Here is a 71,444-nt window from a genome sequence, read left to right as displayed (position 1 = left end):
TGGTGCAGGCTCCTCCTTTTTATCTATAGAATCTTTGATGGGAAAAGAAATCTCCTGTTGTACCTGTTCTACACTCATATCCCAGCTTGCATTTTCATCAAACACTACATCTCTTCTACTTGTAAATTTTCCACTATGAGGGTTATACAATCTATATGCTTTGGATTGAGTACAATAACCAATGAAAATGCATTTTTCAGACTTTTCATCAAGCTTTTTACGAGCATGAGAATTTAATAAAGCGTATGCAACACACCCAAAAATTCTTAAATGACTTACATTAGGTTTCCTACCACACCAAGCTTCATATGGAGTTTTATTCATGACAGCCCTTGTTGGTGAGAGATTCAGTAGATAGACAGATGTTGCCACAGCTTCCGCCCAAAACTGATTTGAGAGTCCCTTCGCTTGTAACATGCTTCTTGCCATCTCCACAACAGTTCGGTTCTTCCGCTCAGCGACACCGTTCTGCTCAGGAGTGTAAGGAATTGTTAACTCCCTATGGATGCCACTGTCCTCACAAAACATATTAAACTCTTTGGACATGAACTCTCCACCTCGATCTGTGCGAAGAACTTTGATATGGCAGCCACTTTGATTCTCCACCATAACCTTGAATTTCTGGAACTTTTCAAAAGTTTCTGACTTGTTTTCCAAAAAATACACCCAGCTCATGCGACTATAATCATCAGTAAACAGCAAGAAGTAACGGCTCCCACCCAAGGACTCGGTTTGCATAGGACCACATAGATCAGCATGAATTAATTCTAAACATTCAGTAGCTCTCCATGCTTTTCCAACAGGAAATGACTTCCTAGTTTGCTTTCCATAAATGCACCCCTCACATAAATCAAGAGAGACAATTTTCGGTAGTCCAAGAACCATACCTTTATCACTCAGTAATTTCAGGCCTTTAATATTGAGATGACCATACCTCAAATGCCATAGCTTCGAGTCATCCTTTGTACTTGCAGCAAGAACAAAGTTCTCCATGTTTGAAACATCCAACGGAAACATCTTGTTTGGTGTCATGTTGACATGGACTCGTTTGCCTGATTTTTTGTTTTTGATGATACATGCACCATCATCAAATACGACAGCATATCCACCAGCCATTAGTTGTCCAACACTCAATAAATTGTATCCTAAATCAGGAACAAACTGAACATTGTCTAACATTTTTCCTTCTCCATGGCTATTAACGATTTCCACAGTGCCTTTTCCTTCAACTTGCATCTCCCTTTTGTTTCCAAGTTGCACCTTTAGCTTTTGTGACTCGTCGAGCTCCTTGAATAAGGATTTGGTACCCGTCATGTGATTCGAACAACCGCTGTCCACAAACCACCAATCACTTGACTTATGGTTAGTATCAATACAAGCCATAAAAAGCTTGTTTTCTTCCTCACTTTCTGATGCAAAATTCATTTTTTGATATTTATACCAACAATCAACTTTTACATGCCCATATCTATTGCAATGGTAACATTGAATGCCATTTTTTGTGTTACCTTGCTCATTCGATTGCCTTTGTCCATCATACCTTCCTTTGCCTCTGCTTCTGCCATAGCCACCGCTACGACCTCTACGAAATCCTCCTCTTCCTCGTCCTCTATTTGTTGAACGGTTATTGTCACCTTTCACTTGAAATGCCTTCTCTTCACTATTCTCTTCACTCCTTTCTGCTGATCTATTGATTCTCGCCTCATGAGATTGAAGAGATCCCATCAGTTCATCAACGGAAAGAACTGACAGATCTTTGGACTCTTCTATAGCAGCCACAACATGATCAAATTTTGTCGTTAAGCTTCGTAAGACTTTTGCTACAATTGTCTCGTCTGAAATTTTCCCACCATAGGAGCGCAATTGACCGACTATTGTCCTTGTTCGTGACAAAAAATCAGCAATTGATTCACCATTCTTCATCATTAAGGTCTCAAAATCACGTCGTAGTGATTGTAATTTCACTACTATGACTCTTGAATCACCTTGATATTCTTTCTGCAAGATTGACCATGCTTCATTCGATGTGGTTGCTGCTGCAATTCGAGAGAAAATAGAGTCATGAACTGCTTGCTGGATAATGAACAACGCCTTAGCATCATTTTTCCTGACTTCTTTCAACCTCCTATCTTCTTCTTCATCAGGTTCAAGTATGTCAACGAACCCGTACTCCACCAAGTCCCATAGCTCTTGCGATTTGAGCAATGTCCTCACCTTGATGCTCCACCACTCATATTTCTCACCATTGAAAATGGGTATGAGTGGTTGAGAGGAAGAAAAACCAGCTGATGCCATTCCAAAAACACTCACTCTTTTCTCTCGTGTTTCCCAAAGACCCTAATGGACCCAAACCTCACTTTCACTCAATTGCCTAAAGGATCGAACCTGGCTTTGATACCAAAATTGTTGGAGAATAAAACGTGAGAAAGATAGAATAATATGTAGGAAAGTTGCTCTCTTATTAATGAATTCTGAATGAGTAAAAAACAAAGAATAAATGCCTATATTTATAGGCTTACATGAAAACTAACTTAAGATAAAAATAGCTAACAAATTATTTAGTCAAACTAGAAAATTTGAAACTACCAAGATACTACCAAGATTTTCTAAACATCCCACCAATATTATTTTGAATTATTCTCAACAAATCCAACTCCCTCGTATAAATCTTCTATGAATTTCCTCGGTTTTCCACAACGAGACAAAATTCAAAGATTGAATGTATATATATTCTTATCTCTGCTACTCACTTCCCATTTCTTATCTTAAAGTGGGAATCTGGCGATGGATTATTTCCATTCAGTCACAGCAATTCCAACTGTTGCAATCATTGCCTTTCCACTACTGTTTCTTTTCTCTTTCCTATGGATCTCAAGAAGAAACAAAAACTCGAAGAAAACAGCACCAGAAGCTGGTGGAGCATGGCCTATTATTGGTCATCTGCGCCTCTTAGGAGGGCCACAACCACCTCACATAAGCTTGGCTAACATGGCTGACAAATATGGAAGAATGTTCGCCATCAAGTTGGGTGTGCATAGAGCTTTGGTGGTGAGCGATTGGGAGATTGCTAAAGAATGTCTCACCACAAATGATAAAGCGTTTGCCTCTCGTCCAAAACTTGCAAGCTCGGAACTTTTGGCTTACAACAGAGCCATGTTTGGCTTTGCACCGTATGGACCTTATTGGCGTCATATGCGCAAGATAGCCACTATTGAGCTCCTCTCCAATCACCGACTCGAATTACTTAAACATGTAAGGGAATCCGAGGTGAAGACATCTCTGCAACAGTTGTACCAGCTGTGGAACAAGAAGAGAATTGCTAACTCTGATAAAGTATTGGTAGAGATGAAGGGATGGTTCGAAGAAGTTACTCTGAACGTGATTATGAGGATGATTGTAGGGAAGCGAATTCCAAATTCCAGCGAATGAGTTGAACAGTTGAAATGGAAGAAGTCGATGGATGACTTCATTGTACTAAGTGGAAAGTTCTTAATATCAGATGCTTTGCCGTTTCTGAGATGGTTGGACATATGTGGAGACATGAAGTGCATGAAGAAGACAGGGAAAGAATTGGACCAAGTTGTGCAGGGATGGCTACGAGAGCACAAGCAGAAAAGAGCTGAAAATAAGGCAAATGGTGAGGAAGATTTCATAGGAGTGATGCTGTCTATTCTCAGTGATCGGGAGGAACACCATGCTGATACAATCAACAAAGCCACTTGTCTCGTACGTGCATATCTCTTAACCAAATAGATTGTTATTAATGACATATTTAAATTGTTTTTGGTCAAGATTGCTATTAATAACATACATAAGTTGGAAATGCTATTATTTCATTGTTGATCTTTTCATGGTATTTGATCTAACAGAGCCTTGTCTTAGCCGTGGAGGATAGCACATCAATCACATTGACATGGGTCTTATCTCTGCTACTCAATAATCGTGACAAATTGAGTAAAGTCCAACAAGAACTAAATTAAGTAAAGTCTTCAAGTTTCATTCTAATCTAGAGCTTTCTTCTCCTCTCTTCAATATTTTTTAGAAAAATTATTAACAAATTTAATGTGTAAACACTAACAGTTTGTTTGATTTTAGACGTATATTTAATAAATAATCTCCTCGTCTTCCTACTTTTATTTACCAATCCAGCAATTAACTACTATTGTTTGTTGGATTTTAGACATATGAAATATTATAAAATATCATCGATATCTATGGAATCAACTAATAAACTATAATATAATTTAAACAAAAGTTTAATCAAAATTGATTTACACACGAAATCAAAAATCAATATGAATACTTCCAAAATGACAAATTTATCCTGTAATATTATCGACTACTTATCATCACAGATTTGGTTTTGATTAAATTAATGAAATCTATTACTCTAGAGATCTATGTCATGGGTCTGTTTTTAATTGAACCATATGATCGGTTTTAGTGGAAAATGATGGAATCAATAAAATAAAATAAAGACGTGTTAATAATAAAATTTAATTGCATTCCATTAAAAATAATGGATACCTGTTTATTGTTCTATAAAAATGGTATTGGACAAATGGAAATTGAACATTTCCTCATCAAACTTTATAAGATACTAAGGTACTGTATGCTTATCCATACCACATTAATAATAGCAAAAATTTAACGGTGGTTGAAAGATGAGTTAGATTACATTTCTCTTTCTTTCCACTATTATTGGTCTTGATTAAAATAATTGTTAACTCCATGATAATAGTAATTATTGGGTATGATATGGTAACCCTGATCATGACCATAGTTTCTTCTATGTATTATTCTATTCACTTTTGCAATGGCGTCAAACAAGTGGATAACTTTTATAATTTTTTATTTACCATTCATTATTTTGTACAACTACCAAAATGCATGAGATTTAACCAGAGTATTTTTTAAAACCTTTTTCATGATACTATTATTGTAGGAATATATTAGATCGATGCATGAAAGTTAAAAAAAAAAGTTCTCTAATAGATTATTATCAACTATCCTTTGTCCACAAAAATTTAATTAAAAACTCATCTTGAATATTATATAATTATATTCACTCAGAAATTTAAAATCTTGTAACCTTTAGTGCATCTAATTATAACAATCAACATCTTATGTTTACGAGAGCCAAGGCTGGTGTTTTTAAGACCAAGGTCTATATGGTTCTTGCACACGAGGAAGTTGATCCTGTGAATGTGCATGAGGTGATGAAGCATCCATCTTGGCAGGAAGCTGTGAAGGAGGAATTAGATGCCCTTCTCAAGAATGGTACTTGGTATTCTAATTTGTTATTATTTGTATTCTAATTTAGAAGGGTAATTTTTCTAATTTGTTATTGTTTGTATTCTAGCTTAATAATTGAGTAATATTATATATTTAATTTGATGTATTTATTTATAAATAAATTATTGCAATATATAAAAAAACATAAAATATATATTCATAAATATAAAACAAATTCAATTAAACAATGAAAATATAAGAGAATCTTAAATGTATTAATTGGAAACAATTTTTATAAAATATTTTCAAGAAAATTACCAAATAACAGAAAATATTTTATGCTGATTTATTTAAACACCATAAAAAATTAATTTTTTTTAAAAAATAAATCATTTTTCAAAAATCAATTTTTTTTAAAAATCATTTTCAAGAAAATAAATGGAGCCCAAGATTGGAATTAGTATAACCTGTCGTCTTTCTTCACATCGCAGTACTTCGTTGATTTTCTTATATGGCTTCAAAATTCCAATATCAGTAACGTAAGTTAGTGAAAGATCAATATACGATAATTACGTCAACAACACAACAATGCATATATATGCATTGTCTGTATCTTAGATTGAAAGTAGAAATTTGGCGATGGATTATTCCCATTCACTCACAGCAACTTCAGCTGTTGCAATCATTGCTTTTCCACTACTATTTCTTTTCTCTTTTCTATTGATATCAAGAAGAAACACAAACTCGAAGAAAACAGCACCAGAAGCTGGTGGAGCATGGCCTATTATTGGTCATCTACGCCTCTTAGGAGGGTCACAACCACCTCACATAAGCTTGGCTAACATGGCTGACAAATATGGAAGAATCTTCAGTATCAAGTTGGGTGTGCATAGAGCTTTGGTGGTGAGCGATTGGGAGATTGCGAAAGAATGTCTCACCGTAAATGATAAAGCGTTTGCCTCTCGTCCAAAACTTGCAAGCTCGGAAATTTTGGGTAACAACAGAGCCATGTTAGGCTTTGCACCATATGGACCTTATTGGCGTCAAATACGCAAGGTTGCCACTATTGAGCTCCTCTCAAATCACCGACTCGAATTACTTAAACATGTAAGGGAATCCGAGGTGAAGACATCTCTGCAACAGTTGTACCAGCTGTGGAATAAGAAGAGAAGTGCTAACTCCGATGAAGTATTGGTGGAGATGAAGGGATGGTTCAAAGAAGTTACTCTGAACGTGATTATGAGGATGATTGTAGGGAAGCGAATTCCAAATTCCAGTGAAGGAGGTGAAAACTTGAAATGGAGGAAATCGATGGATGACTTCTTTGTACTAAGTGGAAAGTTCTTAATATCAGATGCTTTGCCGTTTCTGAGATTCCTGGACATAGGTGGAGACATCAAGTTCATGAAGAAGACAGCGAAAGAATTGGACCAAGTTCTGCAGGGATGGCTACGAGAGCACAAGCAGAAGAGAGCTGAAAATAAGGCAAACGGTGAGGAAGATTTCATGGGAGTGATGCTGTCTATTCTCAGTGAGGCGGAGGAACACCATGCTGATACAATAAACAAAATCAATTGTCTAGTACGTGCATATCTCTTAACCAAATAGATTGTGATTAATGGCAATTTTTTTTGGTCAAGATTGCTATTAATAACATACATAAGTTGGAAATGCCATTATTTCATTGTTGATCTTTTCATGGTATTTGATGTAACAGGGACTTATCTTAGGCGCGGAGGATACCACATCCATCACATTGACATGGGCCTTATCTTTGCTACTCAATAATCGTGACAAATTGAGTAAAGTCCAACAAGAACTAGATGTCCACATTGGTAAGGATAGACTACTTCTGACCGAATCAGACACCAAAAACTTAGTGTACCTTCAATCCATCATTAAAGAAACTCTACGCCTATATCCTCCTGCTCCGCTCTCTGTGATCCATGAAGCCATTGAAGACTGCACGGTTAATGGATACCATGTTTCAGCTGGCACTTGGCTTATTATGAATCTTCATAAGATTCATCATGATCCACTTATATGGGCAAACCCTTTTGAATTTCAACCTGAAAGATTTATAACTACCCACAAAGACATTGATGTGAGTGGACAGAATTTTGAACTAGTTCCATTTGGAAGTGGTAGAAGAATGTGCCCCGGAGTTTCATTTGCACTTCAAGTTTTACAGCTTACGTTGGCTAATGTGTTGCATTGGTTTGAGTTTGAAACCCCATCAGGCATAGCAGTCGATATGCGTGAAGGACTTGGGATAACGAGTTCTAAAGCAACTCCATTAGAAGTTCATATAACTCCTCGCCTTCCTGCTTTTGTTTACAATTCCACTAACTCCATTAGAGCTTACCTTGGGTAATTTGCTGCATTGGTTCGAGTTTCAAACTCCATCAAACAATCCAGTCGATATGTCTGAAGCAGTCAAATTAATGAGTCCTAAAGCAACTCCATTAGAAGTTTATATAACTCCTCACATTCCTACTTATGTTTACCTATAATCATAATAAATAAATTTTTAGTATTATTACTATATATATCTTTTTGCTGATTTAATATATTTATTTATTTTGAATAAATAATTTTATTCAAAACATGCATTATCAATAATCGTGTTGAAAGAACATTTCAACATACTAAAGCATATGAGAACGAAAGTCGATTAGAACCTTACCCCTGTATTGGTGGATATCAATGTACTACTAAAGCATCAAGTTGGAGTTGTTTATTGGGCTCTTCTAAGAAAAAATCACAGAGTTCATTTCATAAAGATATAATTTTAGCTAAATCATAAATTTAGAGTTGTTATGCCTCCGCTGCTTGGATCTACTCCTCACGAAAGCTCCACCTATTACTCGGACATATCTTTCGGGAACATTCCTTGACCTAACTGTCATATTAATTTATGTGAGCTCTACTCATTAATCGTCACTATTCAACCTCACTATCGTGCTTCATCTAAAGTGATTGAAAGCACGTCCAATCGCCACCCTATCTAAATCTATGGTGACAAACCATTTGGCCCATTATTCCTGACTTGCTAATAGAGACGTGACATATGGCATCTCGAGATTGTAGCTAAGGGTTTAAAATCTCTCAAATCTAACTAGAAAAAGGAACTCTCTCTTTCTCTCCGCTCCTTTCATTCCTCCTTCAACAACCTAACCCGATATCAACACCATCTTCGTTTGAACACCTCCTATGGTGGTTGTCTGCCTTATACCCAACGGGGTGAATCGCCTAATTCCACTGTCATTTCTGTTTTATCAAATCCAAGCATTAACAATTGATAAAGTAAGTGTAGACTCACTCCTATTCTGATATTTCTCTAATACCAAACTCAAAACCAAATATAAAATGTTATCTAAACTCAACCAAATCAACACGAAAACTACTACTATCATCCTTACAACTATTATGCTAAACGATATTCATGTCAACAAAGATATTATAAAGCTTACCCAAACTATTAAATTAGACAATTTGAATTAAAAGTTGATTTGAAATTAAATGCTTTTATCGTATGTGTCATTAAACGGAGCTTTCTACATTAGCATGTAACTTGTTAGATGGAGCTTTCTAGCAGGCAGGGGCTTGAGCTTGATCCCCACTTGGCTAAAGGGTATAGTACCCTTTTCAATCCCTTTGAAAATTGATTCTTAAATATTATTCTTAAAATTAGTCTACAAGTTTATCTTACTCGAAAAAAGATTAAATTGTTCAAAAAAATAAAAGTGTAAGGACTAGTTTTAACAGATGGTAAACATAGAAAAATTGCGTTAAAAGAAATGGAGAAGGGAGGAAAACAGAGAGAGAAGCAAAAGAGAATGCAAAAAATAAGGAAAAAAAAAGAAGAAAAAATAACATAAAAGAAAAAATGAAATTTCTCAAAATGAAAAAATATGGGGACCGATAATAGAAATTAACCTAAAATTTTTGTTTGTAATGATGATTTAATGTGCCACATCAGTTTACCATTTATATCGTTAATGACAATCAACGACTCAATGACTAAAATGTTACAGTGAGATAACTTAAGTGACTAAAATAACCTAAAGTAAACAAAAATGACTATTTTAGTTGTTTACCCATAATATTACTTATTTTAATTACGGAATGACATTCATATAATTTTCTAACCAAGTTAGTGACCGATTGACTCATACACCAACTTGATCCGGAGTTTAATAATAGTATAGAAATACAACTGATGGAACTAATAGAGTGTGTATAATAAAATTAAAATATATACAAATATCAAAATAAAATTTTAATTGAGTGGTAAATTAAATATTTTAAATAATGCAATTGGTGTGAGTTTGAATCCCATAATATCCATATTTTTATCTGTTTTTTTACGTAAAAAGATTAAAATACCCTCATAGTTTAATTAAGAATTGATGCCCAACTAATTCGTGACACCAACTCGACAAAAAAATTAAAAGTAATATAGATTTAATTAATTATTATCAAAATTAACTCAATATAAAACAGTTAAAAATCAGAAAATATCCGAATTTATATTAAAAAAATATGAATAGAAAAATCTAAGATAATTTCAAAAAAAATTCCTACACATGTACTTTAATATTTCCGAACACTGCCAAGCTTCAATAGGCTATGTATACTATTGTTTGTCAAAAGTAGAAAACGTGGGTGGATTTTGCGTGATCCTTTAAGATATGTAAGAGATTGAGCAATCTTACAATTATATCAACATTTAGTTAAATTACGTGATTAATCTCTGTATTATGAATTTAATTCTTGTATTTTAATTTATTTAATTTTCAACTTTAAAATTTTAGTTCTCATCAAACCATAATTATTACATTCATTAAGTTAAATTTTGCTATTTTCAAAGTTTAATGCGAAAAACATATTACCATATATGTAATGCCATGTCTTATTATTTTCAAATAGTACTCACTAAAAATTCAGTTAATGGATTAATGACGGTCATTTACGTCAAGAATGAAATTTTAATTTTTAAAAAGTACAGGGACTTAGAATGATCTAATTGGAGAATATGGACTAAATTTACAATCGCACACATAATACAAGACTAATAATTGAATTTAAACAAACGGATTTAACTACTGTTTATTGGGGTTAAGACTAGAATTTTAAAATTAAAAAAAAAGTTTAAGAGACTAAAATTCACCAATTCAAAAAATATAATGATCAAAATTAATCAAATTAAAATGTATGGGTTAAATCTGTAAGTTTTACAAAGTAGAGGGACTAATAACAAAATTTAACCTTAATTAAAGAAATTATTGTTCCTAGAGTGTGGGGGAATATATATAATTGGGTAGACAGCAGGTCACAGTTTTCATTTTTAGGCACAAAAAAAAATTTTACAACTTTGGCACTCCTAATTTATCTTTTCCCTCATCTCTGCTACTCACATTCCATTTCTTATTTTAATATTGAAGTGGGAATCTGGCGATGGATTATTTCTATTCACTCACAGCAACTTCAACGGTTGCAATCGTTGCTTTTCCACTACTACTTTTCTCTTTTCTGTCGATCTCAAGAAGAAACACAAACTCAAAGAAAACAGCACCAGAAGCAGTCGATATGTGTGAACTGTGAAGCACTTGGGATATCAAGTTCTAAAGCAACTTCATTAGAAGTTTATATAACGTCTTCTTTTTTATTTTATTTTATGATTCCATTAACTAATTGGTATTTTAATTTTATTAAAAAATGAATAGAATTCAATAAATTTCTAAGGTACTATACTCGTCATGAAATAATACCATATGCAACTTTTAGTATTTTAACTTTCTTGAAAAAAAAAGTAGAATTCAATAAATTTCAAATATTTCAGGGAAAAGTGGTTTGCCCAAGTAATGTTAGTCAATTTAATGGTAAAGACATGAATGTCCCTTGCACGATATCAAATCCACTGGACCCTTGATCAGTCCAATTCAAGGAGACGTAAAGTATCGCACTACATGTCAAATCAAGACCAGCTCTTAACAACATTTTGATTGATTGTTTTCAGAACAAGAAAAATGGAAAAGAATTGATAATGGAAATGGATTGATCATTGATGTATGATGGGTGGGGACGGGGGAAAAGGGTACTTCACTTTACATAAAAAAGATCATGATCTTTGTTCATCGCAAACAAAATATAGGCAATAGATTTAGCTAATAATAAATTACAATTTCTTAAAACAACTATAAATCCAACTCCCTCAACTTAATTAATTGTTATGGATTCATTTTATTCAACCCTTGTGATAATTGTTTTTCCATTACTGCTAGTTTTTTTTTTCTTTTTTCTATGGATATCAAAATCTAACCCTACAAATACAAACAATGGGAAACTAGCAACAGAAGCGGGTGGAGCATGGCCTATTATTGGCCATCTCTGCCTCCTAAGAGGGCCACAACCACATCACATAATGTTTGGGTTTTGACAACAAAACAAAGAGAAAAGAAGCAAAGAAATGTATGCAAAATAAATTTGAACAAGAAGAAACTGAAAAATGAATCTGATTATCATTTTAAATTTTCATTAAGTAAAAAACATATAGGTTACAAAGTTGTTACCTAATGTGTAACCGCTCCCACTAATTACTTGACTAAAGTAAAGCTAAAATTACACACAAAATGTAGCTGACATATCAGCTATTGTATCACATTGGAAATCATTCAAATCATCAACTAATCTTACTAGCTTTAAATACAAATTAGGTAAAAACTAAAGCTAGTTACATATATATGAACAAAATGTTGCTGCTATACTAGTTGAGCTTCAATGCTTCTCTGCTGTTGCATTGTAGGCCAAAGTTCAACACTCCTCCTTAGACTGTATGCAACAAACACCAATACTTCTTCTTAAGTTCTCAAATCTTGTAGCACCGAGAGACTTAGTTAGTATATCAGCAAATTGATTCTCTGAGCTGCAATGAATCAAATTAACTTCATTTGATTGTTCAGCCTCTCTAACAAAATGAAATTTTATCTTAAAATGCTTGGTTTTGACATGAAATACTGGATTTTTGGCTATGGCAACAGCTGACTGATTGTCAACTCTAATATCAGTAGCTTCAGCTTGATCTTCATTCAAATCACATAAAAGTTTCCTAAGCCAAATGGCTTGATTAACAGCTGCAGCAGCTGCAATGTACTCTGCTTCTTCTGCAGATTGAGCAACAATTTTTTGTTTTTTTGAACTCCAACAAAAGACCTTTGAGCCAAGAGTGAAGAAATAACTAGATGTTCTCTTCATGTCATCAATGGATCTTGCCCAAACACTATCAGAATACCCTATCAACTTGAGTTCTTTTGCATTCTCAAATTTCACTCCATAGCTCAAAATCCCTTTCACATATCTAAGAACCCTTTTGCCTGCCTTAAAATGAACAACATCACAGCAATACATGAATCTAGAAAGAAGGTTAACATCAAACATAATATCAGGCCTAGTAGCTGTCAAGTAAAGCAGACAACCTACAAGGCTTCTATACTTTTTCTCATCAACTCTTTCATGGTTGCCATTGTTGGTTAGTTTCTCACCTTGAGCCACTGGTGTGCTAACTGTTTTACAATTTGACATACAAAATTTGTTTAAGATCTTCAAGGCAAAGGTCCGCTGACTTATGAAGATGGCATGATCAATTTGAATCACTTCCATGACAAGAAAGTAAGTCATTTCACCCAAGTTAGTCATTTCGAAAACATCTTGCATCTGCACTTTGAACTCTTTAATCAACTCTTTCTTGCTTCCAGTTATCAACAAGTCTTCTACATAGAGTGACACAATCAGTAGGGTTTCATTCTCTAACCTTATTGTATCTAACCTTGCAACAGGGGCAAAGGTTTCTTAGAAGTCAATGCCATATTGTTGGCTATATCCCTTCACCACAAGTCTTGCCTTGTGTTTGTTTAGAAACCCATCAGCATTGTACTTGACCCTAAACACCCATTTCACACCAATAATTCTCTTCTATTGACCAGATGTGTCCTCAATAACATAGGAGTTATTATTGAAAACAAGTGAATAACCTTTCTCTATTAACTGACCAACACTAAGCAAATTTTGGTCTATATCAAGTACAAAAAGGACATCTGAAATTGTTTTGTTACCTGATTTTATGTTGATCACAACATTGCCTCTTCCTTTGGCCTCAATAAGGTTTCCATCTCCAATCCTAACTTTGGAAACAAAGCTTTTGTCAAGATCTTTGAATAACCCTTCATCTGATGACATGTGATGAGTGCATCCACTGTCTACTAACCAGTCTCTTCTGACTTTGCTAGAAGTTGCAAAATAGAATGTAGTGAAAACATGGTCCTCCCGAGCTTGAATGTCCTCAGCAGCCTGAGCTTGATTCTGTTGCTGAGTTTGTGCCCTTACTTTGTTCTTGCAAACTTTCTCAATGTGATCAAACTGCTTGCAGCTCCTACACTGAATATCAGGCTTGTGCCAACAGTACCTCTCTAAATGTGTGGACTTTTTGTAGTGAATGCATGGTGGAAATTTCTTCTTTCCTGCATCCCTCTTTGGTCTCTCCCTCTTGTCAACAGATGATTTCTTTCTTTTGTAGCTTAAACTTAAGCTTTCTTTGACTTTTGCTTGAAAAGCTCTTTTAGGATGCTCCTCCAGTTTGTTGGCCCTTCTTTGCTCTAATGTATACAGAGCATTTATCAATTTAGATAGTGAAATGGTTGATAAGTCTCTTAAGTCCTCCAGTGAGGAGATTTTTGACTCAAAATTTTCAGGAAGTGTTGTAATGACCTTCTCAACAACTCTGCTCTCACTGAAATCATCTCCAAAGAGCCTAATGTTATTGACTGTGGTCATTACCCTATCAAAGTACTGTTTGATTATTTCAGACTCTTTCATTTTCAAGTTCTCAAAGTCCCTCCTGAGGTTGATCAGCTATTGACTGGTCTTGTCTGACCCCCAAAACTCTTCCTTCAACTTCTTTCAGGTTTGCTTTGGAGTGTCACAAGCCATTATTCGAGTGAAGATCACATCAGGACACTATTTTGCAAGCATGCTATTGCTTTATGCTTCTTAGCATACTCTTCACTATGCTGTCTGATTTGTGCAATGGTGGGATTGGGCTTTAATGCAGTTGGTTCTATGTTATTCTCAACCACGTTCCACAAGTCATGTGCTTGGAGCTAAGTTTTCATCTTCACTACCTAAATGTGGTAGTTCTCACTAGCAAAGACAGATGGTGGTGGTGGTGGTGTAAAGCTTATGTTGTAGTAAGAACAAAAACAATAGCTTCAGTTTCTTTTTCTTCAAGGTTCCTCACAAAACAGCTACCAACAACAAAGGCCCTCAAAGATGACAGGCCTTGTATACCATTTGAAAGGGTTTTGACAGTAAAACAAAGAGAAACGAAGCAAAAAATGTATGCAAAATAAATTTGAACAAGAAGAAACTGAAAAATGAATCTGATCATCATTTCAAATTTTCATTAAGTCAAAAACATATAGGTTACAAAGTTGTTACCTAATGTGTAACTGCTCCCACTAATTACTTGACTAAAGTAAAGCTAAAATTACACACAAAATGTAGCTGACATATCAACTATTACATCACATTAGAAATTATTCAAATCATCAACTAATCTTACTAACTTTAAATACAAATTACATAAAAACTAAATCTAGTTACATATGAACAAAATGTTACTGCTGTACTGGTTGAGCTTCAATGCTTCTCTGTTGTTGCATTGCAGGCTAAAGTTTTACAAATAAGCTTGGGTAACATGGTAGAAAAAAATATGGAAGAACGTTCACTATCAAGTTGGGTGTGCATAGAGCTTTGGTGGTGAGTAGTTGGGATATTGCTAAAGAATGTCTCACCATAAATGATAAAGCATTTGCCACACGTCCAAAGCTTGCAGCTTAGGAAATTTTGGGTTATAACAATTCCGTGATCGCCGTTGTGTCGTACGAACCTTTCTGGCGTCAAGTACACAAGTTTGCTACTGTTGTGCTCCTTTCTAATCACCGACTTGACTTGATGTGTAGGATCACCCCGATTAAGCAACGAACAAGTAAAAATAGTAGAAGAAATTGAGAAGTTGAACACACAAATTTAACGTGGAAAAACCCCTCCAAAGAGGATAAAAAACCACGGGCAAAAATAATTTTACTATAATGGCAAAAGAACGAAGAGTACAAAAGATGGAGATAAAAATTAAACCCCAAAAACCCGAAAACAAAGAACCCTCAAAACGTAAACACAAAATTCTCTAAATGTGTTATGAGTTCTAATCTAATGGGTGTGTTTTTCTAAGATTGTAAAATAGCCTATTTATAGGCTAAATTAGTAAGTCAAATAAACTATATTGATAAATGCTAAATATATTATACTAATAAATACTAAATCTTCTAGAAATAAAACATATTTTTGTTTAACTTGACTTGCAAGCAATCTCTTAGAATTTGGGTCATACAATTCTAACAATCTCCACCATGACATGAATTCTTTCAACGCCGTCTTTGCCAAAACCCGCCACGGGCCTATCTTGAACTATGCAGGAAATTAACTGAGTTGAATCTATGCTTAGAAGCTGGAATACTTTTAGCCTTCGACTTGTGCACTGCCAAATCAAAACTAACCCGGGTCTGATTTTTACAAATACAGTGCCCTAACTTTTCAAAACCTGCATCCAAAAGAGAACCTCTCTTCAACAAAATAGTCATACCTTTTTCCCTCCTACGACCAAGTTGCCTCCGCTCAAAACGAGTTAACTTTGACTCTATAACGGACGAGGGATGTCCGATTTCATCGGTCACTGTAGAACCTTCCAGAATATAAAGACTGCCAGTTCTTTTACCTTATAACAAAACGAGAGCTCCACGAGATATTTTAATGTCGTTAGACTCGATGTTGATTCTGCATTCTTTCAAGTCTAAAATACTTAAGGAGATGAGATTCTTTCGTAAATCAGGTACATACCTGACATCTGAGAGTGTCCTAATCGTCCCATCATGTATCCTAATTTTAACAGTACCAATACCAATTATCTTACTAGATGAATCAGTTCCCTTGTGCACAACTCCACCTTCAATTAAACTGTATGTGGAGAACCATTCTCTATTGGGACATATGTGGAAAGAACATCCTGAATCTAGGATCCACTCAGACGTAAGCTTGGAGTTATCGCTCGTTGACACTAACAAGAAATCATCACCACCTTCATCGACCAAATTAGCATCAATTGCATCTTTCTCGTTATTCTCAACAGCTCTTTTATTTCGTAGTTTATAACAATCTGTTTTGACGTGACCTAACTTTTTACAATAGCGACACCTTTTGTCTCGTTTCTTTGATGCTACCAAAATGGAATCTTGCCTATCTACTTTGCTATTCAAACCAAACTCATTGTCGAGTTTGTCTCTACTCGACAAATGACCCTTCACATCTTCGAATGAGAGTTTGTCTATGCCATAAATCAGGGTCTCCCTGAAAGACTTGTATGAAGAGGGTAAATAGCACAATAATAGCATAGCTTGATCTTCATCATCAATATGAACCTTGACGTTCTTTAAATCATTTAAAAGAGTAATGAATTGGTTGATGTGATCTCTAAGAAGCTCACATTCGTTCATGGGAAACGTAAATAGACGTTGTTTCAACTCTAAATGGTTAGCCAGAGACTTAGTCGCATAAAGAGTTTCTAACCTTTTCCACAAGGCGAATGAGGTCTTCTCCATCAATACCATCTGCAATACTGTATTCGCGAGGCACAACTAGATTGCAGACAATGCCTTTTCATCAAGCTCTTCCCATTTTGTTTGATTTAGATTCTCAGGATTTTCCCTGTAATAACATTTTTCAAGACATTTTGAACTAGAATTGCCATTATCCGAACTTGTCACAGATTGAAATTTGTCTCACCATCGAACTTCTTAATTTCAAACCTTGTTGCCGTCATATCTAAATGAGCTGATATATGAAAATTGAACTATTTCTGATACCACTTGTTAGAATCGTCCCGATTAAGCAACGAACAAGTAAAAATAGTAGAAGAAATTGAGAAGTTGAACACACAAATTTAACGTGGAAAAACCCCTCCAAAGAGGACAAAAAACCACGGGTAAAGATAATTTTACTATAATGGCAAAATAACGAAGAGTACAAAAGATGAAGATAAAAACTAAACCCCGAAAACCCAAAAACAAATAACTCTCAAAACGTAAACACAAAATTCTCTAAACGTATCATGAGTTCTAATCTAATGGGTGTGTTTTTCTAAGATTGTAAAAGAGCCTATTTATAGGCTAAATTAGTAAGTCAATTAAACTATACTAATAAATGCTAAATATATTATACTCATAAATACTAAATCTTCTAGAAAGAAAATATTTTTTTGTTTAACTTGACTTGAACTTGACTTGCAAGCAATCTCTTAGAATATGGGTCACGCAATTCTAACATGATGAAACATGTACGGGAATATGAGATAAAGACATCTATGTAAGAGTTATATCAGCTATAGAACACTGAGAAAAGTAGTAAGAGTGAAAAAATATTGGTGGATATGAAGAGAAGGTTCAAAGGTGTTACTCTTAACATGATTTTGAGAGTTATTTTAGGGAAGCGGATACCGAATTCATACGAAGGAGGTGAAACCCTAAAATGGAAGAAGTCAATGGACAACTTTTTTGAGCTAGGTGGGAAGCTTGTATTATCAGATGCACTGCCGTTTTTGAGATGGTTAGACATTGGTGGAGAGGAGAAGCTCATGAAGAAGACGAAAAAAGAATTAGACTAGGTTGTCGAGGGATGGCTACGAGAGCACAAGGAAAAGAGAGCTGAAAATGATGTGAATAGTGATGAAGATTTCATGGGAGTAATGTTGTCTATTCTATGTGATGTGGAAAAGCATGATTTTGATATAATCAACAAAGCCACAAGTCTTGTATGGGCAAATCTCCTTACCGCAATCTTCATTAGAACTATGTTCAAATTACACTTTTAATGCCATAAGGAAGTTATGATGTTGAATATTAATTGTTGGTTTCAGGCTCTTATCTTAGCGGCAGAAGATATCTCATCAATCACACTAATGTGGGCTTTGTCTTTGTTACTTTATAATAGTGGTGCAACGAGAAAAGTACAACATGAGCTAAAACAATAGGAGCTAAACATTCATATTGGTAAACATAGATTGTTAGTCATAGAATCAGACACCAAAAACTTAGTCTACCTTCTATCAATCATTAAAAAAATATTACGGTTATATCCTGCTATTCTACTTTCGGGTATCCATAAAGCCATTGAAGATTGTACGATTAATGGTTTTTTTGTTTCAGCTGGTACTTAGCTTATTTTCAATCTTCAAAAGATTCATCGTCATCCACTTGTATGGGAAAACTCTTTGAATTTTCCACTCGAAAGATTTATGACTACCCATAGAAACATTGATGTGAAGGGACAAAATTTTGAACTAATTCCATTTGGTAGTGGTAAAAGAATGTGCCTTGGAATTTCATTTGCACTCCAAGTTTTAGAGCTTTTGCTAGGTAATTTGCTACATTAGTTTGAGTTTGGAACTCCATCAAACGATCCAGTCAATATGTCTGAAGCAGCCAGTTTGTCGAGTCCTAAAGCAACTCTATTAGAAGTTCATATAACTCATCGTATTCCTACTTATGTTTACCAATAATTATCATAATTAATTTTTTAGTATTATTACTATTTATATATTTTTTGTGGATATCAAAATTGTTAGTATATTGATTATTTATCGAACTATTATTATATAAACAATCAAAAATAAATATTTGGCCTGCTTGGTGCTATTGGTGCAATTGAATTTGCTCATTTAATATTTTTATTTAATTATTTTTTTATGAATAAATAATTTTATTCAAAATATGCATTTCAATAGTTATGTTGAAAGAATATCAACGTACCAAAGCATCTTAGAACGAATGTCAATTGAAACCTTATCCCTCTATTGGTGGATATCAACGTACTACTAAAGAATTAAGTTGGAGCTGTTTACTAGGTACTTCTAAGAAAATTTGAGAGAGTTCATTTCATAAAGATACAATTTTAGTTAAATGATAAATTTAAAGTTGTTATGCATTCACCACTTCTCGATCTACTCCTCAAGAAAGCTCTACCTATTAGTTGAACATATCTTTCGGGAACATTCCTCGACCTAGTAATCATATTAATTTATGTGAATTCCACTCATTAATTGTCACTACTCATTCTAAGAAGATAGCGAAAGAATTGGACCAAGTTGTGCAGGGATGGTTACGAGAGCACAAACAGAAGAGAGTTGAAAATAAGGCAAATGGTGCGGAAGATTTCATGGGAGTAATGTTGTCTATTCTTAGTGATGATGAGGAACACCATGCTGATACAATCAACAAAACCACGTGTCTCGTACGTGCGTCTCTTAACCATTGGTCAAGATTGCTATTACTAACATACATAAGTTGGAAATGTTATTATTTTATTGTTGATCTTTTTATGGTATATGATCTAACATGACATTGTCTTAGGCGCAGAGGATACTACATCGATCACATTGAAATGGACCTTATCTCTACTACTTAGTAATCGTGACAAATTGAGTAAAGTCCAACAAGAGCTAGATGTCCACGTTGGTAAGGATAGACTACTAGTGACTGAATTAGACACAAAAAACTTAGTCTACCTTTAATCCATCATTAAGGAAACTTTATGTCTCTACCCTTCTGTTCCGCTCCCCCTAATCTATGAAGCCATTGAAGACTGCACGGTTAATGGATACCATGTTTCAACTGGTACTTGGCTTATTATGAATCTTCATAAGATTCATCATGATCCACTTATATGGACAAACCCTTTTTAATTTCAACTTGAAAGATTTATGAATACCCACAAAGACATTGGTATAAGGGGACAAAATTTTGAACTTGTTCCATTTGGAAGTGGTAGAAGAATATGCCCTAGAGTTTCATTTACACTTCAGATTTTGTCATTTACACTAGCTAATATGTTGCATTGGTTTGAGCTTAAGACTCCATCAAACAAAGCTGTCGATATGCGTAAAGCACTTGGGATATCGAGTTCTAAAGCAACTTCATTAGAAGTTTATATAACCCCTCGTCTTCTTTTTTTTTTTAATTTATGATTCCATTAACTAATTGGCATTCTAATTTTATTATAAAAAGAGTAGAATTCAATCAATTTCTAAGGTTACTTGTCATGTAATAATACCATATGCAACTTTTGGTATAACAACCTAATTTTCAGTGGTGTCAGAAATAGTGATTCGAGATCACTAAATCCGACTAGTGAGTTTTAAAATTTAATGAATAAATACATATGAGTCAAGTGTGATTATAGAAGAATTTTGGATTAGTAAATTTTGTGATTTAAAAACAAATTAATAAGTAAATTTGGTCTAAAATGAGGTATCAAAACCTCGAACTCATAAATCGAGCCATAAATATTTTTTATAAATATTTATAGAGTGTCACTGAGTTGGTGTTAAAGTTTTGTTAGAAAATTCTAACGTTTGGATGGTCAATTAATTAAAAAGAACTAAATTGAGAATAGTGAAAAATTTGTTAAATTATGATTAAATAGCTTAAGTGACTAATAGGGAGGGATTTAAAAGGCAATTAGGCCCAAATTATATGGGCTAGATGGTTTGGGCAAGAAAATCAGGAAGAAAATAAGGAGAAACAAGGGAAAAATTAGAAATTTTGCAAATTAAACATATAAAACAAAGACAAAATTGAAAAATCTAGAGATTTCTTCATAATTCATCAGCAAAAAGTGCCATAGGAGGTCTGAAACAATCTGTTTTCTCATATTTTTATACCATGTGAGTTCAATTCTTGCTTTTTCTTTGAAATTTTTTATGTTTTGTGACTTTTACAACTAGGTCCAACTATTTAATTCATTAGTTTTTGATTCCATGGGTGATTTTGTAAGTTACCATGAATAAGTGCTGGAATTTTATGATTAATTATAATATATTTGAAGCTTTAATTTCATTATATTTTGATTTTATTAAGTGATTTTAGTAGAAAATGATTTTTATGACCTAATTGTGAAAAACCTAGGAATTGGGGTGTTGTATTGAAATTATGAATATCAAAGGCTGTAATATAGCCTAAAATTATTAGATAAAGTGTTATTTGAGGAAAAAATTGTTCAATTGAAATGTTAATTGAGTAGAGACTAAATTGTAAAAATTATAAATTTTGGAGTAAAAGTGTAATTTCAAAAATTAAAGGGCATAAATTGCGAAGTGAATTAGTATTGAATTATATGCTAATGAATGGAAAAATTTATATTATAGATCAAGAATCTGAAGATAAACAAGGAAAAGAAAAAGTCGCTGATTAGTCCCTGAAATATTACAATTCCTACAAATTGGCCTAGGTAAGTTCGTACGGCTGAACGTTTATGATTAATTGTTAATGTGGTAATGACATAATATATTAATTCGTGTATTGTTGTTGAATTATTATTATTGTAAAAATGTGAAAATCAAATTGTAAGTTCAAATTAAGGGATACGCAGGATTGAGTATGTACGTTCAGTAACCAGCGATGAATTAGCGAATAAGTCCATGGTGGATCCATGGAAAAGTGTGGAATGTAGGTGTGGTATTTCAGTAAAGTAAACCATATTGAGTTGTGAAATGTAGGTATGGTATTTCAGTTAAGATAACCGTACTGAGTCGTGAAAAGTAGGTATGGTATTTCAGTGAAGAAAGCCATACTGAGTTATAGCATTGTAAAAGATTCAAGCGAATCGTGGCATCGGGCAAATGATGTACTCAAATCCGTAAGGCGATCCTTAATTAGACAAGTATTTGTAAGTGCAATTGAAGCTAAATGTTGGAACATAAGTTTATATCTGATATTGAGCTCGATTGAGTAAATTCATTGTTTGAGATTGCTGTTGGCAGGAAATGTTGTATTATACTTGTTTATTATAACTGGTAGTGAAATTTTGGTAAGATTTTATTATGAGCCTATGAACTTACTAAGCTTTCTGTAAGCTTACTTGTGTGTGTTTATTATTTCTTGTAGATTGATGTATATATATGTTCGGAGGATCGGATCTATATCAAGGATCACACTATCCAGATTTACTCCGGTAGATTTTGTAAAACAACTTTTTTATTTATATGGCATGTGAAGGGGTTGAAGTAATAAAATAATAGTATGAATGATTAAGTATGCAAAGTAAATCTGAATGTGATGGTTGTGTTAGATATTGAAATATACATGTTTTAGCTTGAAATGGTTGATAGGTTGGACTTTATTAGTATATAAATGTGTTTTTGTGCAAGAGGATAGTATGAGGGTGAGAAAAGTGGACTTAAATGGTCCGATTTTGTGTGTTTGATTGTGTTTAAGTCCGATAATGCCTCGTACCCTGTTTCGGCATCGGACACGGGTAAGGGGTGTTAAATTTGGTATTTTAACTTTCTTTAAAAAAAAGGTAAAGTTCAATAAATTTCAAATATTTCATTCTTCTGATTAAATTTTATCATTGTTTCATGGAAACTAATTCTTTTAAAGTTCGTGATAGCCATTCCAATAATATTCTCTCAAAAATTTAAACTTAAAATTTTCATTTGGAAGTGTATTATGTTTTATCAGGTTTTCTTTTTTGGTCCTTTATTGCTGAGTTTAATAGAGTATTGATTGCTTTAGTCTCGAATATTGATCGACCACAGTGCCCTTTTCAATTTCGGTCAATTAATTTGTGCAACATTCTAAATTATTGTGAGTCATATTAGATCGTTCTTGAATAATTGGATTTTTTGATCTAGTGTATCTTTACATTATGTAAAAATGGTAAATGCATAATAAAAACTTTTAATGAATGGTCAAAACAAACAAAAGAGAAGTAGATTGCACGAACTGCAATATGCTATAAATGTATGTTTTTGTGATGGCAACATAAGATTAATTTAATTTATTTGTATTATTGATGAGACATATAATTATTGATGAGAAATATAACTATCTGTGATGCATTGTTTAGGCAATAAATAGGTTGCATTGTGGTACATATGTGGTATGCATTTTGATTGCTTTTGTAGGAGTGTTTATTGATATTTTACTTTGTATTTTTATATTTTTGTGGTACGGATTTTATTGGAGAATAATCATTGTTGGAAGTGAGATTGTTTGAGGTGAATGATTGTAATATTAAGAGTATCTTATTAGGACTGCAATTATCCATTGTATAATAGTAAGCTTGGACTTTAGCAATAGGGTTTTAAATCCATTTTTAAATAAAAACATTTACTGATTAAGGTTTTGCAGACTAGAATTGATAAATCCAAACTGTGTTAACAAACATCACGATTTGGGCGTTTGATTAATAATGGTAAAGAAAATTAATTAGTTATATGTTTGAAGACATTTGACTTCAGTTTGAGTTGATTGAAAGTGTAGGTATCTTCTTGGAAGCGCATTATCATTGGGACTCTTTCTAAACCTCATAACATCAACTTATGATATTAACTTGATCAAAAATTTAAATAATATAAATTTGATTAATTATAATCAAAATTAACTCAATAAAAACCAAGAAAATATCCGAAAAATCCAAGATAATTTCAAGAAAAATCCCACGCATGTGGATACGATGTTTTAAAGTCCCAAAACTGAAAATTTTGGGCACTGAAAATAAAAAAATTGCAACTTAGGCACTACTGTTACATACTTTTATCATTTTAGTCACTGTCATTATATTCTTTTACCATTTGAGCAACTCGCCTTTAATTTTCCATTAAATATATTCATTTTAGTCACCCAAATTTAGAAGCTTTTCATTTTGGTCACTCATTTTATCTTTTTAATTTCTTTTAATTTTTTATTTTTTAAGGATCAATTTTAATTTTTTTTTCAGTAAAGGAGAAAAACTGAAAATTTAGAGGAAAATTCAGGTTAGAATTTCCTTTATTTTTTCTTTTTAGAATTAATTTCAGTTTTTTTCCTCAATAAAATGGAAGGGAAAAGCCTAAGATTTTATAGGGAATTACCTAGGTTTTATAGAAAAAGATACTTTAGTTTTTACTGGAAAAACTAATTTATCTTTTTTATTTTTTTAGAATTAATTTTATTTTATTTTCCAATAAAAGGGAAACACCTAGAGCTTTATAGGAAATTATTTGAGTTCTTATTAAAGTTGGGCGACTAAAAATGAGTATGTTTAATGGAAAATTAATGGTGGGTGACTAAAATGATATAAAAGTATGTAGCGACAGTACCTAAATTGCAAACTTTTAAATTTTGGTGCCCAAAATGAATACTTATAAAAGTTGAGTGACTAATTGAGTATATTTAATGACAAATTAACAGTGGGTGACTAAAATGATAAAAAAAGTATGTAACGATAGTGACTAAAATGATAAAAGTATATAACGACAGTACTTAAATTGTAAACTTTCAAATTTGGTGCCGAAAAAGAATACCTATAAAAGTGAGTGACCAACTGTGTGGTTTACCCTTTTCTTTATTTTGCATATCTATTTTATTGTCTTTATTTGGGATTTGTAATTGTTTTTTAATAATATTCATCTTGAAGGTTTAAACTCGTGTTTTCTTTCTTAATAGTATAACGTATCTTACTACTACACCTAATACTTGTTAGTGGTGAAATGAAAAAATAAATATGAAAATTATATATATTTTTAAATCAATCCATCAAATATAAACTTTATTATAAGATAAACATAAAATGATTTATTTTAAATAATTTATTGTATACTAACAAAATTTACTTGTACCACATCATTTGCAATTTTAAACTTAAAAGCTTAAAAAAACACAAACACACACCAAAAAAAAAAAACAGAACACTTGTTTGAATGCAATTGGATGAAGAAGTTGACAATGTACGAGCTGCTATGACATGCACATTCCTTGTCCAACAACTCAAACTCCCTTATCTCTGCTACTCACCTTCCATTTCATATCTTAATCTTAAAGTGGGAATCTGGCGATGGATTATCTCCATTCACTCACAGCAACTTCAACTGCTGCAATCATTGCTTTTCCACTACTTTTTCTTTTCTCTTTTCTATGGATCTCAAGAAGAAACACAAACTCGAAGAAAACAGCACCAGAAGCTGGTATTATTGGTCATCTCCGCCTCTTAGGAGGATCACAACCACCTCACATAAGCTTGGCTAACATGGCTGACAAATATGGAAGAATCTTCAGTATCAAGTTGGGTGTGCATAGAGCTTTGGTGGTGAGCAATTGGGAGATTGCTAAAGAATGTCTCACCATAAATGATAAAGCATTCGCCTCTCGTCCAATGCTTGCATGCTCGGAAATTATGGGTTACAACGGTGCCATGATTGGCTTTGCGCCATATGGACCTTATTGGCGTCAAGTGCGTAAGATTGTCATTATTGAGCTCCTCTCAAATCACCGACTTGAATTGCTTAAACCTCTGAGGGAATCCGAGATAAAGACATCTCTGCAACAGTTATACCAGCTGTGGAACAAGAAGAAAAGTACTAACTCCGATAAAGTATTGGTGGAGATGAAGGGATGGTTCAAAGAAGTTACTCTGAATGTTATTATGAGGATGATTGTAGGGAAGCGACTTCCAAATTCCAGTGAAGGAGGTGAAAACTTGAAAAGGAAGAAATATTTGGATGACTTCTTTGAACTGAGTGGAAAGTTCCTAATATCAGATGCGTTGCCGTTTTTAAGATGGTTGGACATAGGTGGAGACATGAAGTGCATGAAGAAGACAGCGAAAGAATTGGACCAAGTTGTGCAGGGATGGCTACGAGAGCACACGCAGACGAGAGCTGAAAATAAGGCAAATAGTGAGGAAGATTTCATGGGAGTGATGCTGTCTATTCTCAGTGATGCGGAGGAACTCCATGTTGATACAATCAATAAAGCCATCAGTCTCGTACGTGCATCTCTCTTAACCAAACTGATTGCCATTAATATCATACAGAAGTTGGAAATGCTATTAATTCATTGTTGATTGCCATTAATAACATACAGAAGTTGGAAATGCTATTAATTCATTGTTGATCTTTTTATGGTATTTGGTCTAACAGGCTATCATCATAGCGGCGGAGGATACAACGTCAGTTACTCTGACATGGGCTTTGTCTTTTTACTCAATAATCGTGACACATTAAGTAAGGTCCAACAAGAACTAGATGTTAAGGTTGGTAAGGATAGGTTGGTAGTGACGGAATCAGACACCAAAAGCTTAGTGTACCTTCAATCCATTATTAAGGAAACGCTACGCTTATATCCTGCTCTTCCACTATCCCTGATCCATGAAGCCATTGAAGACTGCACAGTTAATGGATATCATGTTTCAGCTGGCACTTGGCTTATTATAAATCTTCATAATTTTCATCGTGATCCACTTGTATGGGCAAATCCCTCTAAATTTCAACCTGAAAGATTTATGACCACACATAAAGATGTTGATGTGAGGGGACAAAATTTTGAACTGATTCCATTTGGAAGTGGTAGAAGAATGTGTCCCGGACTTTCATTTGCACTTCAGAATTTGTCACTTATACTAGCTAATGTGTTACATTGGTTTGAGTTTGAGACCTCGTTCGATGAAGCCGTTGATATGCGTGAAGCACCTGGCCTGACGAGTTCTAAAGCAACTCCATTAGAAGTTCATATAACTCCTCGTAATCCTACTTATGTTTAGCAATTATTATAAGAATTAACTTTTTAGTATTATTGCTATTTATATCTTTTTTGTGGATATCAAAATTGTTAGTATATTGCTTATTTATCGAACAATTATTATATACACGATCAAAAATAAATATTTGGGCTACTTGGTGCTGTTGGTGCAGTTGATTTTACTGATTTAATATTTTTATTTTATTTTTTATTTTTTAATAAATAATTTTATTCAAAACATGCATTTCAGTAGTTGTGTTGAAAGAATATCAACGTACTAAAGCATATGAGAACGATGGTCAATTGGAACCTTACCCCTGTATTGGTGGATATAAACGTACTACTAAAGAATTAAGTTGGAGGTGTTTACTGGGCACTTCTAACAAAATTTGAGAGAGTTCATTTCATAAACATATAGTTTTAACTAAATGATAAATTTAGAGTTGTTATGCCTCTACCACTTCTCAATTTACTCCTCACGAAAGCTCCACTTATTATTCGAACATATCTTTCGGGAACACTTCTCTACTTTATGTGAGCCTCACTTATTAATTGTCACTATTCATCTTTACTACCGTATTTCATCTCAAGTGATTAAAAGCACTATCAATCCCCATTCTACCTACACATATGGTGATAGACAATATGGCCCCCTTTTCTTGACTTGTTAATAGAGACGTGACATGTGTATCTCAAAATTGTAGCTAAGGGTTTAAAATATTTCAAAATTGACTAGAAAATGGCGCTCTCTCTCTCTTCCCCCCCTCTCCCTCCCTCTCTCTCTTAATATACATCATCTACATAAATAGAACATAAAATTCAACGGTTGACTTATTAAGATATTAATTGTATAAAAAAATTATAAAAAGTATAATATCACTATAATTTTTGATAAATTATAAATAGCACGAATCAAACCAAAATCTCACATAAGACATTAAACACCCTTAACCATCAAACCAATACATAAAGTTTAATATCATTATAATTTTATACTAATATAAGTGTATCATTTCCCTATATTTAATGATGATAATAATAGACAAGAATATTAATTTCGTGGAAAACAATAAGTGAACGAATTTCCTTTTTCATCTTCATTTTTTATTTGGAAATAAAAATGTGTTCCACGAAGATTACCAGGCTGGTTTTGTTAATGTAGAAAATAACGTTCTGTTTGTTTTACGAAAAATGTATTCAAAGTTTGATTCATGAAAAATAGTTTGATCAATAGAAAATGACTTATAAGTCAACTGAAAATAAGTCATTTTTCTTGTAAAATGACTTAGCGTAAATCATTTTTTCGGAGAAGAACTCATTTATAGGTAATTTTACTTTCATATAAAAAATAACTTTTAGTCAAGCTTAATATTATTATATTAATAATAAATTTTATTTTTATTTTTAAAAATATTTAAAATAAATAAAATATTAATATAACATATTATAATTTTTAATATTATTAAACATACATATTTAATTATCTCTATCTAATCATATAATAAATTATTATTTAATAAATTAATTTTATTTTAATAATAAATTTTGAAAATAATAATTTTAAATAATTTCATATATTATTGAAAAAATTCAATATTAATATTTTGATAACAAATATTTATTACAATTATAAATATATTAATAATAAATGTTTTGTAGTATAAAGTTTAAAATATGTCATAAGTCTATGTACTCTTTACAAATTCAGAATTATAAAGTTTAAATATTTAGCCCATCTACTCTTCAGATTTGAAAATCAAGTCCAATTGTTAACATTGCTTAATTTTTTTTGTTAATTTTGTCGATTTTAAATTTTCAAACAAAAAATATTCACTTGGTAGTCATTTAAGTAAAAAATGAGGTTATAATTAACCTGAATTTAATAGAATATTTTTAGTAGTAGTAACTGTTGAGCCTGAATTTAATATCTAAAAAGTAAAACTAAATTTTCAAAAAAAAAAAGTAAATGGGCTAAATAATATAATTTTATAATATGATTCCACAAATCTATTATTTATGTTATTTTAGATATTTAGTTAGCGAGAGATGGTAGTGGATCGTCAAGGAAAAGTGGTTTGCAATATTTGTCTTTGGGTTAATTTAATTAATTGTCCCTAGAGTATTAATTAGACTTCAAATTAGTTCCTAAATTTTAAAATATTTTATTTAAATTCTTAAAATATTGGTATCGAACAAATCATATCATTACCTCAACTTAACCGCTAATTTAGATGTTGAATAATAGTTTGAATTTGACATAGAGCATATTCAAATTACGAGCAACAAATTATAAACACATGTAAACTTATCACATAAATATGTTGGATATGAAAAATAAACGGTATAAAAGAATTTAGAAGTGTAATTTTTTTAAGTTGTTATTGTTTGTATTCTAGCTTAATAATTGAGTAATATTATATATTTAATTTGATGTATTTATTTATAAATAAATTATTGCAATATATGAAAAAAAACATAAAATATATATTTATAGATATAAAATAAATTCAATTAAATAATGAAAATATAAAAGAATCTTAAATGTATTAATTGAAAACAATTTTTATGAAATATTTTCAGGAAAATTACCAAATAATCGAAAATATTTATACTGATTTATTTGAACACCATAAAAAATTAAATTTTTTATAAAAATAAATCATTTTTCAAAAATCTTTTTTTCTTTGGAAATCATTTTCAAGAAAATAAATGGAGCCCAAGATTGGAATTAGTATAACCTGTCGTCTTTCTTCACATCGCAGTACTTCGTTGATTTTCTTATATGGCTTCAAAATTCCAATATCAGTAACGTAAGTTAGTGAAAGATCAATATACGATAATTACGTCAACAACACAACAATGCATATATATGCATTGTCTGTATCTTAGATTGAAAGTGGAAATTTGGCGATGGATTATTCCCATTCACTCACAGCAACTTCAGCTGTTGCAATCATTGCTTTTCCACTACTATTTCTTTTCTCTTTTCTATGGATCTCAAGAAGAAACACAAACTCGAAGAAAACAGCACCAGAAGCTGGTGGAGCATGGCCTATTATTGGCCATCTCCGCCTCTTAGGAGGATCACAACCACCTCACATAAGCTTGGCTAACATGGCTGACAAATATGGAGGAATCTTCAGTATCAAGTTGGGTGTGCATAGAGCTTTGGTGGTGAGCGATTGGGAGATTGCAAAAGAATGTCTCACCGTAAATGATAAAGAGTTTGCCTCTCGTCCAAAACTTGCAAGCTCGGAAATTTTGGGTAACAACAGAGCCATGTTAGGCTTTGCACCATATGGACCTTATTGGCGTCAAATACGCAAGGTTGCCGCTATTGAGCTCCTCTCAAATCACCGACTCGAATTACTTAAACATGTAAGGGAATCCGAGGTGAAGACATCTCTGCAACAGTTGTAACAGCTGTGGAACAAGAAGAGAAGTGCTAACTCCGATAAAGTATTGGTGGAGATGAGGGGATGGTTCAAAGAAGTTACTCTGAACGTGATTATGTGGATGATTGTAGGGAAGCGAATTCCAAATTCCAGTGAAGGAGGTGAAAACTTGAAATGGAGGAAATCGATGGATGACTTCTTTGTACTAAGTGGAAAGTTCTTAATATCAGATGCTTTGCCGTTTCTGAGATTCCTGGACATAGGTGGAGACATCAAGTTCATGAAGAAGACAGCGAAAGAATTGGACCAAGTTCTGCAGGGATGGCTACGAGAGCACAAGCAGAAGAGAGCTGAAAATAAGGCAAACGGTGAGGAAGATTTCATGGGAGTGATGCTGTCTATTCTCAGTGAGGCGGAGGAACACCATGCTGATACAATAAACAAAATCAATTGTCTAGTACGTGCATATCTCTTAACCAAATAGATTGTGATTAATGGCAATTTTTTTTGGTCAAGATTGCTATTAATAACATACATAAGTTGGAAATGCCATTATTTCATTGTTGATCTTTTCATGGTATTTGATGTAACAGGGACTTGTCTTAGGCGTGGAGGATACCACATCCATCACATTGATATGGGCCTATCTTTGCTACTCAATAATCGTGACAAATTGAGTAAAGTCCAACAAGAACTAGATGTCCACATTGGTAAGGATAGACTTCAGACACAAAAAACTTAGTGTACCTTCAATCCATCATTAAAGAAACTCTACGCCTATATCCTTCTGCTCCGCTCTCTGTGATCCATGAAGCCACTGAAGACTGCACGGTTAATGGATACCATGTTTCAGCTGGCACCTGGCTTATTATGAATCTTCATAAGATTCATCATGATCCACTTATATGGGCAAACCCTTTTGAATTTCAACCTGAAAGATTTATAACTACCCACAAAGACATTGATGTGAGGGGACAGAATTTTGAACTATTTCCATTTGGAAGTGGTAGAAGAATGTACCCCGGAGTTTCATTTGCACTTCAAGTTTTACAGCTTACGTTGGCTAATGTGTTGCATTGGTTTGAGTTTGAAACCCCATCAGGCATAGCAGTCGATATGCGTGAAGGACTTGGGATAAAGAGTTCTAAAGCAACTCCATTAGAAGTTCATATAACTCCTCGCATTCCTGCTTTTGTTTACAATTCCACTAACTCCATTAGAGCTTACCCTGGGTAATTTGCTGCATTGATTCGAGTTTGAAACTCCATCAAACAATCCAGTCGATATGTCTGAAGCAGTCAAATTAATGAGTCCTAAAGCAACTCCATTAGAAGTTTATATAACCCATCACATTCCTACTTATGTTTACCTATAATTATAATAAATAAATTTTTAGTATTATTACTATATATATCTTTTTGCTGATTTAATATATTTATTTATTTTGAATAAATAATTTTATTCAAAACATGCATTATCAATAATTGTGTTGAAAGAACATTTCAACATACTAAAGCATATGAGAACGAAAGTAGATTGGAACCTTACCCCTGTATTGGTGGATATCAATGTAATACTAAAGCATCAAGTTGTAGTTGTTTATTGGGCTCTTCTAAGAAAAATTCACAAGTTCATTTCATAAAGATATAATTTTAGCTAAATCATAAATTTAGAGTTGTTATGCCTCCGCTCCTTGGATCTACTCCTCACGAAAGCTCCACCTATTACTCGGACATATCTTTCAGGAACAGTCCTTGACCTAACAGTCATATTAATTTATGTGAGCTCTACTCATTAATCTTCACTACTCAACCTCACTATCGTGTTTCATCTAAAGTGATTGAAAGCACGTCTAATCGCCACCCTACCAGCCTAAACCTATGGTGACAAACCATTTGGCCCATTATTCCTGACTTGCTAATAGAGAGGTGACATATGGCATCTCAAGATTGTAGCTAAGGGTTTAAAATCTCTCAAATCTGACTGGAAAAAGGGACTCTCTCGCTTTCTCTCCGCTCCTTTCATTCCTCCTTCAAAAACCTAACCCGATATCAACACCATCTTCGTCTGAACACCTCCTATGGTGGTTGTCTGCCTTGTACCCAACGAGGTGAACCGCTAATTCCACTGTCATTTCCATCTTATCAAAACTAAGCATTAACAATTGATACAGTAAGTGTAGACTCACTCCTATCATGATATTTCTCTAATACCAAACTCAAAACCAAATCTAAAATATTATCCAAACTCAACCAAATCAACACGAAAACTACTACTATCATCCTTACAACTATTATGCTAAACGATATTCGTGTCAACAAAGATATTATAAAGCCTACCCAAACTATTAAATTAGACAATTTGAATTAAAAGTTGATTTGAAATTAAATGCTTTTATTGTATGTGTCATTATATGGAGCTTTCTACATTAGCATGTAACTTGTTAGATGGAGCTTTCTAGCAGGCAGGGGCTTGAGCTTGATCCCCACTTGGCTAAAGGGTATAGTTCCCTTTTCAATCCCTTTGAAAATTAATTCTTAAATATTATTCTTAAAATTAGTCCACAAGCTTATCTTACTCAAAAAAAATTAAATTGTCCAAAAAAAAATAAAAGTATAGGAATTAGTTTTAGCAAATAACATAGAAAAATTACGTTAAAAGAAATGGAGAAGGAAGGAAAATAGAGGGAGAAGCAAAAGAGAATGAAAAAAAAAGAAAAAAAAAGAAAAAATAGCATAAAAGAAAAAATAAAATTGCTAAAAATGAAAAAAAAACGGGGACCGATTAAAAAAAGATAAAATAGCATAAAAGAAAAAATGAAATTGCTAAAAATGAAAAAAAAGGGGGACCGATTATAGAAATTAACCTAAAATTTTTGTTTGTAATGATGATTTAATGTGTCACATCAGCTTATCGTTATATCGTTAATGACAATCAACGGCTCAGTGACTAAAATATTACAGTGTGATAACTTAAGTGACTAAAATGTAACCTAAAGTGAAAAAAATGACTATTTTAGTAGTTTACCCATAATATTACTTATTTTAGTTGCGGAATGACATTCCTATAATTTTCTAACCAAGTTAGTGACTTATTGACTCATACACCAACTTGATCCGGAGTTTAATAATAGTATAGATATACAATTGATAGAACTAATGGAGTGTGCATAATAAAATTAAAATATATACAAATATCAAAATAATATTTTAGTTGAGTGGTAAATTAAATGTTTTACGAATGCAATCGGTGTGAGTTTGAATCCATCATATCCATATTTTTATTAATTTTTTACATAAAAAGATTAAAATACCCTCATAGTTTAATTAGGAATTGATGCCCAATTAACTCGTGACACCAACTCAACAAAAAATTTAAAAATAATGTAGATTTAATTAATTATTATCAAAATTAACTCAATATAAAATAGTGTAAAATCGGAAAATATCCGAATTTAGATTAAAAAATATGAATAGAAAAATTATCCAAAACTTTAATATTTCCGAACACTGCCAAGCTTCAATTGGCTAGGTATGCTGTTGTTTGTCAAAAGTAGAAAACGTGGGTGGATTTTGCGTGATCCTTTAAGATATGAAAGGGATTGAGCAATCTTACAATTATATCAACATTTAGTTAAATTACATGATTAATCTCTATATTATGAATTTAATTCTTGTATTTTAATTTATTTAATTTTCAACTTTAAAATTTTAGTTCTCATCAAACGATAATTATTACATTCATTAAGTTAAGTTTTGCTATTTTCAAAATCTGATGCGAAAAACATATTACCATATATATAATGCTATGTCTTATTATTTTCAAATATTACTCGCTAAAAATATATTCAGTTAATGGATTTATGACGGTCATTTACGTCAAGAATAAAATTTTAATTTTCAAAAAGTCAGGGACTTAGAATGATCTAATTGGAGAATATGGACTAAATTTACAATCGTAAACATAATACAAGACTAATAATTGAATTTAAACAAACGGATTTAACTACTATTTATTAGGGTTAAGACTAGATTTTTAAAATTTAAAAAAGTTAAGAGACTAGAATTCACCAATTCAAAAAGTATAATGATCAAAATTAATCAAATTAAAATGTATGGGTTAAATCTGTAACTTTTACAAAGTAGAGGGACTAATAACAAAATTTAACCTTAATTAAAGAAATTATTGTTCCTAGAGTGTGGGGGAATATACATATTTGGGTAGACAGCAGGTCACAGTTTTCATTTTTAGGCACCAAAAATAAAAATTTTACAACTTTGGCACTCCTAATTTATCCTTTTCATTTTGTTTTTTAGAAATTAAATGACAAAAAAAAAAAAACAAGAACACTTGTTGATGAAGGTACTGTCTTGACATCCCCTAGCCCTTTAAATCCAACTCCCTCATCTCTGCTGCTCACATTCCATTTCTTATCTTAATATTGAAGTGGGAATCGGGCGATGGATTATTTCCATTCACTCACAGCAACTTCAACGGTTGCAATCGTTGCTTTTCCACTACTCCTTTTCTCTTTTCTGTCGATCTCAAGAAGAAACACAAACTCGAAGAAAACAGCACCAGAAGCTGTCGATATGTGTGAAGCACTTGGGATATCAAGTTCTAAAGCAACTTCATTAGAAGTTTATATAACCCCTCGTCTTCCTTTATTTTTTTTATGATTCCATTAACTAATTGGTTTTTTAATTTTATTATAAAATGAGTAGAATTCAACAAATTTCTAAGGTACTATACTTGTCATTTAATAATACCATATGCAACTTTTGGTATTTTTCTTTCCTGAAAAAAAAGTAGAATTCAATAAATTTCAAATATTTCAAGGAAAAGTGGTTTGCCCAAGTAATGTTAGTCAATCTAATGGTAAAGACATGAATGGCCCTTGCACGATACCTTAATCAGTCCAATTCAAGGAGGCGTAAAGTATCGCACTACATGTCAAATCAAGTCCAGCTCTTAATGACATTTTGATTGATCAGTGTTTTCAAAACAAGAAAAATGGAGAGAAAATTGATAATGGAATTGGATTGATCATTGATGTATGATTTGGGGTGACCGGGAAAAAGGCTACTTCACTTTACATAAAAAAGATCACGATCTTTATAAGATTCATCATCATCTATTTATATGGGCAAACCCTTTTAAATTTCAACTTATAACTAGTCACAAAGACATTGATGTGAGGGGACAGAATTTTGAACTGATTCTATTTGGAAGTGGTAGAAGAATGTGTCCTGGAGTTTCATTTGCACTTCAAATTTTGCTTTTAACACTAGTCACTAGCTAATGTATTGCATTGGTTTGAGTTTGAGACTCCATCAAACAAAGCTGTCGATATGCGTGAAGCACTTGGGATAACGAATTCTAAAGCAACTCCATTAGAAGTTCATATAACTCCTCGCCTTCCTGCTTTTGTTTACAATTCCACTAACTCCATTAGAGCTTACCCTGGGTAATTTGCTGCATTGGTTCGAGTTTGAAACTCCATCAAACAATCTAGTCGATATGTCTGAAGCAGTCAAATTAATGAGTCCTAAAGCAACTCCATTAGAAGTTTATATAACTCCTCACATTCCTACTTATGTTTACCTATAATTATAATAAATAAATTTTTAGTATTATTACTATATGTATCTTTTTGCTGATTTAATATATTTATTTATTTTGAATAAATAATTTTATTCAAAACATGCATTATCAGTAATTGTGTTGAAAGAACATTTCAACATACTAAAGCATATGAGAACGAAAGTCGATTGGAACCTTACCCCTGTATTGGTGGATATCAATGTACTACTAAAGCATCAAGTTGGAGTTGTTTATTGGGCTCTTCTAAGAAAAAATCAGAGTTCATTTCATAAAGATATAATTTTAGCTAAATCATAAATTTAGAGTTGTTATGCCTTCGCTGCTTGGATTTTGAACACCTCCTATAATGGTTGTCTGCTTTGTATCCCACGAGGTGAACTGCCTAATTCCACTGTCATTTTCGTCTTATCAAATCCAAGCATTAACAATTGATACAGTAAGTATAGACTCACTCCTATCGTGATATTTCTCTAATACCAAACTCAAAACCAAATCTAAAATGTTATCCAAACTCAACCAAATCAACATGAAAACTACTACTATCATCCTTACAACTATTATGCTAAACGATATTCGTGTCAACAAAGATATTATAAAGCCTACCCAAACTATTAAATTAGACAATTTGAATTAAAAGTTGATTTGAAATTAAATGCTTTTATCGTATGTGTCATTATATGGAGCTTTCTACATTAGCATGTAACTTGTTAGATGGAGCTTTCTAGCAGGCAGGGGCTTGAGCTTGATCCCCACTTGGCTAAAGGGTATAGTTCCCTTTTCAATCCCTTTGAAAATTAATTCTTAAATATTATTCTTAAAATTAGTCTACAAGCTTATCTTACTCAAAAAAAATAAATTTTTCAAAAAAATAATAAAAGTATAGTAATTAGTTTTAACAAATGGTAAACATAGAAAACTTAAGTTAAAAGAAATGGAGAAGGAAAGAAAATAGAGGGAGAAGCAAAAGAGAATGAAAAGAAGAAGAAGAAAAAATAACATGAAAGAAAAAATGAAATTGCTCAAAATGAAAAAATATGGGGACCGATAACAGAAATTAACCTAAAATTTTTGTTTGTAATGATGATTTAATGTGCCACATCAGCTTACCATTATATCGTTAATGACAATCAACGGCTCAGTGACTAAAATGTTACAGTGTGATAACTTAAGTGACTAAAATGTAACTTAAAGTAAACAAAAATGACTATTTTAGTAGTTTACCCATAATATTACTTATTTTAGTTACAGAATGACATTCCTATAATTTCCTAACCAAGTTAGTGACCGATTGACTCATACACCAACTCGATCCGGAGTTTAATAATAGTATAGGTATACAACTGATGGAACTAATGGAGTGTGCATAATAAAATTAAAATATATACAAATATCAAAATAATATTTTAGCTTAGTGGTAAATTAAATGTTTTACTAATGCAATCGGTGTGAGTTTGAATCCCATTGTATCCATATTTTTATTGATTTTTTTACATAAAAAGATTAAAATACCCTCATAGTTTAATTAAGAATTGATGCCCAATTAACTCGTGACACCAACTCAAAAAAAATTTAAAAATAATGTAGATTTAATTAATTATTATCAAAATAAACTCAATATAAAATAGTGTAAAATCAGAAAATATCCGAATTTAGATTAAAAAAATATGAATAGAAAAATTATCCAAAACTTTAATATTTCCGAACACTGCCAAGCTTCAATTGGCTATGTATACTATTGTTTGTCAAAAGTAGAAAACGTGGGTGGATTTTGCGTGATCCTTTAAGATATGTAAGGGATTCAGCAATCTTACAATTATATCACATTTAGTTAAATTACGTGATTAATCTCTATATTATGAATTTAATTCTTGTATTTTAATTTATATATTTTTCAACTTTAAAATTTTAGTTCTCATCAAACGATAATTATTACATTCATTAAGTTAAGTTTTGCTATTTTTAAAATCTGATGCGAAAAACATATTACCATATATATAATGCTATGTCTTATTATTTCCAAATATTACTCACTAAAAATATATTCAGTTAATGGATTTATGACGGTCATTTACGTCAAGAATAAAATTTTAATTTTCAAAAAGTACAGGGACTTAGAATGATCTAATTGGAGAATATGGACTAAATTTACAATCGTAAACATAATACAAGACTAATAATTGAATTTAAACAAACGGATTTAACTACTATTTATTAGGGTTAAGACTAGATTTTTAAAATTTAAAAAAGTTAAGAGACTAGAATTCACCAATTCAAAAAGTATAATGATCAAAATTAATCAAATTAAAATGTATGGGTTAAATCTGTAACTTTTACAAAGTAGAGGGACTAATAACAAAATTTAACCTTAATTAAAGAAATTATTGTTCCTAGAGTGTGGGGGAATATACATATTTGGGTAGACAGCAGGTCACAGTTTTCATTTTTAGGCACCAAAAATAAAAATTTTACAACTTTGGCACTCCTAATTTATCCTTTTCATTTTGTTTTTTAGAATTAGTTTTTAGAAATTAAATGACAAAAAAAAAAAAAACAAGAACACTTGTTAATGAAGGTGCTGTGTTGACATCCCCTAGCCCTTTAAATCCAACTCCCTCATCTCTGCTACTCACATTCCATTTCTTATTGTTTAAAGGTGGCAACAACAGCAGCTACATGCAGGAAACCATGCAACGTGAACGTTGCATGAAAAGAACCAAGAATGCAGCAGATGCATGCTAGTGTCCATGGTGTAATTCGACAGCAGCATGTTTTATTTTGCTGACTTTTGATAGTTAATGCTGTAATCATTTTATGCTTTGGTCAGCTAAGATTAATTGTGTGCTTAGCTGATTTTGTAGTCTTTTTTAGGTTATCATTAGGTTGATGTAAACATTTAGACACTTGCACAAGCAAGCTTTGTTTTCTTTCTATGTATTTTGATCTATTTATGTATGTAACCATGTTCTTATTCGGGTAATGAAGAAATCACCTTGTTCATTCAAATTTCTTTGATTTTTGCTTCTGTTTTAATCTTTCAAACACTTCAGCAATCGATTTTGATTGTTTTTTAAACCTTGTTGCTGAGTTAAAAACCAACACTTATCTTAATATTGAAGTGGGAATCTGGCATCCATTTACTCGCAGCAACTTCAACGGTTGCAATCGTTGCTTTTCCACTACTACTTCTTTTCTCTTTTCTGTCGATCTCAAGAAGAAACACAAACTCGAAGAAAACAGCACCAGAAGCTGTCGATATGTGTGAAGCACTTGGGATATCAAGTTCTAAAGCAACTTCATTAGAAGTTTATATAACCCCTCGTCTTCTTTTTTTTTTTTTATGATTCCATTAACTAATTGGTATTTTAATTTTATTATAAAATGAGTAGAATTCAATAAATTTCTAAGGTACTATACTTGTCATGGAATAATAGCATATGCAACTTTTGGTATTTTAACTTTCTTTAAAAAAGAAGAAGGTAGAATTCAAAAAATTTCAAATATTTCTTCTGATTAAAATTTATCATTATTTCATGGAAATTAATTCTTTTAAAGTTCGTGATAGTCGTTCCTATAATATTTTCTCAAAAATTTAAACTTAAAATTTTGATTTGGAATTATATTATGTCTTATCAGGTTTTTTTTTGGTCCTTTAATGCTGAGTTTAGTAGAGTATTGATTGCTTTACTCTCAAATATTGATCGACCACAATGCCCCTTTCAATTTCGGTCAATTAATTTGTGCAACATTCTAAATTATTGTGAGTCATATTAGACCGTTCTTGAATAATTGGATTTTTTGATCTAGCGTATCTTTACATTATGTAAAAATGGTAAATGCATAATGAAAACTTTTAATGAATGGTCAAAAGAAACAAAAGAGAAGTAGATTGCACGAACTGCAATATGCAATAAATGTATCTTTTTGAGAAGGCAACATAAGATTAATTGAATTTAATTTATTTGTATTATTGATGTGACATATAATTATTGATGAGACATATAACTATATGTGATGCATTGTTTAGGCAATAAATAGGTTGCATTATAGTACATATGTGGTATGCATGTTGACACTATTTTTTTGATAAAACGGGGTCGACGTTGGTTCGAAAATGAAAATTAAAAAGAGGAGTCGCCACTAATCTTTTTTGATGAGGTGTGATTGGGTCACCTCGAAAAGTGGTTATTTTTAATAAGCGATTTGATTTTATTAAAATAACGATTTTGGTCCACGAAATTCAAAAAAACTGGTTCGGGAATCGGTTACGTACGAGGAAGGATTAGCACCCTCGTGAGACCAAAAAATTTGTATCTAGTTAATTAATTAATGTCTTAATGTCGAAAATTGGCAACTTTGAAGAGATTTAAAATACGATCTTTTATAAAAAAAACTTATATAAATCAAATTACCCGTTAAGACCCTCTCATTTCGGAGAGAGAAAATGTCACACCCAATGAGTTAGGGCATGATATTTCAACTCCTCAAAAATGAGCTTGTCCTAAAAAACTCATGAAATAAAATTTAAAAGGATATTCAATTGTTTAAGTCAGATGAGGAAATCGTAGCCCAATACGTTAGGGCACAATTTTTCAAAATTCCAAACATTGAATATTGTCTTTATTTTTTAGAAAAATCCTCATCTCGAGAAAACAACATGTCGTATCCAATGCGTTAGGACACAATGTATCGAATTCCCGATAATGAACTTTTTATTTATGTGTTTTGATTAAAGAATATTCTCGATTATTTGGATTCAACGAGGAAAATTGGATTCCAATACGTTAGGGCTCAATCCTTTCGAAGATCCCAAATACTGAATATTGCGTTATCTTTACTTAAAACACATTTATTTTAGTTTTAGAAAGATATTCGGTTATTTAGATTCAACGCGAGAAAAATCAAAACCCAATAAGTTAGGGCACAACTTCTCGAATCTCAAAATACGTAACTTTACTTATTTTAAAGTCATAATTTATGCATAGGGTAGAATTAATGTAACATAATTTCATGATAAAATGTAAAAATAAATCACGGTACTAATATACATGACAAAATATTAACGAATGCGATTATAGACAACAAATAATAATAGAAAAAATGAAAATAAAACAAGATAAATAATGAAAAAAAGTACAAATGAATCAATTATATAAGAAAAATATGTAGATAAACAAATGAAAAACTAAAAAAAATTGAAAATAAGCAAACAAATAAAAAGACAAAGAAATATTAAATAAAACTAAAAAAAGATAAATATAATAACAGTAATAATGATAATAATAATAATAACAATAGTAGAAATCTTAAAGCTTAAAGATTATATAAAATAATATAAACAAATAAAATAAATATATTTAATATTTAGGTAAATAAATACATAACAAAAACAGCAAAAAAAAGGATTAAATTGAACTCTAAAACAAAATTCGGGGGCAAATTAGAAATAAATAAAAGAGAGAGGACCAAATTAAACGTGTAGATAACGAGGGACTAAATGGGCAATAATCCTCCACCCTCCAAAACGCACAGTTCCATTGGGACCAAATTGTAAGCGCAACAAATTGTGGGGTAAAATTGAAAAAAAAATACTTGATTAAAAAACATTAAAAAGCGGAAGGGCTGAATGCGCAAATAGACCTTTCCACAAAAACACACGGATCCTCTTGTGGGTCGGGTCAGTGCGCGGGTTGAGCACGAAACGGAGTCGTTTTGGTGCCTGGGCTTGGCGCTCAAAACGACATCGTTTTGACCCTCTATAAAAGTTAAAATTTTCTAAAAAAAATTATTTTTCCCCTTTGCTTCAAAAAAATTTTGAAAATGCTCTCAATCCCTCTCTCCCTCTCTGGGCATCGGCCCAAAATCCGGCCATAGGCCACTGCTCTTACCGCTAGTTGCCGGTGACGGCTCCGTCGTACACAACGGCCAAAAAGCCGAAAAATTTCTCTTTTTCTTCCAACGTACCTCCTCAGCTCCCTGAGCACTCTGGCGACGGCAAAAGGGAAAAGAGCCATATTTCGAAATAATAAAAAAAACATAAAAATAAAATAAAACGAAAACAAAAATAAAAATAAAAAGGTCACATTTAGTTTTTTTTTGAATCCTTTTTTGAATCAATTTTTTTTTATTTTTCAAAAAGAAAATCCCCATTTAAAGTGGCTTATCATGGCTTTTATAGCCGATTACAAGCTTCATTTTTTAATATTCTTGTCACTTCAGTTGCAGGCACAAGTAGGCGGGGCAGGTGAGCGGCGGAGCAGGTGGCGCTGCAGCGGCAGCAGAGGGGTCAGAAGACCAAGGGTCAAAATACCCTAGGTGCGGCGCCTAGGGTTCTTTTGTTTTCTGCTAGGTTTTATTATTATTATTATTATTTTGGATTTGGGCCATTCAGGTTTTGGGCTTATGGTTTGCATTTGGACTGGTCTTGTAATTGGGCTCGGGTTTTAAATTTTGTTTAGGGTCTATTGATTGGGCTTCTGGGTTAGGTCTAGGTGGGTTGGTATTTGGGCTTGGCAATTGTAATTGGGTTGTTTTTGTTTTGCTGGTATGGGCCCGGGCGAAATTGGCCTATAACAATGCATTTTGATTGCTTTTGTAGGAGTGTTTATTGATATAATTCTATTTTGTATTTTTACACTCTTGTGGTATGGATTTTATTGGAGAATAATCCTTGTTGTAAGTGAGGTTGCTTGAGGTGAATGATTGTAATATTAAGAGTATTTTGTTGGGACTGCAATTATCCATTGTATAATAGTTAGTTTGGACTTTACTAATAGGGTTCTAAATCCATTTTTAAATAAATACATTTATTGACTAATGTTCTGCAGACTCGAATTAATATATCCAAACTGCGTTAACAAACATCACGATTTGGGCGTTTGAATAGTGGTAAAGAAAATTAATTAGTTAATCGTTTGAAGACATTTGACTTCAGTTTGGGTTGATTGAAAGTGTAGGTATCTTCTTGGAAGAGTATTATCATTTGGACTCTTTCTAAACCTCATAACATCAACTTATGATATCAACTCGATTAGAAATTTAAATAATAATATAAATTTGATTAATTATAATCAAAATTAACTCAATATAAAACCAAGAAAATATCCGAAAAAAATCCAAGATAATTTCAAGAAAAATCCCACGCATGTGGATACGATGTTTTAAAGTCCCAAAACTGAAAATTTTGGGCACCGAAAATAAAAAAATTTGCAACTTAGGCACTATTGTTACATAATTTTATCATTTTAGTCACTATCTTTATATCCTTTTATCATTTTAGCAACTCGCCTTTAATTTTCCATTAAATATATTTATTTTAGTCACCCAAATTTAGAAAGTTTTTATTTTGGTCACTCATTAAGTTTTTATTTTGGTCACTCATTTTATCCTTTTAATTTCTTTTAATTTTTTAATTTTTAAGGATCAATTTTAATTTTTTTTCAGTAAAGGAGAAAAACTGAAAATTTAGAGGAAAATTCAGGTTAAAAATTTCTTTATTTTTTCTTTTTAGAATTAATTTCAGTTTTTTTTCTGAATAAAATGGAAGGGAAAAGCCTAAGATTTTATAGGGAATTACCTAGGTTTTTATAGAAAAAATACTTTAGTTTTTACTGAAAAACTAATTTATCTTTTTATTTTTCTTTTTAGAATTAAGTTTAATTTTTTTCAATAAAAGGGAAACACCTAGAGTTTTGTAGGAAATTACTTGAGTTCTTATTAAAGTTGAGTGATTAAAAATGAGTATATTTAATGGAAAATTAATGGTGGGCGACTAAAATGATATAAAAGTATGTAACGATAGTGGCTAAAATGATAAAAGTATATAATAACAGTACCTAAATTGCAAACTTTTAAATTTTGGTGTCCAAAATGAATACTTATAAAAGTTGAGTGGCCAACTGAGTACATTTAATGACAAATTAACGATGGGTGACTAAAATGATAAAATAAAGTATGTAACGATAGTGACTAAAATGATAAAAGTATATAACGACAGTACCTAAATTGTAAACTTTTAAATTTGGTGCCCAAAATGAATACATATAAAAGTTGAGTGACCAACTGTGTGGTTTACCCTTTTCTTTATTTTGCATATCTATTTTATTGCCTTTATTTGGGATTTGTAATTGTTTTATTTAATAATATTCATCTTGAAAGTTTAAACTCGTGTTTTTTTCCTTAATAGTATAACGTATCTTATCACTACACCTAATACTTGTTAATGGTGAAATGAAAAAATAGATATGAAAATTATATATATTTTTAAATCAATCCATCAAATATGAACTTTATTATAAGATAAGCATAAAATTATTTATTTTAAATAATTTATTGTATACAAACAAAATTTACTTGTACCACATCATTTGCAATTTTAAACTTAAAAAGCTTAAAAACACACACACACACACACAAAAAAAAACAGAACACTTGTTTGAATTCAATTGGATGAAGAAGTTGACAATGTACGAGCTGCTATGACATGCACATTCCTTGTCCAACAACTCAAACTCCCTCATCTTTAATCTTAAAGTGGGAATCTGGCGATGGATTATCTCCATTCACTCACAGCAACTTCAACTGTTGCAATCATTGCTTTTCCACTACTTTTTCTTTTCTCTTTGCTATGGATCTCAAGAAGAAACACAAACTCGAAGAAAACAGCACCAGAAGCTGGTGGAGCATGGCCTATTATTGGTCATCTCCGCCTCTTAGGAGGATCACAACCACCTCACATAAGCTTGGCTAACATGGCTGACAAATATGGAAGAATCTTCAGTATCAAGTTGGGTGTGCATAGAGCTTTGGTGGTGAGCAATTGGGAGATTGCTAAAGAATGTCTCACCATAAATGATAAAGCATTCGCCTCTCGTCCAAAGCTTGCATTCTCGGAAATTATGGGTTACAACGGTGCCATGACTGGCTTTGCGCCATATGGACCTTATTGGCGTCAAGTGCGTAAGATTGTCACTATTGAGCTCCTCTCAAATCACCGACTTGAATTGCTTAAACCTGTGAGGGATTCCGAGATAAAGACATCTCTGCAACAGTTATACCAGCAGTGGAACAAGAAGAGAAGTACTAACTCCGATAAAGTATTGGTGGAGATGAAGGGATGGTTCAAAGAAGTTACTCTGAATGTTATTACGAGGATGATTGTAGGAAAGCGAATTCCAAATTCCAGTGAAGGAGGTGAAAACTTGAAATGGAAGAAATATATGGATGACTTCTTTGAACTGAGTGGAAAGTTCCTAATATCAGATGCGTTGCCGTTTTTGAGATGGTTGGACATAGGTGGAGATATGAAGTACATGAAAAAGACAGCGAAAGAATTGGACCAAGTTGTGGAGGGATGGCTACGAGAGCACAAGCAGAAGAGAGCTGAAAATAAGGCAAATAGTGAGGAAGATTTCATGGGAGTGATACTGTCTATTCTCAGTGATGCGGAGGAACTCCATGCTGATACAATCAACAAAGCCACTTGTCTCGTACGTGCATCTCTCTTAACCAAACTGATTGCCATTAATAACATACAGAAGTTGGAAATGCTATTAATTCATTGTTGATTTCCATTAATAACATACAGAAGTTGGAAATGCTATTAATTCATTGTTGATCTTTTTATGGTATTTGATCTAATAGGGTATCGTCTTGGCGGCGGAGGATACAACGTCAGTTACTCTGACATGGGCTTTGTCTCTGTTACTCAATAATCGTGACACATTAAGTAAGGTCCAACAAGAACTAGATGTTAAGGTTGGTAAGGATAGGTTGGTAGTGACGGAATCAGACACCAAAAGCTTAGTGTACCTTCAGTCCATTATTAAGGAAACGCTACGCTTATACCCTGCTGGTCCACTATCCCTGATCCATGAAGCCATTGAAGACTGCACAGTTAATGGATATCATGTTTCAGCTGGCACTTGGCTTATTACGAATCTTCATAAGATTCATCGTGATCCACTTATATGGGCAAATCCCTCTAAATTTCAACCTGAAAGATTTATGACCACACATAAAGATGTTGATGTGAGGGGACAAAATTTTGAACTGATTCCATTTGGAAGTGGTAGAAGAATGTGTCCCGGACTTTCATTTGCGCTTCAGAATTTGTCACTTATACTAGCTAATGTGTTACATTGGTTTGAGTTTGAGACCTCGTTAGATGAAGCCGTTGATATGCGTGAAGCACCTGGCCTGACGTGTTCTAAAGCAACTCCATTAGAAGTTTATGTAACTCCTCGCCTTCGTGCTTTTGTTTACAATTCCTCCAACTAATTGGTATTTTAATTTTACTATAAAAATGAGTAGATTTCAATAAATTTATAAGGTATCATATGTCATGTATTTATACTATAGGCAATGTTTAGTATTTTAACTTTATTTTAAAAATAAGCAAAATTCATAAATTTCCAAGGTGTCGTACTTGCCATTTAATTATGTTATAGTTTAACGGGAATTAATCTTTTCGGAGTTCATGGTTGCTCCTAATAATATTGTCTGAAAGAGTCAAGCTTTAGTTCTCTTTTAAGAGTGTAATGTGCGTTACTATTACCCCTAGTACCAAGTTTTTTCAAACTAGGGCCCTTAATGTTGAGTTTAGTAGATTCTTGATTGCTTTACTCCCAAAGATTGATAGACCACAGTGTGTAAGATTTTTTTAGCCTAATATTATGGAGCCAATTAAGTTCAAAATAATGTAGCCCAATTTAAAGGGAATAAGAGCTTTACTTTATAATAGAAATTAAATCCTTTCGGTTCATTCAGTTACTTGATGGATGTATTGTATTAAATATTGATCATTATAAATTGTTTATCCCTCTACCTATTAGGGTTACACACACAAAAGAACAAATAAAAGTTATAGCCTCCATAACTTAAGATTTGTGTAATTGAGAGACAAGATCAAGAGAAAGAAATCAATTTATCAAGTATTCATCTTCGTCAAACCCAATAACTAACTCAAATTCCAGATCAAGTAATTCATAGACTTGTGAAAACCATATTATTCTAAAGATCCTAAAATAATTGTTTACGCAACATTAGGGATTTTGTTGCATAATAAGATTTCCCTTTTCAATTTTGGTCAATTAGTTTGTGCAATGATCTAAATTATTGTGAATCATATTAGACTATTTTTGAATCGTTGGATTTTTCAATCTAGTGTATACTGAAAAGAAGCAGTATATGTATAATAAGAACTTTGAATGAATAGATAAAAACAATGAACGAGAAGTAGATTGCATCGAGTATTATCCGCATTAATTGTATTTTTCTAATAAGGCAAGAGATGACTTAGGATTAATTTAATTTCTTTGGATTATTATTTAGGTTGATTAATAAATTAAATAATTGAGTTAAAAGTGAAATTTTAAATTATGTAGTAATCTTAGTTTAATTCTATTCAAATAATTAAATACGTTTGCACATAAATTCTAATACGGTAAAGTTATCTTGATTTTAATGAAATTAGAATTGAGTTGTGTAAATTATTTAGTTAGAAATAATTAATTAAATTAATTTTTAATTAATAATGCTGAGTGTGGGGCAATTGATAGAGAAGGGATTCAAGGTAATGTTTGAAGAGGGAATGTATCTTATCCTTAACTCTAATGGAAATGAATTGTTTAGGATCAAGATGCAGAAGAAGAGCTTCTCATTGAATCTACTCGAGGAGGAGCAAGTAGCGTCCAAGTGCCAGAGAGTAATAACATAAAATCAAATGGACCTTTGTAACACCCCCTAACCCCAAACCGTCACCGGAACAGGATTATGGAGCATTACCAGACATATCGGATAACTTATAACTAATTCACAAATATATAACATACATAGCATACTTTAATCATTTTCGTTTCATATTTGTATAAATTGTGTCATTTTAGTTCCATTTCTTACTTATAACCAATTTAAACATTATTCTACAACCGTAATCACAACTCTTATACTTAAAATTATACATCACCTAGGTACATGGCACATTATCAAAACAAAGGCACTTCACTAAAATTTTCTTGATGGAGTCGGGATCTTTCTGGATGCTGAACTGAACCTTGAACTCTAATGACCTGCGCACGGAAACAACCGTACGTTGAGTATGGGTATACTCAGTGGTATTACCATAATTCAAATTTATAACATTAATCGATAAATTATATACATTTAATTTATGTATACAATTATTCATTAATTATCTCATACTTTAAATCAACTTGATCATTAATAACACTAAGCTATATTTCACTATCTCAATTTTCATTGGATTTTTCACATCTCATTCCAATAATTCATTTCAATTCATGTACAATTCATTCCATGTAATTTATATTCAATATCAATTCTATTGCAATTTGTACTCACTAATATCATATAACAAAAAAAATTTACTCTTAACCACATCATGAACTTTGAGTTCATATCTTCAAATCTCATAACTCGATTTCCAATTCACATATTAATTCACAATTTCACTTTATCATTTCTTTCCATAGCTCAATCACTCACACTTATTCAATTTTTCTCATTCCAATTGTTTACCCCAATTAACAAGACTCGGACCTTGGTGGATACATATAGGTCCAACCAAACACACCAAAATGGTACCTAGTGCCTCATCGGATAGTTCTAAGTAATAAAGTGACACCCAATGTCTCATCGGCAGAGTCGAAGAAAGTGGGTACCCAGTACCTCATCGAAACTATCTGAAGAAATATAGTGACACCTAGTGTCTCATCGACTCGAGGTCGAAGCATCCCTGAACACTTCCAATCCTATGGCATGCCAACTATATTCGACTCAGCCCGACTCGTTAATAGGGTTTCCGAATCACATTTCAATTCAATCACTTTCTCATACTTTCAATTCAAATCATTCCAATTTAATCACAATTTAATTCAATACATTTTTCACTTTCCAATCAGTAAACCATCAAATGCTCATACATATTCATACTTCATTTTAATTTCATTCAATTCACAATTTCTCATGTTCACAATTCAAATCAATTTTTCAATCCAATATGCATTTCAATACCACATTAATTCTTTTAATTCAAATCATATCACTAGTAGTTTTCCATTCAATTCACATACAATTAAATATCATTTAATTCCATATCGATATTCACCTTATTTTTATTTACTAAACATATTATTCAAAATTCAATAATTACTATTAATAAATTCAATACCAATACGTATTTTTCATTCAATTCAATCATGATACTTACCTCAATTTGCTTATCATGTATATTAATTTAAATTTTAACAATTAATAATTAAATTCGAATTATGGTAATACTAACCGTAATTTTCTCGAATCACTCCTCATCTTTTTTTTTCTTTTCCTTTCTTGGCCGATATCTCCGACACGATATTAGCTACGAAAAATTAAAATAATTTACAATCATCAATACAATATTAATTTTTCATCTAATACTTGAATTTCTATTTTACTTTCATCTCAATTTTGATTTAATCCCTAACTAAATTCATTTATTTTTCCATCTCAATTCATACCTCATTTCTACTCAAATTTCAACTAAACTTAAACTTAACTATCAAATTTTTATCATAAATCCTTAATTTCGAGATTCTCTCAATTTAGCCCCTACTATTCAAAACTCATAATTTATTTTACAAATCAACCCTTTACTAACCTCTAACTTGAAATTCAATCAATCTAATCCCTAATTCATCAATTAATTCAACATGAACAACATCTAAAAATTTACTAACTTTCAAAATTTCAACTTAAATCAAGTAGTATTTTGTTCTAGGATTCCAAAAATATCAAAATTACAAGAAAATGGACTAATTTGAGTTACCAAATTAAGCTTGGAACTTCAAAACCACAATTTTCTCTTTTCTTTCTTTCCTTCTTTCCTTCTCTGTTTCGTTTTAAGCTTTCTGTTTCTTTCTTATTTCTGTTCTTTCTTTTGTTTATAAAATAAAATAAAATAATAATATTTTAATCTAAAATAGCTTATACTTAAATAATAAGTAAATTATACATATTATAACCACACAAGTGTCACATTTTTAGTTTATTTACTAATTTAATCCCTTTATTTATTTCATAATTAAAATTTTACAATCAATTCAATTTAATCTTTTTATCTAATTACTTTTAATTCACCCAGGAATAACCAACCCTAAAACAACGCCATTGGATCCTACTTTTGTCTACCAATCCAGCTATTGTTTGTTAGATTTTAGACCTATATTTAATGGATAATGATATGATTCATATATAATATTTAGGAAAATATCTTCGATATCTATTGATGTGGACTCTACTAATAAACTAATAAACGAATAAACAAAAGTCTACCAAAATTGATTTACACATCAAATCAAAAATCAATTCGAATACTTCCAAAATGACATCGTCAAAGATTTGTTTTTGATTGGAAAATGAATGGAATCAATAAAATAAAGGCTTGTAGGACATTTTTGTAGTGCCCGAAGCTTATTTTATCATTACGCATATAGTTAACAATAAGATTTAATTGCATTCCATTCATACTACATTAATAGCAAAAATTAGATAGATTATTTCTCTTTCTTTTCACTATTATTCTGCTTTTAATGATTAAAATAATGGTTAACTCTATAATAATGATCGCATCTATGACTACGATCATGACCACGACCACGACTTCTTTTATTATTATAATTACTATAGAGTAATTTTCGGAATGGAGTTTCATTATTTTGCACAATCACCAATAATGCTAGTATGTTGAGAAAAAAAATAGCTAAGTGCTTAAAATAAAGCAAATAAAGATAAGAAATAAATAAAATTATCGTTTACTTAACTATACTGACCTGTCTTACTTACTTAGGGTGGGTTTGGGGTTAGTGTAAAAACAGCGGTGATGGTGGGATTAGATACTTTAGCGATACTGTAGCATGAGATAAAAAGTAAACTAAACGCACCACACCACACCCAATCGCCTATCCAAACTTACCCTTCATCAACTTTCTTTATTGCTACCAGTAATCAAACTCAGCTACTTCAACTTATAAAATATAAGGTAATCACAATAAGTGATGATGCTATTCCGTTTGATTGAATTAATTTCATTGATCGATATACTCAATTTTTATCCATGAGAGACACCTTATATTAGAAGACCAAAAATAAAAATAAAAAACGATATATCAGTTAAATACACTCTGTTTTCTACAAAATTTAAAGAGAGAATATATATATATTCTTTTATCCATTAGTTAAATACAAAAGGGAATGCTATCCGTTGAATAAATGGTGAATGATGATACCCCTGCGGTGACATTAAATTAACCCTATTAATCCAACTCTCTCATCTCTGCTATTGCATATAGATCTTAGATTAAAGTAAGAATCCAGAAATGGATTATTTTCATTCAGTCACAGCAACATCAACTGTTGCAATCATTGCTTTTCCACTACTGTTTCTTTTCTCTTTCCTATGGATCTCAAGAAGAAACACAAACTTGAAGAAAACAGCACCAGAAGCTGGTGGAGCATGGCCTATTATTGGCCATCTCCGCCTCTTAGGAGGGTCACAACCACCTCATATAAGCTTGGGTAACCTGGCAGACAAATATGGAGGAATCTTCACCATCAGTTTGGGTGTAAATAGAGCTTTGGTGGTGAGCAATTGGGAGATAGCTAAAGAATGTCTCACCATAAACGATAAAGCGTTTGCCAGTCGCCCAAAGCTTGCAAGCTCGGAAATTTTGGGTTACAACTGTGCCATGATAGCCTTGGCACCGTATGGACCTTATTGGCGTCAAGTGCGCAAATTCGCCACAATTGAGCTCCTCTCAAATCACCGACTCGAATTGCTTAAACTTGTGCGGGAATCCGAGGTGAAGGCATCACTGCAACAATTATACCAGCTGTGGAACAAGAAGAAAAGTAGTAACTGTGGCAAAGTAATGGTGGAGATGAAGAGATGGTTCAGAGATGTTACTCTTAACGTGGTACTAAGGATTGTTGTAGGGAAGCGAATACCGAATTCATACGAAGGAGATGAAACCGTGAAATGGAAGAAGTCGTTGGACGACTTGTTTGAACTAAGTGGGAAGTTCTTAATATCAGATGCGTTGCCTTATCTGAGATGGTTGGACATAGGTGGAGATGAGAAGTCTATGAAGAAGGTAGCCAAAGAATTGGACCAAGTTGTGGAGGAATGGCTACGAGAGCACAAAGAAAAGAGAGCTGAAAATGAGGCAAACAGTGGGGAAGATTTCATGGGAGTGATGCTATCTATTCTTCGTGATGCAGAGGAGCACGATGCCGATACCATCAACAAAGCCGTCAGTCTCGTACGTGCATTTCTTAATCAAATCCTATATTTGTTTGATATTTATATTCATCATTCACCTGAATACCAATTTCAATCTGATATTAATAGTTTTACTGTAAATGATTTAATAGGGACTTACCTTAGCCGTGGAAGATACCACATCAATTACAATGACATGGGCTTTATCTTTATTACTCAATAATCGCGATGCATTGAACAAGGTCAAACAAGAACTAGACATTCATGTTGGTAAAGATAGACTCTTAGTTACAGAATCAGATACTAAAAGCTTAGTGTACCTCCAATCTCTCATTAAAGAAACACTACGCCTTTATCCTGCTGCTCCACTCGCTGTAATCCATGAAGCCATTGAAGATTGCTCAGTTTATGGATACGATATTTCAACTGGCACTTGGCTTATTCTTAATCTTCAAAAGATACAACGTGATCCACAAATATGGGAAGATCCTTTAAAATTTCAGCCAGAAAGATTTATGACTACCCATAAAAATATTGATGTAAAGGGACATGACTTTGAACTTATTCCATTTAGCAGTGGCAGAAGAATGTGCCCTGGAGTTTCATTTGCGCTCAAGATTCTGGAACTTACATTAGCTAATTTATTGCACTGGTTCGAGATTGAAACTCTATCAAACGAAATAGTTGATATGCGTGAAGGTCCAGGAGTGACCAGCCCTAAAGCAACTCCATTGGAAGTTCAAATATCTCCTCGTCTTCCTACTTTTGTTTACCAATCCCGCAATTAATTTCTATTGTTTGTGTTAAGCCACATGTTTAAGCTGCTGCCACTCATCCATTTTTCTGTTTTTGTTTGAATAATTCTCTTTGATTTTAGGAGATAGTTACCAGATTTCTTGGCTTTTTTTTAGATCTAATCTCTATTTTTAGTTATGGATACTAGTATATAAGTGTTGGAGTATTCAATAATAATGTGTAAACACTAACAGTTTGTTTGATTTTAGACGTATATTTAATAAATAATCTCCTCGTCTTCCTACTTTTATTTACCAATCCAGCAATTAACTACTATTGTTTGTTGGATTTTAGACATATGAAATATTATAAAATATCATCGATATCTATGGAATCAACTAATAAACTATAATATAATTTAAACAAAAGTTTAATCAAAATTGATTTACACACGAAATCAAAAATCAATATGAATACTTCCAAAATGACAAATTTATCCTACAATATTATCGACTACTTGTCATCACAGATTTGGTTTTGATTAAATTAATGAAATCTATTACTCTAGAGATCTATGTCATGGGTCTGTTTTTAATTGAACCATATGATCGGTTTTAGTGGAAAATGATAGAATCAATAAAATAAAATAAAGACGTGTTAATAATAAAATTTAATTGCATTCCATTAAAAATAATGGATACCTGTTTATTGTTCTATAAAAATGGTATTGGACAAATGGAAATTGAACATTTCCTCATCAAACTTTATAAGATACTAAGGTACTGTATGCTTATCCATACCACATTAATAATAGCAAAAATTTAACGGTGGTTGAAAGATGAGTTAGATTACATTTCTCTTTCTTTCCACTATTATTGGTCTTGATTAAAATAATTGTTAACTCCATGATAATAGTAATTATTGGGTATGATATGGTAACCCTGATCATGACCATAGTTTCTTCTATGTATTATTCTATTCACTTTTGCAATGGCGTCAAACAAGTGGATAACTTTTATAATTTTTTATTTACCATTCATTATTTTGTACAACTACCAAAATGCATGAGATTTAACCAGAGTATTTTTTAAAACCTTTTTCATGATATTATTATTGTAGGAATATATTAGATCGATGCATGAAAGTTAAAAAAAAAATTCTCTAATAGATTATTATCAACTATCCTTTGTCCACAAAAATTTAATTAAAAACTCATCTTGAATATTACATAATTATATTCACTCAGAAATTTAAAATCTTGTAATCTTTAGTGCATCCGATTATAACAATCAACATCTTATATGGTTGTTGCACACGAGGAAATTGATCCTGTGAATGTGCATGAGGCGATGAAGCATCCATCTTGGCAGGAAGCTGTGAAGGAGGAATTAGATGCCCTTCTCAAGAATATTGGTTATAAATAGTTATTTAATATCAAAATGAACCCCGGTGGTTCAATAGCTTGATATAAATCTAGGTTGGTGACAGAGCTATGATTATTGTGAGACGTATAGCCCAATTGTGAGGTCTAATACTATATGGACTGTTTTGGCTCTTGTGATTGATCACAATTAGCCATTCAGACAACTACAATAATGCATTTCTCAATAGTACTTAGCAGTTGATATACTCAATTTTCAACCATGAGGGACAAAATAAAAAGAGAATATATATATATCTTTCCAACCTTAAATTAAAAGACAATATTTAACCCTATAAATCCAACTCCCTCATATAGATCTATGAATTTCCCAGGTCAATACACTGTTTTCCACAACGAGACACAAAATTCATAGAGAGAATTTATTACCTTTTGAACCATAAGTTAAACGTGAATAAATGGTGAATGATGATACCCCTGCGGCTGTGGTGACATTAAATTAACCCTATAAATCCAACTCTCATCTCCGCTATTGCATATAGATCTTAGATTAAAGTAAGAATCCAGAAATGGATTATTTTCATTCAGTCACAGCAACATCAACTGTTCCAATCATTGCTTTTCCACTACTGTTTCTTTTCTCTTTCCTATGGATCTCAAGAAGAAACACACACTTGAAGAAAACAGCACCAGAAGCTGGTGGAGCATGGCCTATTATTGGCCATCTCCGCATTTTAGGAGGGCCACAACCACCTCATATAAGCTTGGGTAACCTGGCCGATAAATATGGAAGAATCTTCACCATCAAGTTGGGTGTGCATAGAGCTTTGGTGGTGAGCAATTGGGAGATTGCTAAAGAATGCCTCACCATAAACGATAAAGCGTTCGCCACGCGTCCAAAGCTTACAAGCTCAGAACATTTTGGTTACAACTGTGCCATGATTGGCTTTGCACCATATGGACCTTATTGGCGTCAAGTGCGCAAGTTCTCCACTATTGAGCTCCTCTCAAATCACCGGCTCGAATTGCTTAAACATGTAAGGGAATTGGAGGTGAAGACATCCCTACAACAATTATACCAGCTGTGGAACAAGAAGAAAAGTAGTACCTGTGACAAAGTATTGGTGGACATGAAGAGATGGTTCAGAGATGTTACTCTAAACATAATACTAAGGATCGTTGTAGGGAAGCGGATACCGAATTCATACGAAGGAGATGAAACCGTGAAATGGAAGAAGTCGTTAGACGACTTTTTTGAACTAAGTGGGAAGTTCTTAATATCAGATGCGTTGCCTTATCTGAGATGGTTGGACATAGGTGGAGACGAGAAGTCTATGAAGAAGGTAGCCAAAGATTTGGACCAAGTTGCGGAGGAATGGTTACGAGAGCACAAGGAAAAGAGAGCTGAAAATGAGGCAAATAGTGAGGAAGATTTCATGGGACTGCTACTATCTATTCTCAGTGATACAGAGGAGCACGACGCGGATACCATCAACAAAGCCACCAGTCTCGTACGTTCATTTCTTAACTGAATCTGGAAAAATAAGTGTTTGATATTTATATTCATTTTTCAAAGGAATTCCAATTTCAAACCGATATTAATGGTCTGATGGTAAATGATTTAACAGAATCTTATCTTAGCGGCGGAAGATACCTCGGCAATCACAATGACATGGGCTTTGTCTTTATTACTCAACAACCGTGATGCATTGAACAAAGTCAAACAAGAACTAGACATGCATGTTGGCAAGGATAGACTCCTAGTGACTGAATCCGACACCAAAAACTTAGTGTACCTTCAATCTGTGATTAAAGAAACACTACGCATATACCCTGCTGCTCCACTCAGTGTAATCCATGAAGCTATTGAAGACTGCTCGGTTAGTGGATATCATGTTTCAGCTGGTACTTGGCTTCTTCTCAATCTTCAAAAGATACAACGTGATCCACAAATATGGGAAGATCCTTCAGAATTTCGACCAGAAAGATTTATGACTACTCATAAAGACATTGATGTAAAAGGACATGACTTTGAACTGATTCCATTTAGTAGTGGTAGAAGAATGTGCCCTGGAATTTCGTTTGCGCTTAAGATTTTGGAACTTACATTAGCTAATGTGTTGCATTGGTTTGAGATTGAGACACTATCAGGAGAAGCAGTTGATATGCGAGAAGCTCCAGGATTGACGAGCCCTAAAGCAACTCCATTGGAAGTTAAAATAACTCCTCGCCTTCCTGCCTTTGTTTACCAAATGGCCAACTAATTGATATTGTTGGTTGGATTTTTTTTTACCAAAATAAACTAATGATTTCAAGTCTCAATGCCTGTTGATATTTCTCATTGAGCAATTATGTTCTCAAGTCTTAATCCAAGTGACCAGTAGAAGGATAGCTTTTCTCATTGAACTTGTGTTTTCAAGGATACCCGTACAAATACTCTGAGTTCCAAAAGAAGAAAAGGGTTGCTAGCTACAAGATGTATCGTGTTGAAGGTAAGGTCAAAGGGTCATTGAGGTTGAGCTTTAGGTGGCTGAAAGATACGTTCACACAAGCTGTTTATGGGTGGTGGTGATTGTAGCAGTTTCTGGGCTCTTTTGTTTCTAGTTGCTCTTATAATTTGTCTTGCTTGTATCCAAGGTATGTGTGAAAAAGAAATTTCAATTTTAAAAGGAAGGTTTTTGATAAAATTCTTGATGTGGACTGACTTGATGTAAGTTTGGTTAATTCTGCTCTTACCTGAAAAAGATAAGTACATAGTAGGTGTGTATCTTATATTGCATGAGTTACAATTTTCATGCGGATCAGTTTTTGAACCCTTTTCTACTAAGCATATAAAGGAGGTTTGATCCTCTAAATGGTGCTGCGTTTACAATTTATCAATTGCAAGAAAGTGAAGTACAAATTAATGGGAAGTTACTCAGTCATGTTTTTGTTTATGACATAGTGACCAACCACATCTTAACTAATAGCTGTTGACCTTGGCCTGCCATGCAACAGCAGAGAAGCATTGAAGCTCAACCAGTACAACAGCAACATTTTGTTCATGTGTAACTAGATTTAGTTCTTATGTAATTTGTATTTAAAGTTAGTAATATTAGTTACTGATTTGAATGATGTTCAAATGTGATGTAATGGCTGATAAGTCAGCTTTATTTTGTGTGTAATTTAAGCTATGTTAGTCAAGCAATTAGTGGGAGCAGTTATGAATTAGGAAACTGTCATGTAACTTATGTTTTTATCTTAATGAAAATCAATATGTAATCAATTTTTTCAGTTTTCAATTTTGTTCAATTCTCTTAGTAGTTAATACCATTGAATCCTGAGTTTAGTTCTAAAATCTTAAATTTGATTGAAAAACTTAAAAAAAAAATTCTTTCGAAAACTTTAAATTATACACTAATTTTTTTTATAATAATCATGATGAAAAAAATTTTCTCAATTAACTTATGTATTATTTAAAAAAATAAAAAAATCATAATATCTTAGAATAACATCAATGATATTGATTGAGATCCAATATCACAAGATAGTTAATTAAATTAATCAGACTACAATATTCATCTCTAAACTAAATTAATGAAATCTATTTCTCAAGAGATTCATATGATCGGATATTTTTTAATCACAAACAAATAAATGTTTTATCATTGAATAAAAAATATATTTTGAATAGATAACCAATAGATTTATACATTGGATATTTTCTTGGACAATTCCTGTTTTATTTTATAGGCACGTATTAGAAGAATAAAGCATAATCCAACAGCTTATTTAGTGGAAAACGAAAGGAAACAAAAAAAAAAGTAAAATAAAGGCTTGACATTTCTTCATTACCCCAAGCTTATTTTATCATTATGCATTTATTTAATAAATAAATTTTAATTGTATTCCATTAAAAACTATAGACTTGTCTTGAAGTACATCATCTCTATTGTGTTTTAGTACGTGATTGCTATCGTGCTCAAGTTGGGTGTGCATAGAGCTTTGGTGGTGAGCAATTGGGAGATAGTGATAAGCAATAAAAGAAACATGTTTTTAATTCCATTTTTGATGCATTTTTAGATGATTTATTATGAAAATTAGTGAATTTGATGCTCCTAATCCTTTTAATTTATGTTTCTAGATTTAGGTGAGCATAGGGGGCCGAAAGGAGCGAAAAACAAGCCAAAGTCGATCCAAAAGAGTTGTTTTCAGCATCCACACGACCTGAGCACTTCCACATAGGCTGGCCACACACCCGTGTCGATTTTGCACCCTGTTTCCCAAATATTGTAGGCCAATTTTGGCCCGTTTACAAAATACCCAGGCCCATTAAACCATTTAACCCATCCTCAAACCCAAAACCTAAAATTAACCTAACCCAACATCCAAGCCCAATCCCAAAACCCTAAACTCCCACTTGCCTCTTCCCACTCTCCCATGTTGTCTGCCACCAGCACCACTCCCACTCTCCCATGCTGTCTGCCACCAGCACCATCACACACCCCACCGTCCATGCCCATGCCCTGAAAATAAGCAAAACAGAAGCAAGAATAGAAAATAATAATAAAGTATGTAAAAATTAGGCCATATAAAAGCCACCCAAACAACAAACGAAAAAGGAGGAGGATGTACAAAAAGTTTGTATCAAAAACAAAAGAAAAAAGAAAAGCTTAGAAGGTGAAACTTCAATTTTTTTCCTCTGTTATCTCAATCTTTCTGTTTATCTTTGCTTTGTTTTATTTTTTTTCATTAACTTACTTTAAAACGAAAAAGAATCAAGGAAGAAAAGAGTCTTACCGGATCTACCCCGTGGCCGCTCCCCTCTCCGTTCGGCACGGTGAACCGCCGGCGATGATGGGTGTTGAAACCTTAACTGAAGAAAGGAGGAAGAGATAAAAATGGGGGGTTTGAGAGCAGTTTTTCAGAAAAAAATATATAAAGGTTAAATGGTTTTAAAATAAAAAATTGAAAAGTCAAAAGGAAACGGCGCCACTAACTATGATTTGTATGTTTCTGCTTTTAGGGATATTTGTCCCCCTGGTCCCTCAACCTCTCCAGTGCTTTGCAATTTAGTGCTTTAGTTACCTTTTTCCTATGATTTTGCAATTTGGCCACCTAATTCTTTGAGGTTTTCAATTTAGCCTCGTACCAAGCACTGCGTCTTAATGATTGGGGATATTTCTGTTTTCGGTCCTCACATGTTGCGCGCATATTGCAATCTGGTCCTCTCCTCCTTATTTTCTTTTCAAATCTGCCTCACAACTTTGTTTTTAGTTTAATTTTAGTCCTGTTTTCGTTTTTTTTATCTAAATATCCTTGTTATTTTCATATTATTAATATTATTATTTATTATTATTATTATTATTGTACATTAGTGTATATCTTCATGTATGTATATATATGTAGTAATGTTTCTATTACTTTATTTTAATATTTTTATTATAATGGCTTTTGTGTTTCAATATTATTATTATTATTATATATCCTTGTTAGATGTATACATATATATATATATTACTGTTTTTAATACCATTATTTTAATATCATTTTATTATATTTACCTTTTGGTATTGTATTACATGGTTATTATTATATTTATTAGTGAATGCCGCTTACCCCCCGCATATATTTTTAATACGTATTAATAGTCAATTTTTTTAATATATATTATATGAATAATTTATATATAATATTATGTATATATTTTAATATTATCAGTTATATATCTCTATACTATATGATTTCTAATACTATTATTTATATATATATTTTCTTAGTACCACATTATGTATATATCATGTATATATTTATTTTTACCCATATTGTATTTATTATTAATTTTAATACATTTATTTTATAATCCGTATGTATATACATTTCTTATTTGTATTATTTGTGTATGTTGCATTATTGATTTTGTATTTATTATTTTCCCTATTGCTACTTATTATATTATTATTTGGTGTATATATATCTTTTACTATTATTAGTATAAATGCATTTTCCTTGTCCATAGTATTCCTAATATTATTGTATATGTTCAATTACACTATGTGTATTTGTATCTAGTATGTATATATTTAGTAATATTGCATATATATGTCTATTAGGCATTATATTTTCATACATCATGTATATATGTCATATATTATATTTTTGCATATTATCTTATGTATATATTACCTTATATTATTATTACTAAATGTACTTTATATTTGTTTATGTTTGGTTCTTATTTCCCTTTTAAATATTATTATTGTTTTGCTACTGCTCTAGTATTATGTTAATATTTTTCATTTGAAAATGTCATTGTTTGCATATTTGATTTATTTCAAATTCTTAAGGCAATACACTGATTTAACGTTAAGTCGTAAATTTCATCGCTATGTTGGATGGAATTTGTCGGCTCTTGTTAAAACGGTAATCCTTCTCAAAAATCAAAAATTGAAAGTTCTCGTCTTTTAAATTGGATCACGATTGGAATTTAAATTGAACTAGCATTTTTGAAAATTAAGACAGCACATGTTTAACAAGATACCAATTTTGGGCGTCGCGAGGGTGCTAATACCTTCCTCGCGCGTAACCGACTCCCGAACTCGAATTTTCTCTGGATTCTTACGTAGACCTAAAATTACCTCTTTTTTAGAAAATTTAAAAATAAAATTTTCTTCTAAAAAGAGAATTTATTAGGTGTCCGATCACACCTAGAAAAAAAAAGATCGGTGGCGACTCCTTTTTCAAATAAAATCGAGATTCAGTTTTCAAATTTTTAATAATTACTTCGACTAGCGCCCGTGCCCAATTTTTAGGTCGCTACAGCTGGCGACTCCGCTGGGGACAGCCTTTTTGAGAGTCGTGTCTGGAATTAAACACGTTTTGTCAAAATTTTCAAATTTCCTTGTTCAAAATAAATATTTGGTCATGATCCAAAATCTCGTTTTCAAAAATCATGCATTTGCATCGTGTTGTATATATTCTAACTTGTTTTATCAGGTTGTTTTTCAGCTTTAAATTTTTGCAGGTTTAGTTTTGGTTTAGTTTTTCTAAATAAAACGTAAAGGTTTACAAGTTTCTCCCTACACACCGTGCACGTGCATTTATGTTGCATAACATGAGCTCTATACCCGGGCTCCGTCCCTGTTAAGAGAAAGTAAACGCTACGCCTTCGTTCGTTAACTCGTTCCTCCGCACAGGCTAGTGAATACTTTCGGGTTACATATGACTTATGCTTTCGTGAGTTAACTTGTCCCTCCGCATAGGCATAAGTAAATGTAATCCCTCGAATTGATCTCGTAAGCCTATGATGGGCCATGACCGAGGCTCTGTACTAATCTTAGTAGATGACAGTGCAGACGATTCGAGTACCCACCTAAAACCAAAACCGCATATAGTGAACCATACGAGCTATCCAATTAGAGCCATGCCGAACCTCTGTCCGCTTATAGTCATCAAAATAAGTACACGGGGAAAATGCCTTTTGCCTTTCATTTACACTATTTATGCAAAATAATTGGATTGGGTAGTTTAATTTGTTTTTCAAATTATATTTGTTGTGTTTACTAACCAAGTTTGTTTGTTTTTACTTTTATTTTCATCATGCATCATAGGCATCATATTAGGAAGGTGTTGATTAAAAGTTGGTTGCCAAAAAAACGGGTTTCTGATGGAGGAGTCAATTACACAAATAACCGAGAAGAATGTCGTGGTTCGGGACTGGTCTCTAAAAATTCAGAGAGAAAGGGGGATAGTCTAGTGGAAGGGTGTGTCGCTAATTTGCCTGAACATATAACTGTAAATGTTCGCCAAAATAACTTTGAGGATTTGGTTCGAATTTGGAATCAGTGGGATTCAGACACTAGAGACATTTTCACTGAGAGGTATGGAGATATAGCTCACCTGATCACCATCCGTGTAGACGAACAGTTGATTCAAGCCATGGTTCGGTTCTAGGACCCAGCTTATCAGTGTTTCACCTTCAATCAAGAAGACATGACTCCAACCATAGAAGAGTATGCTGCTTTACTCCGCATCGACAATGTACAATTCGGCAAAATATATGTGAAGGAGCCTAAGCCGATGACCTTCAAGAAAAAGTTAGTGAGACTGACAGACATGACTGATGCATGGGCCGAAAAACAGATAAAGAAGAAGAATGAAACCATTTGCATTCCATGGTCCTCCCTACGAGATTTGGCTATGAACCATCCCAACATGCTGAAAAGGGTAAATCTATTCGCTTTGGCCATTTACGGTTTGGTCATTTTCCCAAAAGTTCTCGGACATCTCGAAGTTGCAGTAGTTGATTTCTTCGAAAGGTTAAAACAAGGAATCAACCCTGTCCCGACCATCCTAGCCGAGACCTTTAGGTCCCTGAGTAGTTGTCGAAGAAAAGGGGAGAGACGATTTATCGGATGCGCGTAATTGCTCAATGTTTGGATTTTGAGTCACTTCTGGAAGGTAGAGCGCACTCTGTTCCATATGTTTTCTAAAATATTCTCCCCGCTAGAAGCTTACCTCAATAAAGAATGGCCGAAGGAAGTCACCGAGCAACATTGGGTATCATTTTTTCAGAATCTTCGCGCCGAGAATATAACATGGAGAGCACCCTGGATCCGTCCTTCAGTTCTGCTATACAAATGTGGAAGCCAAGATTGGGTAACTTTACTCGGGTTATGGGGAGGAGTTAGATATGCTCCGCTATTAGTCCAAAGGCAATTTTCTTCACTACAATTCCTCCCCGCAACTGGAGGATTAGCACAGTTCGAGTTCGCTTTCGCGGGTGAAGGATATATGAAGAGAGTCCGAGACACTGCAAAGTATTGGAAGGAAATTCATTTCATGGAATTAGCTTTGTATGTTGATACCCTTACCCAAGATTACGACATATGGAGGAAACAACGAGTAAATAGTCAGCAAATCTCATCAACAAACTACACCATCCAGAATCCTTTCTCGGAGGAAACGCCGTCTGAGCTAGAAATGGCAAGACAAGAATTCGAACGAGAAAAGGCCAAGATGTCTCGGGACCTTAGTGCCCTTCAAGAAGAAAACTATCAACTGAAGATTGAAGTTCAGGTTGAAAGGTCCAGGACTGAAAAAGTACAAAGAGAAGCCGAGATTGTGAGAAACGACTTAAGGGACCTTCATTTGGAAAACAAGAAATTAAGAAACACTATAAAGAATAGCGGGTTGGGCAAGTCGACAGCAGAATGGAAGGAAGAAATTAGCAATATCAAGGGAGGAATTGAGTTTTGGAAGGGAAAAGTAAAGAAAGAGGAGGAAAAGGCTGCGCGCGCTGTGATAGAGTTAAGAAGGAAGAACGCCAAGTATGAAATAGTGACTGCAAAATTGGCGAATAGTCAGTCTGAACATCAAGAATTAAAAAGGAAAACACGAGATCTAGAAAATATGCTGCAATCTCGTCAACAACAATTAGATAACCTCTTGAAGGCTCTAGAAGAAAAGAGTGAGCAGTACGATAGGGACATTCACGCGTATGAAGGAACTCTCAAAGAAAAAGAAATGCAACTTGACTTCTTGATCAATGAAATTCGTAAAGCGGCTATGCAAGTTGTTCAATTATCAGATGAAGCCGAAGTTCTCAGTTGCCAATTCCCTCCGAGCCAAAGATCGAGCATATCAGAGTTTTTAGAGCAAGTGAAGAAACAAGGCAATGTGGCTAGAAAATTTGTGTAACTGTTGGAAAAATGAGAACTTTGTGTAATAGACTATGTTGATAAATGAAATGCCTAAATATGGGGCTATCTTGAAATCAATACCAATTTCTTGCATTTCATTCATAACTTACATTCATTTGACATTCATGCATTCATTCATGCATCAATTCATTCATTGCATATCCCATACTCGTTCGCTGAGATTAAAACGTACAATTCGCAGTTGTCAGACTTCAAGACTGGAACCACGTCATCCGTATAAAATGCGCCGACAAGCTAGAGTAATGGAGAATGAATTCAATGAGAGAATTGAAAGGATGGAAAGGGCTCAAAAGGAATTACAAGAGCAACTGGCCAAATCGAAACAAGAGACGAGAGACCTAATGGTGAGATCTCGAGAGGAATCGCTCGAGCAAAGAGATCAGATGGCTAAAATGATGGAGATGATGACAACTTTGGTCAAAGGAAAGGGACCCATGCAGAACTCCGATGTTATGGAACCTCGGTCAAGAATTCACCATGATCAGGATCCATTCTATCCCCCGGGATTCACTCCACCGCCCGCATATACAATACAAAGAGGGTATACTCAAGAGGAACCCACTGGCTTGGAACATCGACCTATGCCACCTGCTCCACCCACTAATTTGGGGCAAGGAATGTTAGCGTCGAACCCAGGGGCTAGTCCTGCTAATCCACTAGTTCCAGATCTGGATGACCCAGCAGAGGTAGCCAAGTTGAAATTGGATAACCATGACGCAAATATAGGAGTCTAGAGGAAAGACTCAAAGCAATAGAAGGCACTGAAGTCTTCTCCGTACTAGATGCCAAGGAACTCAGTTTGGTACCTGATCTAATTTTGCCTCCGAAGTTCAAAGTGCCTGACTTTGAGAAGTATGATGGGACAAGGTGCCCAAAAGCACATCTCATTATGTTCTGTCGAAAGATGACCGGTTATGTGAACGAGGATAAACTACTCATACATTGCTTTCAAGATAGTCTAACAGGGTCAGCTCTTCGGTGGTACAATCAACTTAGTAGAGAAAAGATTCGATCCTGGAAGGACTTGGCGTCAGCATTTTGCGAGCAGTACAAGCATGTATCGGATATGGTGCCAGACCGTATGACCTTGCAAATGATGAAGAAAAGCCATCAGAGACCTTTAGACAGTATGCGCAGAGATGGAGAGACGTCTCAACTCAAGTGGAACCCCCACTAACAAAAACGGAGATAACCGTTCTCTTTATCAATACTTTAAAGGCACCGTTTTATGACAAATTAGTGGGAAGTGCCACGAAAGATTTCGCGAATATTGTAATATCCGGTGAACTCATAGAGAATGGCGTCAAGAGCGGTAGAATGGAAGGATCAGAAAGTTCAAGAAAAGCAGCACCCTTAAGGAATAAAGAGCCAGAAGCCCTCATGGTGGGAACTGGGAGTCGTTACATTCCCAATTCGTATCCTAATCAACCCCGACCTCGAGATTATCCACCCTCGAATTTCCATTATCCTCCTCAAACCCCTTACTACCAAGCACCACATCCGTCCTGCCCCGTATACGCCACGAACAACCAAAGACCCATCACCACTTTCCCACAAAACGCGGTACCCGCCCAAAGCCAACCTAGAAACGAACCAAGACCATCAAGGCATAATCCCGAGAGACCGCAATTTACCCCCATCCCTGTGTCGTATGGGGAATTGTACCCAAAACTTTTAGAAAAACAGCTAATTTCTCCCCATTACATGGCACCCCTTAAACCTCCATACCGAAAGTGGTACGATCCAAACGCTAGTTGTGCATACCACGCAAGGAACCAAGGGCACTCTACTGAGAACTGTCTCGCTTTCAAAAGGAGAGTTCAAGGACTCATTGACGCGGGTATCCTACGATTCGATAGTGTTAGTAACGCCACGGGGAACCCGTTCCCTAACCATACCGAAGGAAATGTGAGCACAGTGGGGAAAGAGGATGAATGGAACGTTAGAAGATGTGTGGCAGAAATAAGGACGCCTCTGCAGAAAATCTGGGAGGTATTAGTTAAGAAAGGATTGCTCTGTCACTCTGATAGAGTTTTTGGAGAAGAAGGTCAAAGTTTTTTGCAATTTTCATGGGATTGTTGGGCACGACATTCAGTCGTGCGAGGACTTTAAAAGGTTACTTCAAGACCGGATGAATAATAAGGAGATCAAGGTCCTTAACAAGAGTGAAGATGCCAACGAAAGAGAAGTATGCGTCTCTGATAGCCAATCATCAAGGCCCCCTTATAGTGCTGATCGACCGTTGGTAATTTATTACGACGCGATGAGAGAGCCATTGAAACCACAGATGGTAATTGAAGTACCATCTCCTTTCCCGTATAAGGAAAACAAAACAGTACCGTGGAGATATGATGTTAATATCGTTACACCGGAAGTTGAAAAGTCCAAAGCCATAATTGAAGATGTTGGGGAGGTAGGTCATTTTACTCGAAGTGGACGATGCTATTCTAAAGAAGTGGAACCGGTAAAGAAAAGTAGCGACTCGAAGCAAAAAGGGAAAGCAGTGATGCACGAGGTCGAAGTCGAGCAAGAAATTTCACTCGTGCAAGAAACTAAAAAGCCTATGAATGAGGAAGAAGCTCAAGAATTCTTAAAATTTATTAAGCACAGCAAATATAGTGTGGTGGAACAACTGAGCAAGCAGCCAGCACGAATCTCAGTTCTATCTCTACTGTTAAATTCAGAGCCACACCGGAACGCTTTATTGAATGTGTTAAATCAAGCTTACATGGCCAACAACATATCTGTCGAAAAGCTTGATAGGTGGGTAAACAATCTGAATGCGGACAACTTCATCTCTTTTAGTGATGATGAGATACCGCTAAATGGTAGAGGTTCGGTGAAAGCACTGCATATCACGATCCGCTGCAAGGGCTACATAATACCGAACGTACTCATCGATAATGGGTCAGCATTAAATGTTATGCCATTGGCTACACTTTCCAGAATACCGATAGATTTGTCCTACTTAAAGCCCTGTCATTCCACGGTAAGGGCATTCGACGGGACGAGGCGTGAAGTTATGGGAAAGATCGAAATCCCTTTGGAAGTAGGCCCCTACATCTATGAGGTCGAATTCTAAGTCATGGACATTACACCCTCTTATAACTGCCTTTTGGGAAGACCTTGGATTCATTCTGCTGGAGCAGTCCCATCATCCCTCCATCAAAAAGTGAAATTCATCATGGATGGCTGTTTGGTCACAGTCTAGGGCGAAGAAGACATCATCGCATCTATCTCTGCTGATGCGCCATACCTGGAAGTAAGCAAGGATGCAGTGGAATGTTCCTTTCGATCCCTTGAATTCATCAATGCCACTTTCGTCGCTGAGGGAAATAGAATTCCGATGCCAAAACTGTCGAGAAATACCAGAATGGGTGTCAAGTTGACCGTAGGAAGAGGAGCTCGTGCGAGAAGAGGTTTAGGGAGACATCTGCAAGGAATATTGAGGGCTTTAAAGCCAGTGCACCACAAGGCCCGATACGGTTTGGGGTTCCAGCCTGACATGCGCCAAAGAAGAAGACAGTGGAAGAATGATCAAGAGAGAAGAATTGCAAGGACTTTGGGCCGAGAACCAGAATGGGAACCAATAGAGTACCCTCATTTGTCAAAAACATTTACATCTGCGGGAATGATGTACCCTAGACAAGAGGATCCACGAAACATGCTGGGATTAATTGAAAAGGATTTTCAGAATGCTAGTATAAATGTCATTGACAAAGAAGCTGGTGCAAGTAAAGATGTCTCGAGGATACGCCCTTGCCCTCCTGGTTTCATGTTGAACAATTGGATTGCTGAGGAGCTTCTTGTAGTTTATAAGCCTTCAGAGTAATGCCAAACATCAACCTTCTATTGTGTCCTTAGATATAATAGAGGTCTTTTTTAAGAGTTTGCATTCGCTCTTTATCATTTAAATGAATTTCAATGAAGATGTATTTTGTCATGATTTTTCGCATTATCACTAATTTCATAATCATTTTCTCATTTCATAGCCTATCCTTACATTTGCCTCATTGCCATGACATAACATTTTATTTGTTGTTTCCAATACTTGGATGTCCCCCGATAGCTTCCTTTTCCATTCAACTTTCAGGTGCTCAGATATTGACGACATGAATAAGCCCGTTACGAATCTTGAAATTGATGTTGAGAAGGCTGTTTGCTTAGGAGAATTTGAAGCCGAAGAAAATGCTGAAGATTATGTCTCGTCTCTTGAATTGTTAAGAATGGTGGAACAAGAGGATAAACAGGTTCTGCCTCATGAAGAATCTGTAGAACAATAAATTTGAGCACTGAAGAGAGGAAACAAGAAGTGAAGATTGGGACTTCTATTTCAGAAAGTACCAGGCGTAGTTTGATCACTTTACTCCGCGAATACAAAGATGTTTTCGCGTGGTCATACCAGGACATGCCAGGGCTAGATGAAGATTTAGTGGTCCATAAGCTCCCATTAAAGCCAGAATGCAAGCCCATCCAGCAAAAATTAAGACAGATGAGGCCCGAAATGCTGTTGAAAATAAAAGAAGAAGTCAAGAAGCAATTGACGCTGGCTTCCTACAAGCCTCCAAATATCCAGAATGGGTGGCTAACATAGTCCCGGTACCAAAGAAAGATGGAAAAGTACGAATGTGCATGGATTATCGTGACCTGAATCGAGCAAGCCCAAAAGATAATTTTCTCTTGCCACATATGACACGTTGGTGACAACACAGTAAAACATTCATTGTTTTCTTTCATGGATGGATTCTCGGGGTATAATCAGATCAAGATGGCTTCTGAGGATATGGAGAAAACTACCTTCATAACAATGTGGGAACGTTCTGCTACAAGGTGATGCCATTCGGGTTAAAGAATGCTGGGGCAACATATCAGAGGGCTATGGTGACGTTATTCCATGACATGATGCATAAAGAAATAGAGGTCTACGTCGATGATATGATTGCTAAATCTCGAGGAGAAGAAGAGCATGTAATGAACCTCAAGAAGTTGTTCGAAAGGCTGAGAAAGTTTCAGCTAAAGCTTAATCCAGTCAAATGTACATTCGTGGTTACCTCGGGAAAGTTGCTAGGCTTCATTGTCAGTGAAACAGGTATCGAAGTTGATCTAGATAAAATAAAAGCCATCCAAGAATTACCACCTTCGCGCACGCAAAAGGAAGTTAGAGGATTTTTAGGGAGATTAAATTACATCGCCCGATTTATCGCTCAACTTACCAACCAATGCGACCCAATCTTTCGGCTTCTTCGAAAACATAACCCGGGAGAATGGAACGAGGAATGCCAAGTGACCTTTGATAAGATAAAACAATATTTGTGCAGTCCTCCAGTGCTAGTACCGCCAACTCCGGGAAGACCATTAATTTTGTATCTGACAGTGTTCGAAAGTTCAATGGGTTGCGTACTGGGACAACATGACGAGTCAGGAAAGAAAGAAAAGGCGATCTACTACCTCAGCAAAAAGTTCACTGAATATGAGGCAAAATATTCGTCCGTTGAGAAATATTGTTGCGCTCTGGTTGGGTAGCTCGGAGACTCAAACAATATATGTTGTATCACACGACATGGCTAATTTCAAAGCTGGACCTAATAAAATACATGATGGATTCGCCGGCACTATCAGGAAGAATAGCGCGATGGCAGCTCCTCCTTTCGGAATATGACATTGTCTATGTAAGTCAGAAGTCAATAAAAGGGAACGCAATAGCTGACTTCTTAGCAACTTGAACGACAGAGGAATATGAGCCTTTAAGATTCGATTTCCCAGACGAAGACTTAATGTGCATCACATAAATAGAATCCGAGTCATCAAAAGAGAAGTCATGGAAGATGTGCTTTGATGGTACGTCAAATGCTTTAGGGCATGGAATTGGAGCAATCCTGGTATCACCAGACAGGAATCATTATCCGTTCACTGTAAGACTGAACTTCTTCTGTACCAATAATATCGCAGAATATGAGGCCTGTATCATGGGGCTTCGTGCAGCTATCGAACGAAACATCGAGATCTTGGAGGTGTACGGGGACTCAGCCTTAGTGATTTACCAAATTCGTGGAGAATGGGAAGTGAGGACTCAAAATTGATTAAGTACATCGATTTAGTGGCTGGATTGATCAAGGAATTCAAAGAAATAACTTTCATTACTTCCACGAGAAGAACCAACTGGCTGATGCCCTAGCCACTTTGGCTTCAATGTTCAAAGCAAGTAGAGAAGCAGAAATAATGCCCTCAAAATGAGCATACGAGGTCCTGCACACTGTTGTAGCATTGAGAAAGAAGTAGACGGACGCCTTGGTTCCATGATATCTTAGAATATATCAAGAATCAAAAGTATCCCGAACAAGCGAATGAGAACAATAAAAGAACAATTAGAAGAATGGCAGCGGGATTTGTTCTTGATGGGGATATCCTGTATAAAAGAGGAAATGATCAGATGCTTTTGAGATGTGTGGATGATGTTGAAACCAGAAAAATACTTGAAGAGGTCCATGAGGGAATTTGCGGAACGCATGCCAATGGTTTCAATATGGCCAGAAAGATCATGAGACTCGGTTATTATTGGCTGACAATGGAAAGTGATTGCATCAATTTGCCAGAAAATGCCACAAATGTCAAATCTACGGCGATAAAATTCATGTAGCCCCTTCACCCCTTCATGTCATGACTTCTCCGTGGCCTTTTTCTATGTGGGGCATGGATGTCATAGGGCCAATTTCTCCAAAAGCTTCAAATGGACATCGATTCATTTTGTGGTTATCGATTACTTCACAAAATGGATTGAAGCCACTTCGTTGCCAATGTGACGAAGACTGCAGTGTGCAAATTTTTGAAAAAGGAAATCATTTGCCGATATGGTTTGCCTGAAAGAATCATCAGATAATGCCACGAATCTGAACAATAAGATGATGAAAGAAGTGTGCGAGCAGTTCCAAATAAAGCATCATAATTCCTCGCCCTATCGCCCAAAGATGAACGGGGCTGTTGAAGCAGCTAACAAGAACATTAAGAGGATCATTGGGAAAATGACTGAGACATATAAAGATTGGCACGAGAAACTTCCATTTGCTTTATTTGCATATCGCACATCTGTCCGAACATCTACAGGAGCAACTCCTTTCCTCTAGTCTATGGAATGGAAGCTGTGCTACCTATCGAGGTTGAGATCCCCTCTCTGCGAGTATTGATGGAATCAAAGTTAGAAGAAACAGAATGGGTTCGAGCTCGATATGATCAGTTGAACCTCATTGAAGAAAACGTCTAAGGGCAATTGTCATGGGCAAATGTACCAAAGAGAATGATCGCAGCCCATGACAAGAAGGTACGACCAAGAGAGTTCCATGAAGGAGAACTCGTTCTGAGAAAGATTCTCCCAATACAAAAGACCTGCGAGGAAAATGGCACCAAATTGGGAAGGACTATACGTTGTAAAAAAGGCACTTTCAGGAGGAGCTTTAATCCTTA

The 71,444-nt window shown here is 33.7% G+C and overlaps 9 protein-coding genes and 2 long non-coding RNA genes across 13 annotated transcripts; 9 read left to right on the top strand and 2 right to left on the bottom strand.

Moving 5' to 3' along the window:
• Positions 1–2,784: 2,784 nt before the first annotated feature.
• LOC107935567 (cytochrome P450 82A3) lies at positions 2,785–3,429 on the top strand. Its single transcript, XM_016868193.2, has one exon. It carries the CDS (start codon positions 2,785–2,787, stop codon positions 3,427–3,429), a length of 645 nt encoding a protein of 214 aa, XP_016723682.1.
• An 841-nt stretch (positions 3,430–4,270) lies between these two features.
• LOC107935555 (cytochrome P450 CYP82D47) lies at positions 4,271–7,782 on the top strand. The gene is made up of 2 exons (XM_016868183.2): positions 4,271–6,816; positions 6,953–7,782. The coding sequence occupies exons 1-2, from the start codon at positions 5,875–5,877 to the stop codon at positions 7,607–7,609; spliced, it is 1,599 nt and encodes a 532-aa protein (XP_016723672.1). The 5' UTR covers positions 4,271–5,874; the 3' UTR covers positions 7,610–7,782.
• A 17,289-nt stretch (positions 7,783–25,071) lies between these two features.
• Positions 25,072–27,020, top strand: LOC107935585 (demethylepipodophyllotoxin synthase). Its single transcript, XM_041094917.1, has 2 exons — positions 25,072–26,145; positions 26,300–27,020. The coding sequence occupies exons 1-2, from the start codon at positions 25,216–25,218 to the stop codon at positions 26,381–26,383; spliced, it is 1,014 nt and encodes a 337-aa protein (XP_040950851.1). The 5' UTR covers positions 25,072–25,215; the 3' UTR covers positions 26,384–27,020.
• A 2,751-nt stretch (positions 27,021–29,771) lies between these two features.
• On the top strand, positions 29,772–31,894 carry LOC107935569 (demethylepipodophyllotoxin synthase). Its single transcript, XM_041094916.1, has 2 exons — positions 29,772–30,749; positions 30,886–31,894. Exons 1-2 carry the CDS (start codon positions 30,369–30,371, stop codon positions 30,967–30,969), a joined length of 465 nt encoding a protein of 154 aa, XP_040950850.1. The 5' UTR covers positions 29,772–30,368; the 3' UTR covers positions 30,970–31,894.
• On the top strand, positions 29,808–30,317 carry LOC121203372 (cytochrome P450 82A3-like). Its single transcript, XM_041096402.1, has one exon. It carries the CDS (start codon positions 29,808–29,810, stop codon positions 30,315–30,317), a length of 510 nt encoding a protein of 169 aa, XP_040952336.1.
• On the top strand, positions 31,163–31,528 carry LOC121218714 (cytochrome P450 82A4-like). Its single transcript, XM_041096401.1, has one exon. It carries the CDS (start codon positions 31,163–31,165, stop codon positions 31,526–31,528), a length of 366 nt encoding a protein of 121 aa, XP_040952335.1.
• A 12,448-nt stretch (positions 31,895–44,342) lies between the features above and the next one.
• Positions 44,343–46,215, top strand: LOC107935565 (cytochrome P450 CYP82D47). Its single transcript, XM_041094915.1, has 2 exons — positions 44,343–45,381; positions 45,536–46,215. The coding sequence occupies exons 1-2, from the start codon at positions 44,440–44,442 to the stop codon at positions 46,169–46,171; spliced, it is 1,578 nt and encodes a 525-aa protein (XP_040950849.1). The 5' UTR covers positions 44,343–44,439; the 3' UTR covers positions 46,172–46,215.
• A 4,781-nt stretch (positions 46,216–50,996) lies between these two features.
• On the bottom strand, positions 50,997–52,629 carry LOC121218161 (uncharacterized). Of its 3 annotated transcripts, none has more exons than XR_005914385.1 (3): positions 52,490–52,629; positions 51,567–52,267; positions 50,997–51,471 (listed from the first exon to the last, which is right to left on the bottom strand). It is a non-coding gene; the product is annotated as an uncharacterized lncRNA (long non-coding RNA). The 3 variants fall into 3 exon arrangements; XR_005914386.1 differs by having other exon boundaries at positions 51,567–52,285; positions 52,490–52,620; XR_005914384.1 differs by lacking the exon at positions 52,490–52,629 and adding an exon at positions 52,330–52,471 and having other exon boundaries at positions 51,567–52,233.
• Positions 51,268–53,213, top strand: LOC107935584 (cytochrome P450 CYP82D47). The gene is made up of 2 exons (XM_016868209.2): positions 51,268–52,209; positions 52,322–53,213. Exons 1-2 carry the CDS (start codon positions 51,268–51,270, stop codon positions 52,955–52,957), a joined length of 1,578 nt encoding a protein of 525 aa, XP_016723698.2. The 3' UTR covers positions 52,958–53,213.
• A 1,382-nt stretch (positions 53,214–54,595) lies between these two features.
• Positions 54,596–57,498, top strand: LOC107935600 (cytochrome P450 CYP82D47). The gene is made up of 2 exons (XM_016868226.2): positions 54,596–55,796; positions 55,914–57,498. Exons 1-2 carry the CDS (start codon positions 54,855–54,857, stop codon positions 56,547–56,549), a joined length of 1,578 nt encoding a protein of 525 aa, XP_016723715.1. The 5' UTR covers positions 54,596–54,854; the 3' UTR covers positions 56,550–57,498.
• A 609-nt stretch (positions 57,499–58,107) lies between these two features.
• Positions 58,108–59,199, bottom strand: LOC107935603 (uncharacterized). Its single transcript, XR_001694230.2, has 2 exons — positions 59,065–59,199; positions 58,108–58,790 (listed from the first exon to the last, which is right to left on the bottom strand). It is a non-coding gene; the product is annotated as an uncharacterized lncRNA (long non-coding RNA).
• Between the last annotated feature and the right edge of the window lie 12,245 nt (positions 59,200–71,444).

Source organism: Gossypium hirsutum, chromosome D06 (assembly GCF_007990345.1).
Source record: "Gossypium hirsutum isolate 1008001.06 chromosome D06, Gossypium_hirsutum_v2.1, whole genome shotgun sequence".
Taxonomy (NCBI): Eukaryota; Viridiplantae; Streptophyta; class Magnoliopsida; order Malvales; family Malvaceae; genus Gossypium; species Gossypium hirsutum.
Note: the sequence above shows the minus strand (reverse complement) of the source record. Positions and strands in the feature narration are given on the sequence as shown.

What these genes read in the sequence shown, in the direction of transcription:
- LOC121203372 (XM_041096402.1), top strand. Translation starts at nt 29,808, where the DNA reads ATGGATTATTCCCATTCACTCACAGCAACTTCAGCTGTTGCAATCATT.
- LOC121218714 (XM_041096401.1), top strand. Translation starts at nt 31,163, where the DNA reads ATGAATCTTCATAAGATTCATCATGATCCACTTATATGGGCAAACCCT.
- LOC107935555 (XM_016868183.2), top strand. Translation starts at nt 5,875, where the DNA reads ATGGATTATTCCCATTCACTCACAGCAACTTCAGCTGTTGCAATCATT. An exon ending in TAAACAAAATCAATTGTCTA is followed by an intron (nt 6,817 to 6,952) that starts GTACGTGCATAT and finishes TTGATGTAACAG; the next exon opens with GGACTTATCTTAGGCGCGGA.
- LOC107935567 (XM_016868193.2), top strand. Translation starts at nt 2,785, where the DNA reads ATGGATTATTTCCATTCAGTCACAGCAATTCCAACTGTTGCAATCATT.
- LOC107935584 (XM_016868209.2), top strand. Translation starts at nt 51,268, where the DNA reads ATGGATTATTTTCATTCAGTCACAGCAACATCAACTGTTGCAATCATT. An exon ending in TCAACAAAGCCGTCAGTCTC is followed by an intron (nt 52,210 to 52,321) that starts GTACGTGCATTT and finishes ATGATTTAATAG; the next exon opens with GGACTTACCTTAGCCGTGGA.
- LOC107935585 (XM_041094917.1), top strand. Translation starts at nt 25,216, where the DNA reads ATGGATTATCTCCATTCACTCACAGCAACTTCAACTGCTGCAATCATT. An exon ending in TCAATAAAGCCATCAGTCTC is followed by an intron (nt 26,146 to 26,299) that starts GTACGTGCATCT and finishes TTGGTCTAACAG; the next exon opens with GCTATCATCATAGCGGCGGA.
- LOC107935600 (XM_016868226.2), top strand. Translation starts at nt 54,855, where the DNA reads ATGGATTATTTTCATTCAGTCACAGCAACATCAACTGTTCCAATCATT. An exon ending in TCAACAAAGCCACCAGTCTC is followed by an intron (nt 55,797 to 55,913) that starts GTACGTTCATTT and finishes ATGATTTAACAG; the next exon opens with AATCTTATCTTAGCGGCGGA.
- LOC107935569 (XM_041094916.1), top strand. Translation starts at nt 30,369, where the DNA reads ATGAGGGGATGGTTCAAAGAAGTTACTCTGAACGTGATTATGTGGATG. An exon ending in TAAACAAAATCAATTGTCTA is followed by an intron (nt 30,750 to 30,885) that starts GTACGTGCATAT and finishes TTGATGTAACAG; the next exon opens with GGACTTGTCTTAGGCGTGGA.
- LOC107935565 (XM_041094915.1), top strand. Translation starts at nt 44,440, where the DNA reads ATGGATTATCTCCATTCACTCACAGCAACTTCAACTGTTGCAATCATT. An exon ending in TCAACAAAGCCACTTGTCTC is followed by an intron (nt 45,382 to 45,535) that starts GTACGTGCATCT and finishes TTGATCTAATAG; the next exon opens with GGTATCGTCTTGGCGGCGGA.